This window comes from Macrotis lagotis, chromosome 4 (assembly GCF_037893015.1).
Source record: "Macrotis lagotis isolate mMagLag1 chromosome 4, bilby.v1.9.chrom.fasta, whole genome shotgun sequence".
Taxonomy (NCBI): domain Eukaryota; kingdom Metazoa; phylum Chordata; class Mammalia; order Peramelemorphia; family Peramelidae; genus Macrotis; species Macrotis lagotis.
The window spans coordinates 263,527,682-263,599,770 of record NC_133661.1 but is presented as its reverse complement, the minus strand read 5'-3'; the positions used below and the strand labels follow the sequence as shown (position 1 = coordinate 263,599,770).

Sequence of the window (72,089 nt, the reverse complement as noted above, 5' to 3'; positions counted from 1 at the left end):
AGGGTTGAATTATATTACTTCTAAAAGTCCTTCCAACTGTAAATCTATGACTCTGTGATTTGACTTAAAAACTAAAATTTACACATAGTTTTTCAGGAATATATACAATGAAGCACTCTTTTAAACAGTATTAACTTTCTAAGTTGGTGATAGAAAAACAATTCATAAATAAATGCTGTTTTGCATATGTACTCCCATTTTGGTACAAAATGCTGAAATACAGAAATATCACAACATATTCATGATTATTCTCATATTCCAAATTATTGAAAGAGTTAAAAAAGTAAAAAACTTCATATAAAACTATGATGAGGTGAAATCAGTGATGGTTATTTTACTTGATTAAATATACATTTTTCATCTCAGTATCATCCATCTCCCCCTAACTCTCACCCTCCACAAACCAGTTTTCTTTCTTCAGGAAAATTTACTAAGGGCCAATAGGTAATGTCTCAAGAAAGCATATTTAAAGCAAAAAGTAAGTAGTAGGTATGGGGGTGGGGAGATGGAATTGGGGAAAGGATTTGAAATGGAGAAATACTTTTGATGTGTAACCTGGGAAACCTGATGTCTCAGAAAATTATTAGAGGCTAATAGCTTAATTTTTTAAAATGAGACATTTAATGGGAATAAGAATAGCATTTTCAGTTATAATAGCTAAGATCAAATGACAGGGCTGTCAGGCTTGGGACTATTTGGGTACGTTGAAGGCTTAAGTTTAACCAGATGGGTTCAGGAAATAGTGTTCTTGGTACAGTATAGCAATTTACAATTATGCATATTTTAGTGCTAAAACTCTACCTAAGATAAATAGTATTTGCCTACTTCAAAAGTTACTGACTAGGTAAATCTTTCTATACCTAGTCTTTCTTTGTGGTGAAAAAAATAATCATTCACACATCTTCTGACATGTTTTCTTAGTCTTACATTTGAGAAAAAAGATGTAGTTAACCATCATTTCTTACCATCATTGTTGTTAATATCATATTTTCTACTTAGTCTTTTATTTTATTTGCTTTATTAAAAATATTTATTTCTTACCCCAAAACCTTGAAATATAATCCTTTTAAAGTTTAATTTATCATTTAGTTGTGAGAAACAATTCTCTTTAGAATTGTAATGCAGTTTATTCAGTAGTTATTAGATCTCAAAAAAAGATTTCTAGATTATCTTTGTATTTTTCTATTAATTTATTATGTTAGAATTTCTAGAGTATACTCAGAAATGTGGTTATTTATTCTTAAATAATTTTTGAAAAAGGAAAGTATACATGATCTTATTTAATAGCACTATTTTAAATAAATAAATTGCTAGGAATTTTGACAGATAAAGCAATTATTGAGTATTTACTATGTGCCTAGCATTATACTAAACTCTGAGGAAACAAATGAAGGCAAGTATACCAGTCCTTGACTTCTAGGAGCTTGCATTCTAATAAGGGCAGGGGTGAAGGAAAGACAGGAAATACAAAGGAAACTGAAAAGACGGGGAGGAGTCATATATACTGGTATGCAACTTCCAAATAAGATATATTCTTCAGCAAATGTACATACATACATACATATATATATACATATATATATATATATATACATTTTATATATAATGTAGATGTGTATGTATATATATACACATATGTATACATATGTGTACATATTTAATTTATGTGTGTGTGTGTGTGTGTGTGTGTGTGTGTGTGTGTGTGTGTGTGTATATATAATTTGACCTTGTAGCTGCAGTTGAGAATTTTAAAGTCTGCTTAAGCTTTAGGCAAATCATTTCAAATGGAAGCAATAGTTTCAGTTGTTTGACTGACATAGACATTTGGTAGGGAAATTGGAGTGTAGGCATGCATATAAGAAGAAGAGAATAAGTAAAAATAATTTGAGGATATCTTCAATATATTTTAATTCAGAAAAATATAATCAGAACTTTATTGTTTAGAAATTATGAAGTTTTTATTTAGATATAGTAGGAATAAATATACTTTCTCAAACATTTAATCTATAAAATAAAAACACATCATACTTTGCACATTTCTCTCAAATTTAAAATATTAGAAAATATAATTTCCTTTATGGAATACTGTTCAAAATGATAATTTTGAAGGAATTCCATTTTACAAATTCTTCTGAGGATATCTGAAGTTTCCTGTCATCTGTCAGCATAGGAAAAGAGCTTTGTAACAATGATACTTCTTATCCAAGCAAAAAAAAAATTTATGAGTTTCACTTTAAATTTTAACTTTCTCCAAGAAGTAAATTGAATATTAGCAACTCAAATAGTGATACAACATTTCCAACATACATTTCCAAAAACCTTCCTTTGTATATAATTTTCACTACCATGTTTTCCTATTGAGGAAAAAAAAGACTCAGAAATGCTAAATGTTTACAGTTATATATGTCTAGGAAGCATTGGAATATGCTGAATATGATTGATGTTGGGTTTTAGCCTTTTTTAAGTTATAGAGCCTTTTGGTCAATGTGGTCAAACCTATGCATCCCTTTTCAGAAAAATGTTTTTAATGTATAAAGTTGAAATATAGTTTTCAAAAAAAAATTTTTTTTAAGTTCATGGATCCCACAGTAAGTGCCTCTGAATTTAGATAATCAACCTGGAAGATTTCAGAGAGGACTGGAAAGGCAATTTGGTATAATGGATAGATCACTGGACCTGGGATCTGGAAAATTTGGGTTTGAATTCTGCCTCTGCCATTTACTAACCATGTAAACTTGGGCAAAACAGTTATCTTCCCAGGGTCTCATTTTCCTGTAAAATGAAGGGCAGTTTTTAAGCAGCTTTCTGACTGATTCAAATTGCCAACCCCCTTTTTTCTCTCACTAGTAGGACATTTTGGCATAAACTTGAAGATAGTGGGTTTTGCTTCATTTTGCCTATGCAGACAGTCTAAACAAGAAAACAGGGTTTTTGTTGATATCACTGATTAGCTAAACTGTCTCAATTATCTAGTAGAAATGTCTATTCAACTCTCTATTTGCTTTGACTATGCAGACCTGTTCTTAAAATTCAAAAGGAAGTTCTCCTGAAGAGAAATAGATATTATTTGCATATTTTTTGTGGAAGAAAAAAATGTAATAGGTATTAATTAATTAGATAATTCATTTAATTCTTTACTCTTCTAAGAGACTGCTCTCTGAAAACTGTTAATGATAGCCTTAAAAGGTCAGTTTTAAAGACTCAGCTCTGATACTTTTTATTAAAATGTGTATGAAAAGGCATGTTTCAATATTCCCATTAATCCTGTCTATCACTATATCAGACTTAGAAGCATGTTTTAAAGTTCATTTCTGTGAGAATGAAAGAAAAGACCATTTGAATGTCCATTTGCCTTGACATTATTTATTTTTTGGTTAGTTAGGTGAAAGTTAGAAACTTGTCTTTACAGGTACATATGGTTAACTTGAAGCCCCAGGACAAGTTACTTCATGCAGGATCTTTTGCATATTCATTTATGCTTTTAGTTGGTTATTCAATTGTCCCCAACAAAGGTATTTTTTATTTCTATTTTTTAAATTCTAGTTGGCATAACTAGCATTGCATATCAAGTAATTAAGAACCAGGCAGGTAAAGTTTGCAGTGGATAGATAAAGAGTGTTGGATTTGAAATAAGAAAGACATGAGTTTGAATTCGCTTCAGACATATACTAGCTTTTAACTTCTTTTAGCCCCAATTTCCTTATCTGTAAAATAGGGAAAATAATAATACCTATCTTACAGGGTTCTTGTGAGTATCAAATATGAGATAATATGCACAGCATTTTGCAAATCTTAAAGTGCCATTCTGTGTAAATTACAGCTGTTATGAAGCTTTTAGTACTGGAAAGACCTAAAATTCAAAAATAAGTCAAGGGAGCACTTTTACTTCACACTAGCTAAGCTCTTATAGATGATATTGTTAATTGACTTAAACCCGAGAAAGATATTGTATGAATAAATAATTTTCATCAGCCCATAATCATTTCTAATCAATAGTAATCTCTACTTTATTCCTTTTAGGTAATATTTCAGTAAATTCAAGCACTTCTGATGGGGGGACATTTACAAGTGATTCCACCACAGCACAACAAGGAAAGGTTTTCTTCAGTTCTCTTGCACCTAGTGCAGTAGTCTACACAGTTCCAAATTCAGGTCAAACAGTAGGATCTGTTAAACAAGAAGGTTTGGAAAGGAGCCTTGTATTTTCTCAATTAATGCCTGTCAATCAGAACCCACAAGTCAATGTAAACATGTCTTCTGAAAATATCTCAAACAGTGGCCTTCATTCTATGACGTCATCATTAGTTAATGTAACTCCGACTCATAATTTTTCCCTAGCTTCCCCTGCTCTACTCAATGCAACAGAGCTAAACACTGATATTACTGAGAGCCAGCCCTTGTCTACACCTGTAACAAGCACATCTACTGTGATATCTGTTAGCAACACTAACTATGCAACTCTTCAGAACTGTTCCCTTATTACTGGTCCAGACCTAATGTCAATTCCAATGACCCAGCCTGCCCTTGGGGAAATAGTTCCAGCATCTGGAGACCGTGTGGGTCATTCCTCCCCAGCAGTACATGAAGATTTTGTCAGAGAGCACCGGTTAGTTCTGCAATCCGTATCGAACATCAAGGAGGATTTCATACCAAGTTCTGAGGACAAAGCAACAAATAACTTAATGATGCTGGATTCCAAATCCAAATATGTCCTGGATGGCATTGTTGAAACAGTCTGTGAAGAACTGGAAACAGACAAAAAAGAGCTTGCCAAGCTCCAGACTGTCCAGTTGGATCAAGATATGCAAGATTTATAATTTTTTCCTCCTTTGTTTTTGGCATTCATGGTCAAATCTTGTCCAGAGGCCCTCAGGACATTAAGCATTTTTCCCTACTTAAGGAAAATACTGCACAATTTGGCAGAGAAATGTTTCAAAGACTTTGAATAGAGTTTGCATGAAGACCACAATTAAATCCATGGAAACAAAACTATATCGTTTTTCATTCACATGTTAATGTTCTCTTTTAACCATAGAAGAGAACATGAGGGAAATTATCAAGTGAAAGGTGTGATGGTTTGGTTCATTTAATTTAACCCTAAAGGCTGAAATGGAACTTCCACATAGAAACTTATGTTTCAAAAGCAAAAATATATACTTGTCTAACTTCTAGAAAATGAAATGTGGCTATAAAAGGATAGAAACAATGTAATTCTTTTTGTTTACTCTTACTCCATGGGCATTGATACATTTAAAAAAACATAGATGATACCTCCAAACCATTCTGAAGATAGTTTTGATGTTAAGAACCTGAATAAACCCTGAATACTTCTGTTTTTCAGCAGTTTCCAGCTAAAAAGAATTGAATTGTCTTTACCAACAGACAGATAAAATAGCTGGTGGTTTAATGAAGCTCCAATAGTTTAAAACGCTAATAAAAACAACTCTGAAATAGACTCCAGCATGAATGTAAATATACCAATTACTATTAGCAGGATATTTTGAATTCATACAGTGAATCTTATTTATAGGGTATGTGTTTCCCTTTAACTTGAGGCACAATGAAATGAAAAGAAAATATGTTTTCTGGCTGTTTAATTTATTTTTATTGTTTGAACAGGAAGTAAACATAGTTATTTCCAACAAAGTTTTACTTTTTTGTAGGATTTTAAAAGTAATGATTTTTATCAGTAGCCCAATAAAGTCAATGTTAATAATACTGAAGCAAGAAAATCTCTCCCTATACTTGGGTATATAAGTTCATATCCCTATGCTATTCTTTAGTTGGTACTTTTCCAATTCCTTTAAATACCTACATATTTTCTATAGAATTCCAGGTGCCTTTTTTTACCTAGTGGCCTTTTATTATTCTTAGTAAGGAACAGATGTGTGAAGAGATACTCCACCCAGGGTTAATTTTACCGTAGAATTGTTTAGTCTGAAAACATACATTAAATTTTTAATAAATTTCTATCAATAATGGTGATACAAATAGATGAATTACTGTTAATGCTTTTCATTACAGTGTAACAGTCCTAAAAAGAGTGGCACATCATTTCAACCCCACGATACGCTATCCATATCTGCTATCAAAAACTAATGGAAAATGGAACAAGTCAGTCTAGTAGAATGAGACCTTTCCCTATTGAAAACTCTAATCAGCTCTAAGTGTTTTAGAAAATAATATTTCTATGAGCTAACGAACATTATGATATCATGATTATTGTTTGCACTATCTTTTAAAACTCTTGGAGTAATTATTTTTAGTTCAAGGAATCTGTAAATAATGCTGTGAGTTCTGGCTGTAGTTATCAGTAATTCTGAACACATGACAATAGATTAAGTAACATATTGATGAGCAACATTATGAAATTCTTCTCTGGTTTCTAAAAATTATGAAAGAAGAGAATACTGAAACTATCAAAGGTTAAAGATACAACATTTATTTATACAATCAAAATGAAGGACCCATTTTAGGTCTCTAATCCTTATGCACAGATGCTGTCATCACTGATAATCATATGTGATAAGCAAAGTTTGTATAGGACCTAAATGTTGTTGTTTAGCTAAATTCAAATGACATACAAAGATCAAGAGCTGTACAAGAAATCCTTTGACTCATCATTTTGATGAAAAGACCTGTGTTTTTTTTTAATGAAAAAAATAGTAAATATTCCTAGAGTGCTGAATGGACAGTGTTTTTTTAAGCTTTGGAGTTTAATTTTTTTTCTTTACAAAGTCAGGTGTTTTAGAGTTCTGTTCTCCTCTGCCACTACTTATATTGTTTGTTTGGTTTTTTTCCTTTGGGTGTGTGTTGATCATGTAACTGAACTTAATTATATGATTCTGTAGTATAGTTTACAAGAAAATGATATTTTCCATATGATTGCTGCAGATTTCAAGAGTTTGTTATGTTTAAAAGGGCTACTCATCCTATAAAAGAGATGGGAATGTGTTTAAAACATCAACTGGGAAATAGTATGTGACTGTTTAGGTATATACACATCTATATGTGTCTTCCAAATACACACACACACACACACACACACACACACACACACACACACACACATACCTCTTTGAAAAGTTCATCCTCTTTTTTCCCCCTAAGAAAAGATAGCACAAAACCTAAATCTTGTCTAGGAGACCCATTTATACTTCAAATATGACCTAACTATATAACCTGATGATTGCTCCAGGTATAATATATATATATATATACATATATGTATATATATATATACTAAGTAAGAGTTATTGCACATTATAAAGAGAGCATAGTGTTCTTTTCTAGTTTTCAGTAAGATAAGGGTCAGTCTATGTGATGTAGTGCATATATATGTAAATGAGATAGTATAATACTAATTTCATGTACTCCTCACACAAAATTGTAAAGTTATTATTTGCAATACTAAGATTCTGACCCTTGGAGTTCATGTGGCAGAATTTCTCTTTCACAAAGAAGTGCTTGAAGATGCTGCAAATGTCCCTCTGATAATCCCTGAGGGGAATCAGAACATGGATATATGAGTTCCTATTCATAAGCCCCCTGCTATCTGTGGGGTTTCTGGTATGAGCCTATCTATGCACTATGTCAGTCAAAAGTTAATATTTGATGCTTAGTTCTATATGTTCCAGGGCAGTCTGTTTAAAAAGAAGATGTGTTTCTTCCTCATTCAAGCAAAGATGCTGATGTTTTTTTCCTTTACACAGCTCCTATTCATTTATTTATAGGGATGAAAAGACTCTTTGAAATTGCGCACGTGTCAGAGCCTTTCCCTAAATTATGAAAGGCAGGTAGATGTTATAGCCATAGATAAAATCAGTAGTAAATTGCACACTGGCCTTAAAGTTTCTTGTATATGCCCTTGTATCTTGCATGTTAACAGTTGGATTACTGGGCACAAGTTGCAACCTGCCCTGCTACATGCTAGACAAGTGTATATTAGCACAATAGCCATAAGTTCTTCATTCTTAATAATGTTTTTGACAAAGTTCATCTCATAAAAAAATCACTAATTCAGGAAAATTGCAGGGAAAATAATACATTTTTTCCAGTGAAGATATCCCAGAATCTTCCTAAGACTATTAGATGATAGAGCCTAAGAATTGTTTTTTATCTAACTGGTACATTTCATATAATTTAATGTTACCACCATATGATTCTTAACTCAAAATTATATAGCATGTGGTTCTTTTTGGCTTTCAGGGTTCTGACTCAAAGGAAATGAATTCTTTTGTTGCATGTACTGTATGTTTAGAAGTAACCAGTTAGTTCTGTACTCACTATGATTTTATTGTGCCTTACAACAAAGAGCGAATCTATACAGAATGTATATTATGGTATGGGATAACAATAAGTCTTTACTGCACTGTTAGGTGATGGCACACAGAGCATGTCACAGAACATTTCTGTGCTTAATTACCCAACCAAAGAGATCTAAAGTATGTATGTTGTACTGTAATAAGGGTTTATGCCTGGACAATTAAGTGTTTTATTTGTATTCTGAAATGATGTGAACTTATTTTTCTAAATACTATGCTGAATAAACTTTATATTTATACATCTTTTGTTGGAAAAAAATTATTTCTTCTAGCTATATTTTAAGTATAATTATACAAAAATTATTATTTTACATTTATGATATAGATTAACTTTCCAAATATAATAATATAATTATGAATAATAATAAAATAAGTATTATATACAATACTGCAAAGTTCCTTATGCTACAAAAAGACAATAAAAAAATTTGAATTTATCTAAGACTTATTTATAGTATCAACAAAAATAGGAGACTGTGGTAAGGGAGATGTTGGTCATGAGAGACAGTATTGCAATGTGAATCGAAGTTTCAGAAAAGTTGCACTGAAAAGTTTTCTCCCTTGAGAATGCCCTCAACCCATTGAAAACACAGGTTTAATAAATATGCTGACCAATCTTTTTAATTATGAGCATCACTCTTTAATACAATTTCATAGATTATCATATTACAGTAGTTCAACTATTAGTATAATTTAATTGAGAAAATATCTAATTACAGAAAGTTAATATGAATTTGGAATGGTCTTTAAATGAATTTGTTCTTTATTATTGATAACAGCATCTAAATACCCTTAGGTAACAGCTAGTTAGTACAACTGATAAGGTGTTGGACTTAATGATGGAAAAAAAAACCCAGTTCAAATCTTGCTTCAGACACTAACTTTATGATCCTGGGCATGTCATTTAACCTCTTATCCTCAGGTTCATATGCAGCCTGCTGAGGGCTGTCTATCCAAGATAATTTGTACTTGATCACTTTCGTTTCTGTGCTATGGCTAATTAAATCTACTTTTGTTAACTGTTGAATGACCTATGGCTATCTTATTTCATTTCAGTATCAAACCTAAATCACCAGTGATCTGATATAGTCATATCCAACCTACCATTCCATTGTTGCACAGTTAATGTCTGAAGTAGGATTCAAACCCAGGTTTTTCTGACTCCCAGTCTATTGCTCTATTCTCTGTATTGCTCTTGGTGGCCAACCCCAACCCACTCTCAAATATGGGACTCCAATAATAGATACAGGCTCAAAGTACTCTGAATCCATAGCCACTCAAAAATGCTAGCTCAGAAGCTATCATTTTTTTTTCTCTAGTCAGGCAGAACATGCAATTAGTTCAAAGTAAGGTCATTTTATGAAATAGTTTTGGCAAAAAGATCACAAGAGAAGTTCTAAAATTTCCAAGACTGCTGATAGGGTCCATTACCCCAAAAGTACAGAAGACAGGAAAAAATATTTTAGAAAACATATTTAATCAAGAAATGAAAGAGATAAAAAATTTGTGAATTTTGCAGAAACTTTGAGCCCATTGATTATGAATATTTTGTGAAGAGTATGGTGCTAGATATAGCAATAGAGGGTAACATAAAAAATAAACTTATTTTTTTATTAATGGTCAAGAGGAAAAAGATTATAGCCATAGTAGTAATTTCACAGTCCATTCTTTGGGTGTAGCCAAATCATCTGCTGGTTAGAAAAATATAAATGCTGAATTAAAAGAAAGATAAAAAAATGCAATGTGTGATTATAGAGTCTGACCCTATTTAAGAAACTTCAAAAGATTAGAAATGGAGTAAAAATCATTGCCTAGAGTACTGTTCCTGGAGAAATTTAACTTACATATTTTCTTCAATGAAAGAGTTGGAAAGGATCATAAATTGCCTCAACAAGCAAACAATTTCCCTTCCAGACAAAGAGTCATGGTATCTAAGAACAATGACTGGTTTTGAGTATAAGATCATTTTTCAAATATCACATGTAGTAGATGCTTAGTAAGTGTTGGTTATATTGCACTCCTAAACATAGTCTTCATCCTCCATTACTCTTTATTATTATCTCTGCTTTGATCTCACTTTCCTCCATTTATAGCTTTGATTCTGTACTTAGGATCTAGTTAGGCTAATCACTATAGCAATTATAGGTTTCAACACCTTTGCCTACTATGATTCATGCATCTGCCAACAATCAGCCCTGGGTTACCTAGTCCATGTACCTTTTCTACTCCTACTCCCTAGACCCTGAAAATGCTGGAGGAAGTCATGAAAATGAGCCAACTAGATTCACAACTCATATATAATACTGATTAAAATAGAGAAACTGAGGGAAAAGAATTTGAAATGAAGTTTGAGAAAGAACAAGAATAATCAAATGATAGAAAAAAAAATCATAAACAACTCCCAGAGCTATGAACATATTGGGAAGCAATAAGTTCCTTAACACCCAGCATCTATATTTTTAAACTATGAAAAACAGGTTCTACTGGTGAGATTGTTTTTATTTTTCTTGATTGACTTGAGATTTAATTTTACTTTTTTTCAAGTTGATAGGCTAGAAATGAGTGTACAATGAAAAGGTGCAAAATGTCTATTTTTTAAAATCTCTTTCCTGGATGTCTTCAAGTGAAGAAGTATCAGATAGGGATGAGGCATGCAAAAGATGGCAAAGAGAGAAGTACAGACTGAATTCTAGAAAGACATTGATTTTTCAGAACTCAACAGAGTTATGCCAAGAAGAATTTAATGAGGATTCAACAGAGGGAGATCCGTAGAGTTAGCACTTTTGGAGGTATCCTTTTGCTATATGTTTTCTAAATGTGGGTCTCACTACATATGCAGTCCAGGGAAGTTAAATAATTTGCCAGTATTTCACAAGTGCCTTGAAGATAGGTCCTCTGACTTTTAAATTCAGTGCTCAAGCTACTAATGGCATTATAGCTTGAAATTGTATTGATATATGAGTTGAACTAGATGACCTCAAAAGTCTATTGCAATTTTAAAATTATATGATTCTTTTTACAAATACTTTGGCTTACAAGGTTTCAAAAACTTGCAAGTTGTATTTCCTTGGTAAAAAGGTATGGATATGTACTGTATGAGCCCATATAAAATCAATAGACTCCTTTCTTCATCCAATTTGTTATCCTTCCCCAGAGATCTATAGAGTAACCAGTAGTGTTCTGGATGGGTCACCAGCAAGTAAAAAAGTCACTACCTACTATCTGTCTTTTGTAGAGCATTGTTCTTTTCCTAGAAGATCTCTTCCTTGAAGAGATGATGAAAAAGGGTAAAAACATCACTTGTACAAAAATATTCATAGCAGCCCTGTTTGTGGTGGCAAAGAATTGGAAATCAAGCAAATCTCCTTCAATTGGGGAATGGCTTAGCAAACTGTGGTATATGTATGCCATGGAACACTATTGTTCTCTTAGAAACCAGGAGGGATGGAATCCAGGGAAGCTTGGAGGGATTTGCATGAACTGATGCTGAGTGAGATGAGAAGAACCAGAAAAATACTGTACACCCTAACAGCAACATGGGGGTGATGATCAACCTTGATGGACCTGCTCATTCCATCAGTGCAACAATCAGGTACAAGTTTGCACTGTCTGCAATGGAGAATACCATCTGTATCCAGATAAAGAACCGTGGAGTTTGAGCAAAGTTCAAGGACTATTCCCTTTAATTTAGAAAAATAAACATCTTATTGTCTGATCTTGTTATCTCTTATACTTTTTGTTTCTTCCTTAAGGATATGATTTCTCTCTCATCACACTCAATTTGGATCAATGTACAACATGGAAACAAAGTAAAGACTGACAAATTGCTTTCTGTGGGGGGTGGGGGGAGGGAAGTAAGATTGGCAGAAAAATTGTAAAACTCAAATAAAATCTTTAATAAATTAATAATAATAATAATAATAATAAATCTCTTCCTGTACTTATTCTCTCTCTATGAGGTTTTTATCACTCCACTGTCATTGTACTCAGCTTATCTTGTTCTGGACATTCTCTAACTTATCAATATAATTCATAAAATGATTGCAATACTCCAAAATATAGTCGGTCCAGGATAGAGCTCAGCAGAACTAACACCTCCCTTTTTTCTCAATTGAGAAATATTGAGACCTCCCTCTTACCCACCCACATCTTAAAACTCCTTTACACAATTATAATCTTTCAGGAAGAGCTAGTCCTTCTCCTTCTAATCTAATCTATATTTTAAATATTTTATTTTTTCACTTAAAATTTTAGCGTTCATTTTAAAAAAATTGAGTTTTAAATTCTCTCCCTCTCAACTCTCTCCCCAAGACTATAATTTGATATAGATTAAACACATACAGTCACGTAAACCATGTTTCCATATTAGTCACATTTTGAAAGAACCCCCCCCCCATGAAAGAAATTGAGAAAGTAAAAAATAGTATGTTTCATGTTGAGTCCCAGTTCAGACATCATATGTTGAGTCCCTTTCTGGACTCCCTTATCCTTTCCCCAGGTGAGCTTTGGAGGGGTGGGAGACAAGGAAGACAAGTTCTCCCTTTGTACACCAAGGTCTCCAAGGTCTCCATTAATTCACCAGAATACAAGTACTTAAATATCCTCCCCAGTAACTAATCCACTCCCACTCCCGTGGCACTTAGTAAAACAAAGCTCTTGTGATGAAGGTTCACAACACTCCCACATACAACAGTCCCTAACAGTTTCACTTTTCTTTCTCTGCAGATGGATAATGCTTTTCATCATGCCCTTCAGAATTGTCTTGTATCATTGTATAATGAGACTAAGTCATTCAAAAAAGACCTACTACAAATATTTTTGTATAAAGAGGTGCTTTTCCTTTTTTTAAAATTTCTTTTGGACATAAATCCAGTAATAGTATTGCCCATTGGCCATAGTTCCAAATTGTTCTCCAGAATTGCTAGATCAGTTCACAACTGTACCAACAGTGAATTACTGCCCCAATTTTTCCACATCTGTCATTTTCCTTTTCTATCATATTAACCATCATTTTTTAAAATCAATAGTAACTTAGAGAAGGGCAGCTAGGTGGCTAGGTGGCACAGTGGATCAAGCACCAGCCCTGGAGACAAGAGGACCTGAATTCAAATCTTGTTTCAGACACTTAATAATTAACTAGCTGTGTGACCTTGGGCCAGTCACTTAACCCCATAGCCTTGGAAAAAATGGGAAAAATAGCAATGTAGAACATTTTTTATAAAATGATTATAAGTAGTTTTAATTCTCTTACCTGAAAACTGCCTGTTCATATGCTTTGACCATTTTTCAATTAACTTGTGTTCCTACAAATTTGACTTAGTTCTCTTTATCAGAGAAACTTTGCTATAAATTTTTTTCACATTTGTGAAATCTATTTTCTTCTATTCCCCCATTTACTGTTTACTCTCTCTCTCTCTCTCTCTCTCTCTCTCTCTCTCTCTCTCTCTCTCTCCTTTCCTCTTCTCCCTCCTCAAAAGTATTTTGTTTCTGATCACTGCTTCCCCCAATATACCTCCACCTACCCTTTTATCTTATCTCCTTCCCTCCTGCTTTTCTATAGGGTAAGATAAATTTCTAGACCCAGTTGAGCCAATTGAGCCAATTCCAATCCCCATCCTCTTTTACTTTTTTCTATGGGACCAAAGTAATTGTCTATGGTCAGATTTTTTTTTTCTCTTTACTCATTTCCTCAGTCTGTGTCCTAGTTTGGAGGTGCTTCCTGAGCTTTTGAGTGCTATTAGGACACCCCGTAAGGACCTCAGTTCCTTCAAGGCCTTATGAGAGGATCCGACTGCTCTCCTGGCCTGTGCTTTGGTCTGTGGATGACCCTAAACATTCCCCTCTGCCCTGGAGCTGTGAGAAGGGTCCCTGCTCTGCTGTAGTAGTATGGGGGACCAGGCTGCAACCAGGGACTGAATATGGACAAAGCACCAGAGTTCTGTCCCAGAGACAAAGGAGTGACCTCAACAGTCTCCCCCCCCCCCAATTTTCTGGGCTGAGCACTCTGGAAGCAGCCACCGGGTGCCTCCCTGCTGGGCAGCTCTGTGGACCTGCTTCTGTTTCCTGGGATCTGGGCTGTACTGAAGGCCACAGCTATGCTGAGGGCCACGCTGGCTCCTATTCACTCTGGCAGAGGTTTCCCCACTGATCTTCCAAGTTGTGCTTGGTGTTCCCTGGGTTGGCAGGTCAGGATATTGCTTCTGCTGCCAGGAGCTGTTGTTTCCAGGGACCCAGGTGCCTACAGGATGTTCCCAGAAGGCTGGAGCTCCTTTGCTCCAGTATGATGACCCTGGTTGTGCTACCACCCCCTCCAACCCTGTGGAACAGAGCCTTCTCTTAGACTTTCAAGTTACCTTGGGCTAGAGGATTGTCTCACTGGATCTTTCTGTGGGTTCTGTGTCTCAAAAATTTAGTTAAGAGTCATAATAGGAAAGGCTGTTCTCATGCTGCCATCTTGGCTCTGCCCCTCCGCCATCCTCTTTTATGTGAGATAATTTACCCCTTCCTCTTTCTCACTCATTTATTTAATTTTTCTAGATATCATAACATCATAATCAACTCATATCCATGCCCTCTGGCTATGTATACCCTTAATTGCCTTAATAATGATTAAGTACTTAGGAGTTACAGTATTATCTTTCATATGGGAATTCCTTTTTTCCCCCTATTTACCTTTTAAGACTTCTGGAGTCTTATATTTGCTTAGAATTCCTCTATTTCATTAAATATCCATTTTCCCCCCTTTAAGGAATTTACCTAGTTTTGTTGGGTATGTTATTCTTGGTTGTAATCCTAGTTCCTTTGCCTTTGGGATATCATTTTCTAAAACCCTCTGACCCTTTAATGTAAAAACTACTAAATCTTATGTTATTTTGATTATGGCTTCATGATATTTGAATTGGGTTTTTTTCTGGGTATTTGAGATATTTTCTACTTGACCTGTGAGCATTAGAATTTGGCAAGAATATTCATTTGAGTTTTAATTTTGGAATCTCTTTCAGGAAGTAATAACTGAATTCTTCAAATTTTTAATTTTTTTACACTAAATCTAGGCTATCAGGATGGTTCACCATGATAATTTCTTGAAAGATAATTTCTAGGTTCTTTTTTGATCATGGCTTTTATATAGTTTAATAATTTTTAGATTATTTCTGCTGGATCTATTTTTCAGATCAGTTGTTTTTCCAGTGAGATGTTTCACATTTTTTTTATTTGTGCATTCTTTTGATTTTATTTTATTGTTTCTTGGTGTCTCATAGGTTCATTAGCTTCAATTTGTCCAATTCTAATTTTTAAGGAATTATTTTCTTTAGTGTACTTTTGCATTTGACCTATTTGTTTTCTTCATTGAATTTTTGTACATCATTTTCCATTTATCCAGTTCTGCCTTTTAAGAAGTTCTTCTCTTTAGATGATTTTTGTGACCCCTTTACCATTTATCCTATTCTGGTTTTTAAGGTGTTATTTTCTTCAATATTTTTTGTACCTCCCTTACCAAACTACTGACTTTTTTCCCCATGATTTTCTTGAATTATTTTAAATTCTTTCTCTAATTCTCTCTCTCTCTCTCTCTCTCTCTCTCTCTCTCTCTCTCTCTCTTTTAAAAAATTCATTTTGAGTTCAAGGCCAATTCACATTTTTCCTTGAGGTTTTGGATGTAGCAGTTTTGACTTTGCTGCCTTTTTCTGAGATTCTGTTTTGTTATTAACTGTCACCATAGTAACTTTCTTTGATCAAGTTCTTTTTGTTGCTATTTTTTAAAATATTTTTAGTCCATTTCAAGTTGGGCTCTGTTCCTGGAGGAAAGGGGGCACTGTCTCAAGCTTAAATTCTTATCTAGTTCTAAGGGTCAATAAATTTTTAATTCTTCCAAAGTGGTATGATCTGTGGAAACATGTAGTCACTGCTCTCCTAGATTGTACTCTGATCTTGTCAGCAACCACAAGCAGATAAATCACTATTTTTCTGCTCTATAACCAGGGTTATCTTTTTGCTATGGCCATGCTAATATCCCTTCTCATCCTGAGATGAGATTTAGACATGTTTCCTTCACTCCTAGCCAAACCCACTCTTATTCAACAAATCTATTTTTATATAGACACCTCTTTACCATTTTCTAGCTGTCCTTTATGTTCTTCTTTATATTTTTCTCTATTAGAAGTAAGTTTCTTGATAAAGAGACCAACTGGTTTTCTTGGACCCAGCACTTGGAACCCAGTACATACTAAGACTTACTATATATGTCCTTTTGTCTATCTAGAAGTTGATCTAGCCTATATAGATTAAAGTATACTTCTTTTTTTTAGAAGATATAAAATTAGAATAATGTCCTATTATCAATGAATAAAGAACTCCATTTGCCACCATGAAGTTTCTATTTTTTGTTTTTGTTATAATACATTCTCTTTTTATTATATTTTATCTTACTCCCATGCCCCTCCTCTATGTACAAATTGTAAACAAAGCATAATTTCCTCAGCATATATCTAAAAGAAATTCCTACATCATTACTGATGTTTTTTGTTTCTATATTTTATGTTCTTCACTTCTCTGTCAAGGGGTGTAACCTATTTCATCTTCATTCTTTGAACTTCTGGTTTATCACTGTACTGATCAGCATTCTAAAGTTTTCTGAAGCTTTTTTCCCCCTCTAAAATGGTATCATTGTATAGATTGTTCTCTTAGTTTTCTGTTTTCTTTGAAATTGTACATTTCTTATGGTATAATAATGTTACATTATATTCAGTTGGCACAATTTGTTTCAACATTTACCAATAGGAGAACAGTCACAGGTAAATTGCCCTGATAAATGGTGGCCTATTTTTGATAAAAACTTTTTATTTTGGCCATTTTAATGTGAATTTTCTTTTCCTTTTCTTTTCTGTAAGGTAGTGGGGTTAAGTAACTTGCCCACGGTCACACAGATAGGTAATTATTAAGTGTCTGAGGTCAGATTTGAACTCAGGTAGTCCTGACTCCAAAGCCAAGTGATCTATGCACTGTGCTACCTAGCTGCCCCAATGTGAATGTTTTTAAAACATTTTAACATTTTATTTGTTTTCCAATTATATACAATAGTAATATGTACCTATCATTTTTTGCAAGGCTTTGAATTCTACAATTTTCCCCCCTCCTCCCTTCCCTCCCCGCCCAGAAGTCTGTCTGACCAATGTGAATTTTCTTTAAAAATATTCCCATGTAATCCTTGTGTCAGAGATTTCCTTCTATTCAGCATTGTATTCTTAATTATTAAAATCATCAGATGTCTTCTAGCTCCAAAATATGGAATATTTGTGTACTAGATTTAAAAGGTAATAAAATTGTTAATACACTATTTGAGCAATGCTTCAAAACAGTAGCACTAAAAAGAAAGTAAATTTGTACTCATCTTGAATGTTAGCAGGCTTTTGAGATGAAGTCTGACTATGTGATTCCTAGGAATATAGTTTGAAGGACTTTGCATGGTCCTCTCTCACTTAAATCCAATTCATTTGCATGCCATGGCATCACATCCCTGACGTCATGGTCCCCTTAGAGAACAAGGAACAAATAACAGCAATTTGAAGGAAACAGCATTGGACAACACTAGAAAGAAAAAGAGAGAGGCTATTTCAGGCTAGAAATTTTCAAAATGTTAACCTGTTCATGCTGCACAATAAATATGAAGAGGCTATTCCCACCATATGGTGGGGAATACACAATGTCGTCTCCCAGAAACAGATCCCTGATATTTCCCATATGGGTACCTTTATCTTAGATCAGAGCTGTCCAAAATACTACCCATGGACTGCATGCAGTCTGAAGTGTGATTTTATGCCACTGGCCCTTTTTAATTTTCACAAGCTCAAAAAATAAAATAATAACCTGCATGGAATGCATATTAGAGTTTTTAATTCCATCATTAATGTTAATTTTCTTTGGTGTTTTAAAGCAGTATTAGGGATGGAACATATCGCAGAGAATTTTCCATTGATCTGTGGGATGTGTTCCAACTATTCAATACAGAGTAGTCAGTATGCACCTACCTTTATACTGTTGTGTTATCACTTTGTTGTTTTGTGTTTGCTCTCATGCTTTGTACCTTCACCTGTCATATTGATTTTGCACATTCCCCCACTTTCTAAGAAGTTAAAAGTACCATGACTTGTTGTAGCTCTTGCTAAGCCTAAGGTAAGACAACAAATTAACAATTATATTATCATACTGTATTTTTATTCTGGTGCGGCCCTCAAATAATTATTTTATTTTAATGAGGCCCTAAAATAACCTAAGGTTGGACAGCCCTGTCTTAGATCTAGGCATGCATCAAAATTCCATTAGCTTTGTAAATATATTCTTCCTGGCATTCTTTTACTCGTTAAATGGCATGCTCTCAAATAGTGAAAACAAAGCTAATTTGTCAGCATTGAAAGTGATATTAAACATGTCCCTTCTTTACATTAAAATGATTTAGGGGAAAATCTGGTATCTTTCATCTTATAATATCTTTAGTTGATTTTTCTATTACCCATTTAATATCAGTTAATGTCTTTAACAAATGCACAGCTAGTTATACTAAATTCTGGAAAGCATCTCCTAAGGATAGTTTTCTGGGAGTGCCATACCCCAATAAAATCACAGGTTCTGTCTCTATGATTGTCATTAGTAATGCAAATGACAAACAAAAACAAAATTGAAAATATATTTAAAGCATGTAAGGAAAAAACCAATTCTTTAGAACTTTCAAACAATTAGAAATATTCATTTTCATACATGCCATTGATGTATTAATTATATATTATTCTTATTTACTTGTTATAGTTAATTTACTAATGCTTTTAGTAAAACAGCTTTTGAAGGTACCCTCTCAAATGTCACCTGCTTTATTTGGTTCAGTCCCTATATTACAGCTTTTATAGCTCCTTTTCTCCAGTCCTGAGGGGCAGTAGGAATGTTTTTCTAATGCACTATCTTAAGATCTCCTACCAATATGCTTTTTCCCCATGAAAATCAGTTGATATCAATCAGTCAACCAATTTTTACTTAGCTTTTAGAAGCTGGCATCTACTAAGATGGTATAATAAGAACAGCTCTCTCTCCATCTCAGCTACTCTTCCACAATACATAAAGAGTCTAAGGGACCGGCAGCTAGGTGAAGTGGTGGACAGAGCACCAGCCCTGAAGTCAGGAAGACCTGAGTTCAAATCCGACCTCAGATGCTTATTGCCTAATGTGTGACCTTGGGCAAGACACATAACCCCATTGCCTTAAATAAGGAAAATTTTAAAAAAAAGATAAAAAAGAGTGTAAGGGAGAGTGGGGTCAAGCTTAGTGAGCACATGTAGCAAAGCAAAACTCAGTACTCTAGATTACTAGCAGTTCTTTTCTCCTTTTTCCCCCTAGCAGTTCAATCTAGGCATGATGTAGCTTCTTCCCTGGGCCTCTTGTGGAATTTTTAAAGCTGCCATTCTTCATGGAATCCTATCTTTTCTCAGTTCCCAAAGCAGACACAGACAGCTACTCTGGGATGCTACTAGGACTAGGATACTGATGTTTTTAAATTCATATTCTCCAGCCTCATTAAGAGAGAGTGACACAAAAATTATTATGAATTCATATAATTAGATTCAAGTACATCCACAGTGAACAAAAGAAATAAGCAAGTATAGCCTAGATTTAGTCATATTATTTCACATGACTAATGTAAAATTTACTACAGTCTTTTGTGGTCTTGACAAATATGAATTAGGTGTTTTCTCATTAATTCTCACTGATATGAAAAATCTGACTGAAGAAAATACAAGGGCTTGTTTTGAGTTTTCATGTGCCAAAGTGATGAAAATCCTGGCAATGTTTATGTACATATGTTAAAAACAATCCTTTAATCTTTACTGATACCTTTGTTTGATCCTTAGTCCTATTCACTGCCTGCCTTATAGTTACAGTGATGTTTGTTTGGACAATTATCACAATTTCTGAAAAACTGAAGTTCAGAAGAACAATGGAGAAGTCTGGATGTAAACTGATTACAATACATCACAAAGGAGGAACTGGGAGTGGCAGTGTAATGGTTGATATTAGAGAAAAATTTGACTGGTGTAAAAAAGAAAAGGTAACCTTATTTATGTAATGAAATTAAGGGAACCTACATGCTCCTCTAAATTTCAAGAGACCTCCAAAGAAAGCCCTCAGCACATTGGGTAGACTGGACTGACTATGAGGGATTTATGTGAAGACACACAAGAGTCACAAAAGAAGGTCAAATTTGGATGACTTGGATAGGATATCCACATGAATTTCTAGATCAACTGAAGAAGTGTTTCATCTTCTTAGTGAGTTCCCTTAAAGCAGAGACTAATTTATTTTTTGAACTAACATAGGTAAAGGGCATAATAAGTGTCTACTGGATTGAATTTAATTCTAGTTCTAAGGTAATTTGGGGGCATTCAAACACAATTTTGTACAAGAATACAATTCCAGTCCCTAGAAATGCCATTACTGACAATGGGTGAGTTCCAAGTATTTATGATTTAATTTGATCAATATCTATACCCCTCAATAGTTACCTTCTAAAAACCATGGTAAAGATTCTCATATATAAATGGAATCATATACATGAAGGATAATACCATAAGCAAATTGATATATGTCCTTCATTCTCAAAAAAGACAATAACATCAGGGAAGTGATGCCATGACATGTACATGAATTGATTTGAATGAGGAGGTTATTGAGCTAAGCCACTAGCCTCACTTTTTCCTCCAGAGTCATCTGAGTCCAGTGGTCAGATATGGATCAGGATGACTGGAGATGGTCCTAAATACAAGGTAGTTAGGGTTATATGATTACCTAAAGTCACACAAATATTAAGTGTCTGAAGTTGGATTAGAACTCAGATCCTACTGATTTCAGGGTCAGGGCTTTACCCCCTGCGCCATCTAGAGCAAGGAATAGTTTATCTGTTACATCTGACAGAGAGCATTATGAAATATAAAATGAATAATTTTGTTTATATTAAATTTAAGTTTTTGTATAAAAAAATCAATGCAGCCAAGATTAGAACAAAAGCAGAAAACTAGGAAATAATCTTTACAATGTTGCTGATAAAGGCCTCATTTTTCAACTATATAAAGATTTATTTATTTTTATTTATTTATTTTATAAAATCTTAAGTCTTTTTACAATTGATAAATGGTCAAAGAAGGTGAAAAAGCAGTTTTCAGAAGAAGAAATAAAGCTATTTATATTCATATAAAATGTTCTAAAATACTATTGATTAGAGAAATGCAAATTAGAACAACTTTGAGGTACCCACTCATACCTATCAGACTGACAAATATGAGAGAAAAGGGAACTGGGGAACTGGGATGGTAATGCATTGTTGGTGGAGTTGTGAACTGATCCAACCATTCAAGGGAGCAATTTTGAACTATGCGCATAGGGCTATCAAAATTTGATCCAGCAATACCAGTACTAGGTCTGTTTCCTAAAGAGATCATTAAAGAGCAGCTCTTTTTGTTGTGGCAAAGAAAGAGGGCAATGGCTGGACAAGTTGTGTTATATGAATGTAACAGAATATGTTTGTGCTAGAAGAAATCATGAACCGGTGGATTTCAGAAGACTTATATGAACTGCTGCTGAATAAAGTGAATAGAACCAGGAGAGCAACATAGTACCAGCAACATGGTGTGATGATCAACCAATGGCTGGCTTAGCTCTTCTCAGCAATATAATGATCCAAGACAATTTCAAAAGACAAATGATGTGAAATGCGACCCACATACAAAGAAAGCACTATGGAATTGGAACGAAGATACAAAGCATACAAAACATACATTCACCTTTTTCCCCCATTGTTTTCCCTTTTGTTCAGTTTCCTCTTTCATGACATATTTAAGTTGGAAACATGTTTAACATGATTGCACATGAATAACCTATATCAGACTGCTTGCCATCTTGAGGAGTGGAGAGGGGCAGAAGGGAAGGAAAAAAATTGGAACTAGAAATCTTGCAAAATAATGAATGTGGAAAACTATCTTTATGTAATTGGCAAAAAAAATAAAAATACTATTTAAAAACAAAGAAAAAACTTTAACATACACAATTGGAGCTGAAATTACCATGGCTGCTAGCACCAGATTTGTCCTGCAATGTCATACTCTTGACTCTCAGTAGGATTAAATCTCAGGATCATAGATTTAAAACTGGAAAGGATCTCAGAGATCCTCTAGTCAAACTAGATAAAGAAATTAAGGGTAAGAGAGAGATTGATCTGTTTCTAAATATTTGTGGAAGTCTAGCTCCCTATTCTGCCTACTATAAACCTGGCTCCCTAAGAGAGGTATCCTCTTCAGCGTCCAACCTTTAAAAAGTATGAATGACAGCTCATACCTGTTAAGCTAATTCTGCTTTCAGGTTAGAATCAAGAATTAGTTATATATGACTATGGAAGTTGATAATTCCCTAATTTCTTGACCTTCCAAATGGTGTTTGAAATTTTAAAGATAATTTTTAAATAAGTGTCTTCACCTAGATAAATGAATCTTTAATGTGGGATTTGTGGGTTCAGATTATTTGGAGACAGGGTTAGCAAAAAGCTAACATTTATGTAGTCTTTATTAGATATCAGGAATAATTATTGTCTTATTTGCTCCTCAGAAATCCCTATGAGATAGGTACTATTATTATCCACACTTTATAGAAGAGGAAAATGAAACAAACAGAATTGAATGACTTGTCTAGGATCATGTGGCTAGTAAGTATCTGAGATTGGATTTGATCTCAGGTTTTCTTGACTTCAGGCCCCATCCTCTTTCCTCTTTGTTACCTAGATACATATTGTGATACAGATGACTTTCTATCTTTCCCATGTGTTGCCCTGAATTCTATGACTTTCTCCTCCTCAAAGGAGAATCTCTGTCTCCTGCCCTTTAAATCCCTTTCCTACTCTGGACCATAAGCAGCATCTAAATGACTTTTTTCCCTTTTGAGAGAGGCAAAGTACAATAATAGCAAGGAACTTGAAAACAGTCTTTCTCCCCCTCCCACCAAACTCCTTCCTATTCTCTTTCTGCTTCTGAATGCTGAGTGCTGAGTTGTACCCTTTTTAATGTCTCCTGATACTATAGCCCTCCTAGACATACTGTAAACTGATGTTTCAAGTCATGTTTTTGACTTGGAAAAGGATAGGCAAACATTGGTTTCCAAGACATAGATGCTGGCAGTGCAATCTTTTCCCCAATTTTCCTTTATTCCATTAAAAAAAATTCAATTCAACAAATGTCTACTACAAAACTACCTTGAATTTTGATTCTGCCTTGCCTTAAAGGCAACTGAAATAAAATTACTAATATTAGTCCATAAATTAGAACTTGTTGATGAAGTTTAATTCCAAAGAACCAGACTCTTTATATATTCACCCAGATTTATTGATCTTCACAACACAATACAAAATCTACTTGTTTGTTTTGGCCTGCCCTGATGGACAATGAGTCCCATCTGAATTTGTCTTCCATTTGATTTTCTCATTTTAATTGTTTATTTTAGTCAGTCTATAGATACATGCTTAGTCATCTTTAATGATGAATTTTTTTCTTTAAAAATAACTTTAGGAAAAAAGACTGCTTTCTTCTACCTCATACTTAATTTTTCCTGTGCTTCAAAATCTCCTGCAACAACTTTATTTTGTTATCATAAAATATAAAATTAAATATGAAAATAGTCATAATATTTTTAGGAAATAGACTTTATAGAATCTTAGAGTTGGAAATAAGCTGAAAGTCCATTTAGTCTGACTCATATCTCTTCAAGAATCTTTTCTGCAATATCCTGACAAATGGTCATAGAATCGCTGCTAAAGGTTTCTCCCTATCAGCCCTCCCAGTCATGAGTATATCACTGTCTCCCAGGGCAGTACCCTCTTCACTTTGGATAATTTTAATTCAAAGATAATATAGCACATGTTATCTCATTTGATTCTTCACAACAATGCTAGTTATTATTGTGCCCATTATACAGATGAGGAAACTAATTTGCCTCTGAAATTTCCTCCCTTTAGTTTCTAGTTCTGCCTTTTGGTATCAGTCAGAGTGAGTCTAATGCCTGCGTGAAAGAACCACCCTTGAAATACTTAGAGACAACCTTCATGTCTCCCTTAAGTCTCTTGTTCGCTAGGTTAACCATCTATTTACTTACTTTAACTGGGAGTTTTTGGTCTATTCTAGTCTCTTTTATCCAGACACATTCCAGTTTGTCAATATTCACCCTAAAATATGGCATCCAAAATTGAACACAGGACTCCAGATATGTCCTGAATAGGCTTGGACTTTAATTCCCTTATTCCAAACACTGGTCTATTAATACATTTCAAGTTCTCATTTGGTTGCCACATCACACTGCTGAATCATGTGAAGCTGGCAGTTCACTAAAATGGCTAGGCCATTTTCCCATGAACTGTTGTCTCTCTGTATAATTGAATCTCTGTATCATAGATTTATAACTGAAAAAAGTCCTCTAATCCAAATTAGATGAAGAAATTGAGGGCAAGAGAGGTTGATAATTTGTCTAAAGACACAGATTGTAAGTAACATAGCCAAGATTTGAAATAAGTTCCCAAGTCCAAATTCAAATTTGCTTTTGTTTTTTTTTTTGGGGGGGGGGGAGAAGAGTCTCACCTGCGACTCCAAGAAGCTGTAATATGCACAAAGTCATACCCTGGAAAACCTGTCTCAAAAAATGGTCTAAATCAAGTTGAAGATAACCAACAGGCTTCATACCTATCAGTAACTTAAGGGGATATCTACCCCTAAGCATGTGAAGATTTCCTCTGGCAAAATGAGCAGAAGAGAACAATTTGTTCCAATAGCCTTGAAGGTGGCTGAATTAGGTGCTGTGGAACACTTAGAGCTTGGTCAGCTATTAAGATGCCAAGGACATCCACTGCATTCTCTATTGTACCACACTACCTTTTCTATTCTCTTCTTAAACAGTGAATTGTTTGGATTTAATTGTGAGAATTTACATGCATCCCTATTAAATTTCATCTTGTTAGATTTTAGCCTGAGGCAGTTAGCTAACGAAATGAAAAGAGTGCTGGGCCTGGAGTCAGGAAGAAACATCTTCCAGAATTCAAATCTGACATCAGATACTTCCTAGCTGTGTGACTCTGGTCAAGTCAATTAATCCTTAGTTTCCCTTGGTTTCCCCATTTGTAAAATGAGCAGAAGAAAATGGCAAACCACTCCAGTATCTTTGGCAAGAAAATCCCAAATGGAGTCACAAAGAGCAGACATAATTGAAAAATGATTGAACAAAACTCGGCCTATAGTCCTAGCTTGCCAAAAAACCTTCACTTGGAGTCTATAAACTCCATAAGGGAAGGCTATCACCTCTGGTGTGATTGAATGTTGTCCTTCATAATCAAAGAAGACCCATGACATCAAGTGAATGATGACATAGCAGGTATATTTTGTTAAAGTGAGAGGAATGTTGTACAAACACATCTTTCTCACTGCCTCTTCCAAAACCATCTTAACCCAGTAGCCTGATATTATAGGAAATAGGGAATCTGGTGTCAGTCTGGATACAGTGGGAGACCTTGGCTCCTTAGATGTAAATCTTGCCATTGTAGTCCTTGGGACTCTGTGGCTTTATAGTAATTCTAGGCAGAGCATCAGTATGGTATTTTTATGGCAACGAACTTTTGACAGTAGGATAAAGCTATCCTGTCACTCAGTGGTCTATGATACTTAGTTGTGCTACCATACTCCTCCTCCCCCCACCCCAAAGATTAGTTTCCCAGAAGCTGCCCGGTAGTATGCTAGTTGGCATAGTCTTTGGTGGAAACTATGACCGTATCTGATCGATTTCGAATCTTTGACTTTTGTTTTTGATTAATGAAAACATTCTTGGCAAATGCTTTCACTCTGGTTCGTCTTGCACAGGTCCAATAATTTCACCAACAAAATAGAACCAGGGTTCTATTCCATTATTCCTAGCTGAAGGCCTGTAGTATGCATAGTTAAGAGCATCAACCAAGGTGGGTCCCTAGAGCCTGGGGCTGGGACAGATGTTGGTTTGCTTTTTGGAGGTTTGCCAGCTTGATTCTGAGATCCAAACATGAGCTTTTTTTTTTTTTAGGTTTTTGCAGGGCAAATGGGGTTAAATGGCTTGCCCAAGGCCACACAGCTAGGTAATTATTAAGTGTCTGAGACTGGATTTGAACCCAGGTACCCCTGACTCCAGGGCCGGTGCTTTATCCACTGTGCCACCTAGCTGCCCCTCAAACATGAGCTTTTTAACTGCAGCAGCTTTAATGTATGCTATTGGAACTGAAATTACCTCTGCTACAGGTACCATATTTACCCTCAATGGAACCTCATTAGAGGACTTAAAATGTACTCATTCCAATTACAGTGCCTTGAAAGAGTCTTGTATTATTTTTTTGTCAGTACTTTCCTAGGTCAGGAGTGGGTAATTTGTTCATCTGCTGCCTTCCTTGGATATGGTAGTTGGTTCTTAGGAGCCCTCTCTAGAATCAAACTGATTCCCCCTCACTTGTGGTCACCATGGTAGGCATGGCAAATACCACTGGAAGTTCATAAGGTAGACATTTGACTGGGTCATCAAAGCCAGGTGATGGGGGTGGAGGTGGAACAAAGGTGTGCAATCAGTCCAAGGTTATCTATAATCTTCAAAGTTCTTGAGTGAGGGTTTTTCAGGGCTGTTCATCCACCTTTGGTGTCCACTTTCACCCTAATCTCATCTGTGACTCCAAGAAGCCATAATACGCACAGTCATATAGCCTGGGAAAAGCATCTCAGAAAATAGACTAAATTAAATTGAAAATAACCAACAGGCTTCAAACCTGTCAGTGAGTTAAGGGGATGTCTACTACAAGCATGTGAAAATTTCCTCTGGAAGAATGAGCAGAAGAGAGCAATTTGTTCCAATAGCCTTGAAGGAAGCTGAATCAGGTGCTGTGGAACACTTAGAGCTTGGTCAGATATCAAGATGCACCTCCACTGCATCCTGGGCCATCACCAATCATTCTGACTTTTGTCCTACACTGCATTTAGATGAAGGGAGGGAGAGTGAAGCATTTAAATCCAATTTACAAATGAGTCAAGATATCATCTGTAATGTCACTGGTTCTTTTTTATAATGAAGGACAAACAATAATAATCTTTCAATTTCAATCATGTAGTTCAGGATACTCCCCCCACCCCATCCCAGCTTCTGATCATTCACAAACTTTATAAATAAGTCACCTATACCTTTATGAGGAGAGATAATGAGACAGTTGACAGAAAGTCAGCACTAAATCCTGGCTTAAAGTTTCACCTCTAACTCGCCCTGGCTATGTTCACATTTAATCTTTAAAATTATAAGTTTCAGAGAAGGTACTGACCTATATAGAAAGAGGTAATTTCAACCTATATCAATGAAATTATAGGTCCATCTTATATCCCTATCCTACATATTTATGCATGCATTGATTTTTCTTAAATGTTCAATAAATCAGAATGTAGGACAAAGCCCTACTAAGGCTTGCACTAAGGACTTCTACCCAGGTTGGCAGTGATCTATTAAATACCACTATTTGGGTCCATTATTCATCCAATCTACTTAACTATGCTTTCATTTAGCCCACTTCTGTTTATCATCCCCAAGTATATCATGAATCACTTTGTTATATTTGCTGAGGTCCTGGCTTGCCTTATCTATGACACTCCCTCAATCTACTAGTCTAATATCTCTATAAAAAATAGAAAATTATTACATTCTGCTGTAGTCTTTTTTTAACTCATGAGATCTTTATCCTAATTCACACTCTCACTGATGAATAGGGTCTGATGAAATCTCCCCATCAGAGTTTTAGGGATACTCCTGAGGGGTTGTGGTTGTTTCTATTTAATGCCATTGACTAGAGCTCCCATTCAAGTACATTCCTCCTCCAATTATCCTCCCACTTCCATAGAGTTCTAATTTAATTTAATCAATGAACATAAATTAGCTTTTAGAAAGTGCTATTTACTTAGAAGATATATAGCAAGAAGAGAAGTACAAATCAAAATCCTATCCATCATTAGGGATCACAGTCTTCCTTATGCAATCTGAGTTCCTAGGGAGTGTAACATTATGTTTAAAGCACTGTGGGGGGGATTCTTATTATTCCACAATATTTTCTGTTTTTAATTAATTATTTTTTCCAATTACATGCAAAGATAGTTTTCAACAATCTTTTTTTATAAGAAATTTTGAATTTCACATTTTTCTCCCTCCCTCCCTTCACTCCTCCCTTCTCATTACAGAAAAGGCTATACGTGTACAATTATGATAAACAAATATCCATATTAATCATGTTTTGAAAGAAGAATCAACTCAAAAAGAAAAAACATAATACATAAAACAAATTTTAAAAATTGAAAATAGTAAACATTGTTCTGAATTCAGATTACACATTTCCTTCTGTGATGTGGATGACATTCTCCATCACAAATCCCCTAGAATTGTCTTTGGTTACTGTATTGCTGAGATGAGTGAATCCATAATATTTGATAATTATATAATGTTATTTTTAGTATGTACAATTTTATTCTGGTTATATTTACTTCACTCACCATCAGTTCATGCACATATTTTTCTGAAGTCCCATCCCTCATGATTTTAAAGCACTTTCTTTCTACAAAGAATCCACCTCAACAAATTTAGGCTAAAATTCAGGATTAGGCATCTCAGTAGCTATCTACTAAAACTGGAATTAAGAATATATGAATTCAAATTTCTGGCTTCAGGCAATTATTAGCTATGTGGACAAATCATTAATCTCTCTTTGCCTCAATTTCCTCATCTGTAAAATAGGAATCATAATAGTACCTCTCCCCCAGGGTTGTGGTGAAGATCAAATGAGATTATAATTGTAAATCACTTAGGACCTGGAACATAGCACTAAAGAATTGTTAACTTTTATTATGATTAGATATTAGATGAAGCTTGGCCAGGTCCATTTATTGCTGGTCTGACTCTTACTCCTTAGGGATGGAAAGCTACCTCATCCAACTTGGCTGGCAAGAAATTCTGGTATGGATTATAATTCCTGAACTCCAGGTGTTTTGCTGACTTTCAGTGACTTTCTCCAAAAGTCCTTTACCTACTAGTAGGAAAGAACAAATGAAAGGAGGCAAATAACAGAAAACCATATGTTAGCAGGACCAGATGCCTCTTCCTATTCAGAGACTTATAGTACATCTTTTTTACTCAAACCAGTCAGACAGAAAAATGGGAAGATATCATTTCCCTTCCCAAGTCTTATCTACCTCCTAGTTCTTATTTAGCAGCAAAACAAGAAGACTCTTCTTCACTGTAAGATAAGTGTGGCAGAAACAAAATATCTGTGTAGGCTCAGAAACAAGGAGCAGATTTCTTTCATCTTGAATTTCCAGGGGCAAGCTCTCTAAGTCCTTCTAAGTGGGGTGTCTTCAGGAAGAGCATGTTGGGCCTATTCTAGGAATGGGGCTCCAATTGCAATGCTGGCATGAATTATTCTTGAAGATTTAACCACAGCTCTTAATAACCCTTTGTTTCCTTTTTTACTAAGTACATTTCTTCCTCATTTAAAACAGCAGAGTAGGAAAGGGCACAAGTTGTCTGCTCAGGATTCTTCTGTCTGACTTTCAGTTCTGGTTCGGCAGCTAACTAAAAAGTGTATTTCTTCACCGTGTGGTCAGTGGACTGGAAAAAGACATCCCTGCCCATGTTCTGAAGTGGAGAGACAAGTCTCTGGATTCATCAGACACTTCCAGAAGCAGCTCACTGAACTGAAATGTTCCTGAGGTCCAATAGCAAAGCCCCGTTTAAAAAGTCCTTGATGGGGGCGGCTAGGTGGCGCCGTGGATAAAGCACGGGCCTTGGAGTCAGGAGTACCTGGGTTCAAATCTGGTCTCAGACACTTAATAATTACCTAGCTGTGTGGCCTTGGGCAAGCCACTTAACCCCATTTGCCTTGCAAAAGCCTAAAAAAACAAAACAAAACAAAAAGTCTTTGATGTGCTTGATATGGTCCCAAATCCTGGATTGTTGGAAGCAGCCAGTACACTGATATTGGAGTCAGGAAGTCCTGAGTTCAAATTTGACCTCAGACACTTAATAGCTGTGTGACTTTGGGTAAATTACTTAACCTATGGCTGCCTTGAGTTTATTCAACTGTAAAAGGGGGTTGTAATAGTATCTGCTTCACAAAGCAGTGGTGAGGATCAAATGAGATAATATTTCTGAAGCTGTTTAAACTAGTGTTTGGCATATGCACATCTTCATACTCTCTTCCTGTACTCTCCATGTATATTGCTCACTTAAAGTTCTACATTTTGAATGCCTTCCCCAGTAAGTTATTCATGTGATAGTTCTCAATCAAATCCAATAATTAACATTCTTCCATACTTCCCAAATACATGATGATACAATTAAACTTTTTTTTTAAACAAATTTCTTATAGATAATTGCCTTGTTACTTATTTTAAGGAGGGGCTCCTTTCCCAATCCCAAAAATAAAAGAGAAAAAATAGGGAAAGAAAGTCAAATCTTCCTTCTTAGCCAGGTCCTTCTCATAGATTTAACTTCAGCACATGAGGTTTTCCCCACAAGGATTAAGGATCCAGGGTTGGCTAAGAGCCACACCCTTTATCCTTCAAGTGAGAAACCAAACCAAAATTCATGTGTAATTGTTCTTCTAGCTCCAGGTGGGGCTAGGGTCTCTTGGAGAGATCCCTTTGCTAGAAAAAAGCAGCGCTGGGTCAGGAAAAGCTAGGACTTTACTCTTTCTATTTCCCACTAAAATAACCTTCTATTTGGAACACACACACACACACACACACACACACACACACACACACACACGTTAAGTTTAATAATTGACTAACTTAGAAAGGAAAAGAAAATCAAGCTTCCTATCTCAAAAGAAAAATCAGTTACTACAAAAATCCCAGAGCATATGGCTCTCTTCCCACAGGGATTGGAAAGCTGAGGTGGACTAGAAGTCACTCCCTTATTCTCATGTAAGAAACCTAATTTATCATGGGCAAATATTTTCCATGATTCCTTCAGTACATAATGCTATCCAGACAAAATTTCTATTTTTTTTAAATATAGGACACATCAAGTTTTCTCTAATTCCCTGAACTAAAGGCAAACCCTTGAAAGGTCAAGCAAATTTCTGGTGGGACCCTCTAACAAAAGGTCCCTACTTTCTCCCTGTGGATCTCTGTTACTACATAGGCAATTCCAGTGCATCTCTACTACTATTAGAATTCTAATTAGACTTGGATATCGACAAAATAAAACCAAAACAGTTAAGCCCTGAACAGATCACATGTTAGCCCACCTCGAGGCTAGCAAAATATCTTCCTCACTTGTAGCAACAAGGCAGGGGAAAGGGAGAATTGCCCTTTTGAAAGTGTTTTAGTTTATCTCTAATTTCAGTTTAGGAGTCCTTGCCCCCTTCCCCCCATGAGGCACTGGCAGCAAGCAGCGAATACTATACAATTCTGGGGATGGGACTCCCATTGGTCAATTCTGTTTTTTTGCCATATGGCTTATTCTTGAAGAACTCATATGAGTTCTCCCCATTTCTAAATGTTCACAAATTTAAGGTAATATTCTTAAATATCTATCAGGAATTAAACTTGTCACATTGAAGAATCCAGGCTATTTGAAAATCAAAATATTTGTAAGTCTTCAGAACAGATATAGCAATCATCCTATTTTCTAATAGCATTTTCTGAGATCATGGACAATGACTCAGAATTCATAGCCATGGATATTTCAATACCCTGAGATTGTAATTGATCTGAACCTGATGATTACAACTTACTGTATATAGCTACCTACTTTCTACTTCTCTACTTAACATATGTTTTCATTTCCTATTTTTTAAATTTTGTTTTGTGAGGTACTTGGGATTAAATGTCTTGCTCCATCACACAAATAGCAAGAATCAAGTACCTGAGGCTGGATTTGAACTCAGATACACCTGATTACAGGGACTGTGCTCTATCCGCTGAACCATCTAGGTGCCCCCCATTCCCATTTACTGTGTTCTATCCTTACTCTACAAATCATTATTCCAGAATATAGGGAAAAAAAGACTTGAGTAGTTCTGCTTTCTTTCTTTCATCTCTACATCATTGTCTCATTAAAAAATATCAAATTTGTCATATAAAAATTTGATATCCTATATATAGATAGCTAACAGAAAACATTAACTCAAAAGCCATTCCCTAATATAATCAAAAGCCATAAAGAACTGTAAACTATTGGGGCAGCTAGGTGGCAGAGTGAATAAAGCACTGGCCCTGGAGTCAGGAGTACCTGGGTTCAAATCCAGTCTCAGACACTTAATAATTACCTAGCTGTGTAACCTTGGGCAAGCCACTTAATCCCATTTGCCTTGTCAAAAAAAAAAGGAATTGTAAACTATTAACAATCATGAAAGAACTCTCTGAATTACTAATAATAAGAGAAATGCAAATGAAACAACTCTGTAGCTTTGCCTCACACCCTGAAAATTCTCAGATGACAAAAGATGGGAATAATTGATTTTGAAGGGATTGTAGAGATGGACACACTAAAACACTATTGTGAAGCTATAAATTAGTTTGTATTTTTACCTATTTCAGAAAGCAATTTTAAATAACAAAATAAATGGGAGCACCTAGATGGTGCAGTGGATAGAACACCAGCCCTGGAGTCAGGAGGACCTGAATTCAAATCCATCCTCAGATACTTAGTAATTGCCTAGCTGTGTGACCTTGGGCAAGTCACTCTTAACCCCATTGCCTTAAATAAAAAAAATTTTAATTATATTTTAAAAATTGACCAAAATATCTATAACTTTTGAATGAGATTCCATGGCTAAGGAGATCATTGATAGAAGACCATTTGATGTTTTAAAAAGACCCCATATAGGGGGTGGCTAGGTGGCATAGTGGATAGAGCACCTGGAGTTAGGAGTACCCAAGTTCAAATCCAGTCTCAGACACTTAATAATTACCTAGCTGTGTGGTCTTGGGCAAGCCACTTAACCCCATTTGCCTTGCAAAAACTTAAAAAAACAAAAAGACTCCATATATACAAAAAATTTCTAGTAACATTCTTTGTGTTTGCCAAAAATTATAATTTAAGTAGATACTCCACAACTGGGAATTAGGTAAATAAATTGTGATGCATAAATGTGTTAGAATATTATAGTGCTATGAGAAATGGTGATTATGAGTACAGAAAAGAATGAAAACGTTTAAATGACTAATGCAAAGCAAAGTAAGCAGAATCAAGAAAACAATTTACATAATGACTACATCAAGTAAGGAGAAAGACAACCATAAACACATACACACACACACACACACACACACACACACACACACACGCACACGCACACACATACACACACCAAAAGGGAACATAGCAAAATTATAAAGATCAAGTATAACTCAAGAAGAGAGAAGATATTTCCAACCCACCTTTTCATGGAGCTGACAGGTCTCAAGTTGTTTTCATCATATGTTTTCATACTTTTTCAGTGCATGTTGTGCTGATTTTTTCCTCATATTTTCTCTTAAAAAATACCATTTGTTATATGGAATTGTTCTTTGGAATGGGAAGGGATTTTAGACAAAACTATGAAGATTTTTAAAAAGACAATAAATTAAAAAAATGAATGTTGAGAAATTATAAAGAACAAGCATGGTCTCAAAGTAGAGCTATATAAGAAGGCACTTTCACTACTTTGAAGAGGTAGTTGGGGTGGGGAAGGATCTGTAGCTCTGAAACTTTGCATAATTTGTCAGATTTTTTGGGGGGGAGACATATTGATGGATTTTGTTGATCTTTTTCTCTTTTGCCTCTTGTTTCTAAAAAAAAAATTCTTTGTTATATGAGATACCTCTCTGGAAGAGGCAAGAGAAGATATACAAGAAAAAATTTAAACAATGTTGAAATAAAAGATCAATAAAACTTTTTGAGAATTCATTTTTTCCATTCACTCCCAAGCATTGGTGCTCTTTTCCTTGATCTAAAAAATTATCTTTGTTTTCTTAGCATTTGTTATAATCCTTAGCAGCTCCCTCCCTCCTGAGGTAGTTCATGTCAATTTCTTACTTCTCTTTCTGGTGTTTTCCCTTAAATGGTGGCAAAATCTACCTACTTGCATTTCCACTCATTCCATCCATTCTTGCTCTCTGAGACTGAGTACAAGTAGGCTATCTCCTTCTATGAAATACCCTTTTACGTACTTGAAAACAGGAAATATGTTGCCTCTAAATCATCTCTTCTCCAACTTAAACTGATCCAATACCTTCACATAATCCTCTTATGGAATATAATTTACAGTCCTTGCTATCCTAAACATTTTCCCCTGAGCACACTTCAGTATGTTAATCTCTTTCCTAAACTGTAATACCCCAAATTGGAAATAATATTTTAGGGGCATCTATATGGCATAGTGGATAACATGCTGGCTCTTAAGTCAGGAGGACCTAACTATTTACTATTTACTAATGTGACCTTGGAAAAATCACTTAACCTTGATTGCCTCATATCCATGGCCATCTTCAGTGGTCCTGATCCATATCTGGCCCCTGGACTCAGATGATTCTAGAGGAGAAAGTAAGGCTGGTGATTTAGCATACTCTGCCATGGTCTTCTTCCAAAACGAAGGACAAACAAACATCAGTCAAGGAAAAGAATACTAGTGATGCAGGGAATTTGGGGTATAGGAATTATTGTAATTGGAAACAAAATATGTAGTCTTTTCACACTGTTAAAATCTTATAATCTTGGGATTTCAGGGAAGCCTGGAGTGATTTGCATGAACTGATGCTGAGTGAGACGAGCAGAACCAGAACAACACTGTACACCCTAACAGCAATATGGGAGTGATGTTCAACCTTGAAGGACTTGCTCATTCCATCAGTGCAACAATCAGGAACAATATTGGGCTGTCTGCAAAGGAGAGTGCCATCTGTATCCAGATAAGGAACTGTGGAGTTTGAACAAAGTGCAAGGATTATTCCCTTTAACTTAGAAAAAAAAAGAGATATCTTATTGTCTGATCTTGTTACCTCTTAGACTTCTCTTCTCTTCTTTAAGGATATGATTTCTCTCTCATCACACCCAATTTGCATCAAGGTACAACAAGGAAACAAAGTAAAGACTGACAGAGTGCTTTCCGTGGGGGGTGGGGGGTGGGGGAGGGAAGCAAGATTGGGGGGAAATTGTAAAACTCAATATCTTTAATAAAAATAAATTTTAAAAAATCTTATAATCTTATATATTGGGTATTGATCCTAGTAATCTCTGCACTGTTAAAACACTTCCTTTGGACTTTTACTTTGACCTTGGCCATGCTTTCACCTGTGGGTCAAGCTAGATGCTAGATAATGCAGGAGTGACAGTCAATTTAAACCACCTCCTACAAAGACCTCAACCACCCTGATTGGAAATAATCTCTCCAATACAAGACCCTAGACCACTCTGAAAATACCACCTTTCCCATAGACTCTAAGGGGACTTTAAGGAGACTCAGGCAGGTTCTGAGGCCTCTTTTTTTTTTTTCTTCTGACTTCCTAAAGGCAAGTTGATCTGCAGCTGGCCTGCCTGGTTAATCTGCTCTATCTGAAATCTGCCTGGCCTTTAAAGATCTCTTAACTCTCTCTATCTCTTTCTTTGTGTTGTAATGACTCCATAATGTCTCTTTTTTCTTTTACACCTGCATTCCTGTGTCGATTCCTGAGTTGAACTCTGGAAAAACCACTCTCTCACATCACTAGGATGATTGAGAACCTCATTCTACACAATGTGCCTCTATTAAGACAACCTAAGTGAGATGGGGTGTAAGTATGGCTGTGTATTATTGTCAAATCCTAACTTAGAAGTAGGGTTAAGAGGTGCACCGGAGACCTCTCACACAGTGACTTTATCCAAGTTCAAAGGCCATCTAGCAGGTGTTAATGGAATATGTTTGGAAACTATCCTAAAATAATCTGTCTCTGCCTCTCTTGCTGTGTTTCTGTGTCTGTGTCTCTCCTCTCTCTGTCTCTCTGTCTCTGTCTCTGTCTCTGTCTCTGTCTCTGTCTCTCTCTCTCTCTCTCTCTCTCTGTCTCTCTCTCTCTCTCTGTTTCTTCCTTATTCTCTCTTTCTCTATCTCTTCTTCCTTTTTTTTCCTTCCCTCCCTCTCATTAGGGCAAGCCCCTATATTTCCCTGAAGGCTTCCCTCAATCTTGATCACCTTAAATCACAGGACTTGACAAATCAATATTAATGGTCTTGTGATTTATCAGCAGTATCAAATGGCATAGAAAATACAAAGACACATTAAAACAAATCCATAGCACGCTTCTGGAGGTTTGTAGCCTGTGTTGAAATTTTCTTTTCTCACCTCTCCTGCCAGCTGGTTTGAAGTGTGTGGAAAAAAAAAGGATTGAGATTTTAGACTCTGAGGGGAAATTTTCCTAAATTTGGCATCCTGGGAAAGGAAGGGGAAGAAAGAAGCTGGTATATGAATTTCTCTCATTCTCATTAACATTCTCAGCATTGTTGCTGACTTGACCTGATCCAGTTTTGAACTTGGGTCACTCTCCTCTTCCTCCAGCTATTTCCAGACCATTCCTAGCCCAGTCTGCCTATCTGCATATCTGATCTATTCCTTCTGCTCTCCATTGCTTGTGGTTGATGGTAACACCAAGCCTACTCTTGTACTCTTTGTTGAGTGTCTAGGAAAACATTGAGTCCCAAATTGTATTTTCTTCATGTTTCTTTTGCTATTCATATGGCCTCCTGGGCAAGGAAGCTGAAAAGTACCCTCATTCATGCCAGTTCATCAAGTTTCTGTGATCTCTATGATGATATCCCTATTATCCCTGAATTTTAGGGCTCTTGGCAGGGGTTGCATGCAATTTTATTAGCCCTTTTGACTGCCATCCATATCACACTGCTGATTGGCATATCATTAAAATCTCCAGAACTTTCTTTACATTAATTATTATTTAGTCAGGTCTCCCAGATTTTGTAAAAGAGTAACTGATTTCTTTTAACCAAAATATAGAACTTTACATTTTTCTGCATTAAATTTAATCTTATTAGATTCAGTCTGTTACAAGGTTGTTGTTGTTTTTTAAGATATTGACTATCTTGTCCAATACAATTGCTCTTAATTTTGAGTCATCTGAAGGTTTGACAAGAATGCCACATCTTGGGGTGGGGGAGCAGCTAGACTGTGCAGTGGATAGAGCACTGGCCCTGGAGTCAGAAGGACCTGAGTTCAAATCCAACTTCAGACACTTAATAATTACCTAGCTGTGTGACCTTGGGCAAGTCACTTAACCCATTGTCATAAATGAAATTAAAAAAAAAAGAATGCCACATCTTTGCCCAGGTGACTGATAATACATGCTGAGTAGAAGAGACAATATATAATAATAATAGATATGATATAATAATATAATATAATAGATATCTCTCTCAAGGTTTGCAATAAACATTGACATTAATTCTTATGGTAAATTCTTCAACAAATTACATATACCAACATGCAACCCACAATCTCTATTTTGTCACAAGAATATAAAAAAACCTTGACAAATGTCATAATGAAATACAGGTATGCTATGTCAGTGACAATTCCTTAAACAAACAGTCCAGCAACCATGTAAAAAAAAAAGGAAACAAGTTTAGTCTTACCTGATCTATTTTTCTGGTGATTTTTCCTCCAAAATGTTCATAAACCAGCCTTTAATAATATATTCTAGAATTTTACTTAGAATTGGCCTATGGTTTGAAGATACCACAATCTTTTCTCGAAATCAGGATAACATCTATGTATTTCCTTTCTTGCAACACTTTGTCTCTTTTTCCATGTTTTCTCATAAATTATCAACCTGATAATTTACCTGAGCAATCACATCCATCATTTCTTTCAATTTCTTGTTGTTTGTCAGCTATATCCAGTTTCATGTCCCCTTTGGGATTTTCTCGGCAAAGATATTGGGGTGGTTTGCCATTTCTTTTCCCAGCTCATTTTACAGATAAGGAAACTGAGGCAAATAATAAGTGACTTGTCCAGGGTCTGATGCCAGATTTGAATTCATGAAGATGAATCTTTTTGACTCCAGACCTGGTACTGTATCCACTGTACCATCTGCCTGTCCCTCAGTTTCTTGGGATTTAGTTTATCCAAGCTTGATGACTGGAATTCAGGGACATCAGTAACATCATGGACATCTTGCCATCTTTCATTTTTTTAGTGTCAACTTTTCCCTCTCATCTTTCCTATTCTGAAGATCATTGCCTCTGATAGAGTAAAATAATGTGTAGCATTCCCTCTAAAGCATTCTTCTACACTCATACTCATAACCATTATTGGTTCAAATTTTTCTGTGGGCCCATACTTAGAAAAAAAAGAAAACCCCACCAATGTATTTATATCAAATCTAGTCTGTTTGAGGAAATAATTAACTTTAAAAGAAAGTTATTTAATAACATAATAAAAACAATAGCAACCAAGCACTTTACTCATAAACTTAGGGCATCCTCATAATATACACAATATCAGGGAAGGAATAGATATAAAGAGTTCATAAATAGAGAAATTGATTAGTTGACTAGTGCACTTCATTCTCAAAAAGGACCCAAATAAAATCCCTATGTGGGTGTCAAAATACAGTATGTTTGACAGACTGATCAGACCAATATAAACTCTGAAGGTGTCTAAATTTGTGCATCTTTTTATGTTTCTTTTAAGTTATTGCAGTCCTGAATTAGAAGTACAAATGTAGAAAATATGTATGCAAAGTATGTGTGCAGAAGGGCAACTCAGGCAACACAGAGGTTGGATAGTACAGATATGATGAAATTACAGGATTGCTGATGTCCACAAGTTGTTCCCATTATCTTGGGTTCACATTCTCTACTGATGTTTGTTTTTGTTTTTAGGATTTTGCAAGGCAAAGGGGGTTAAGTGGCTTGCCCAAGGCCACACAGCTAGGTAATTATTAAGTGTCTGAGGCCTGATTTGAACTCAGGTACTCCTGACTCCAGGGCCGGTGCTCTATCCACTGTGCCACCTAGCCGCTCCCTCCACTGATGTTTTTCCATTACACTTTGCTCCACAGGACTATCTTGCATGCTGCCCTAATGAATGCTTCTTAACCATTTGGCTATAGTCAGTCTTGTCTCGGACCTTGGACCCAGCCAACACAGAATGACTTAGTCATCACATCCTAAAACCAGCAGGAGTCTTGGCTCTGGGGGGAGTCTGCCATCTCCCAAGCAGGATCCTAGTTCCAAACATTGGATTCTAACCTACTCAAGTTGATTCCACATCTGTAGACCTGCTATGTGTTTTCTGCTGCAAGATGCCATTATTCGTGCTCTGAGGGACAGAGGCAGGGTGGGAAAGGAACTGGAGGAGGGAAAAATACTTTCCATCCTTGCTGCACTCCACCGGAAGATGTATTATTCCTGGGCTTTTAATCTCCTACCAAACCTATTTCCAGAGGCAAGTGCTTGTTTCTGCTAATCCTTAGTCAAATTTCCTGAATCTTTCATATGCAAATAGGTCACTCTAAATCAGAAAAGAGCATTCCATTAAATTTATTTATAAATGGAAGTTTACAAAATCCTTACGTTTTGCAATTTCATGGAGTGGATTCCCCCCTCCCAAATTAAATAGGAGTTAAATATTTCATATTTACCAGTCATTACTATTATCTCTTAGATACAGAGTATTAATCTTACCCTTTCTTTGTTTTCTCTTGTCCTTAACATTACTTTCTTTAAAAGCCCTTTTTGTTATCCTTAGCATAGGGCAACAGGAAAATCCCGTTCTTTTATATTCATCCTAAATTTCTTGCTCTGCTTCAATCCTCTAAATGTTTTATAAAATTTTAATTTAGTTGATACTCATTGGCCTAATTAGACAGTTTCTCATTTTTCTTCTTCTTTGTAATTATTTCTGTTTGTGTTATTAGAGTATTTTTGAGAACACTCTGCCCTTCTTATGCTGTTAAATTTTATGGCATGGAACCATCCACATATTTCTGAACTCTTTAAAATCGACTTTTCCAAAATCTAGAATGTATTATAAAGAGTATCCCAAAGGTCTTAGTGCTATTTTAAGTTATTAAAGTTTATGCCCTTAGACATTTAGTAAATGTACTAAAGCTTAACTTCATTAAGATGAAATATTCACTTCCTTTCCCAGTTCCTTATTTCAGAAACTGTTTTCTCCTTTTTTGTCAGAATTGGGTTAAGATAGCAATTCCCTTTTCAAAATTTAGAAGAACTAAATGATCATTAAGGCAAATAAAAATTTTAACAACTTCATTTGACAGAGAAGCATGTTAATAAATGTGTAGGTAGCTGAAGATCCCCACCAATACCATATCATGACTTCAGTAGAGGTTTCTGATCTATTTCCTGAACTCATCATTCATTTCATCCTACTATCTAGAGGGTTTCTAATTTATTCTTGGAAGACTACTGCTTCTATTTTTACCTCCATTGATTAAAACCTAAAAATGCTTTATCATGTTTTGCCCTTATTCATGGATTTCCTTACATGGTATGTAACTCTTTTTATATAAAATGCTACTCCATTACCCCTTATGTCTAACCTACTCCTTTAAAGGGGTCAATTCTTCCAAATCTATTTCCAGTCATCCAAGTCAATGTTTCTTATTTTTATTTTATATTTATTTACATATTATAAACAAAGTCTTATTTGTTAAATGAGTTCCTTATTTCTAGTTTAATTACTAGAAAGTTTCTTCTTTTCTTCCACATTGGAATAATTTGTATTTATATCATCAGCATTTTCATTAAGTGATGAAATAAATCTGGATTAAGCTAAATTCCCAAAGAATCTAAGATTATGAGTTTTATCTCTTGGTAGCCATGCTAAACATCCATTCTCTAGGAAATGGTGATTTGAAATAAACTCAAAAAAAGTATATTTCATACAGATAGTTAGGATGGATTTGTACTACAGTTTCATCACTGCATACTTCTCTGTTTTAAATTGGAATCTCAAAACTGTGAGCCACACCTACTCATCTAGCTAGCCAAGACAGAAAATCTACTGAATAATCACCATAAGTTGAGGTGAGGTCTCTCACCAAAATTGTTAAGCCCTATACCAAATGAATTTTAAAAAGGAAGTCTAAACCTAAGACTATTAACTTGCTAAGATGACCCTGTTCTTGACCTCCTGTCTGGGAAGTGACAAAGATGAAACTTTGGACTAGAACTAGGGAGACTTCTGTTCATTCTAGAATAAGAGTTCTTTTTTTTTTTCTGAAAGAGAAAATCATTATTCCCTCCAAAAATTTCAACTAAGTAAAAAACTAGAATCAGTGGAGACTATAATTGTCCAGAAAGAAAAAAAAAAAGCTGAGGAAATCCAGTCCAGAGACCTATCAGAAATGCTGTGCTTCTCAAGGACAAGTCCTGCTTGGAACTGGAAAAGATGAGCAGTGCCAGAATATTAGGAAAAGTGGAAATACTTTGGAGAGCTGTATTATCTGAGGCACAAGGTGCCTTAGCCAATGTTTCCTAAGTGTGTCTTTCTAATAATGTTCTTTCACAGTCTTGATTTTTTGTTTAGTGTTTTATTCTTCCTTAAATACATGTAAAAACAATTTTAACATTCATTTTTGAAACTTGGAGTTCCGAATTCTTTCCCTTCTTCCTCCCCATTCCCCTCATTGAGAAGGCAAGCAATTTAACATGGGTTATACATATATATGGTCATACAAAATATTTCCATATTAGTCATGTATTAAAGAAAACAGACTAATAAAACAAAATTCAGGAAAATTAAAGTTAAAAAATATACTTCAATCTTATTCAGACATCATCAGTTCCTTGTCAGGGGAATGGACAACATATTTTTAATCCCAAATTCTTTTGAGCTGTCTTGAATTATTGTATTGCTGAGAATAGCTAAGTCATTCAGAACTGATCATCTTACAAAAATTGCTGCTATTTTGTAGGAAGTACATTTCACTTCATAGCAGCTCATGCAAGTTTTTCTAGTTTTTTTTCTGAGAACATCTTGCTCATTATTTCTTTTTTATCTTAATTGAATTTTATTTTTCCCCAATTCCACATATAATTTTCGATATTCATTTTTGTAAAATTTTGAATTTCAAAATTTTCTATTTCCCTCTGTTCCCTTTCCCCTCCCAGAGGCATCAAGTAATCTGATGAAGGTTTTATAGTGAAAAATAGTATGCTTTGATGTACATTTAGAATCCATGTAGATGGTATTTTCCACCACAAGTCTTTTGGAATTGTCTTTGATCACTGTATTGCTGAGAAGAGCTAAGTCTATCACAGCTGAGCATCACACAATGTTGCTGTTACTAGTACAATGTTCTCCTGGTTCGGTTTACTTCACTTAGCATCAATTCATACTTCACATAGCATCAGTTTCCAGGTTTTTTTGAAATCCACCTGTTCATCATTTCTCATAGCACAATAGCACTCCATTACAGTCATATTCCACAATTCATTCAGTCATTACCCAGTAGAGGGACATTCCCTCAATTTCCAATTCTTTGCCATCACAAAAAATGCTACTATATTTTTGTACACACAGGTCCCTTTCCATTTTTTTTTATGATTTCTTGGGATGCATACCGAGTAGTAGTAGTAGTCTTGCTGGATCAAAAAGTATACATAGTTTGATTGCCCCTAGGGCATTGTTTCTAATTGCTCTATAAGAATAGTTGTATCAGTTCACAACTCCACCAAGAATGAATTAATGTCTCATTTTTCCCATATTCCCCCCTCCCAACATTTATCATTTTCCTTTTCTGTTTCATTAATCAATCTCATAGGTGTGAAATACCTCAGTTGTTTTAATTTGCATTTCTCCAATCATTTGTGATTTAGAGCATTTTTTCTTATGACTATAAGTAGTGTTGTTAATTTCATCTGAAAACTAAATCAGTTGATCACTGATCAATTGGGAATTTCTATACTAAACTGAGTCTGTATGCAGTTTCCTCTTTGAGCTATCTGATGAGATTAAGGTTCCCTCACTCCCATGTCCATCCCCGCATTCCCCATATTCCCTTTCCATGCTAAAAACTTTTTCTTTCCTATTTTATGAGATAATCTGCTCCATTTTACCCCTTCCTTCCACTTTTGTCCTTAGATATCATTCCCTCATATTAAATTTACACCATGCCTTCTGTCTAAATATACTCTTAACTGCTATAATAATAATAATAATAATAATAATAATAATAATAATGTTTTTATGAATCATCAGTATTCTCTTCCCATGTAGGAATATAAACAACTTAAACTTATTTAATCCCTTATGTTTTCCCTTTCCTGGTTACCATTTTATGGTTCACTGGTTTAGCTCTTGCCTTTTCATGAAGAAAATTTGAAAGTCTCCTATTTTACTGAAAGTTGATCTCTTGCTGGGTTGTTGATTCTTGGTTGTATGGCAAGCTCTTTTGCCCTCCAGAGTATCATAGTATAAATCCTTTAATCCTTTAATGTAGAAGCTGCTAAATCTTGTGTTATCCTGACACTGGTTACTCAAATTATTTCTTTCTGGTTGCTTATAATATTTTTTTTTCCTCTGGGACCTCTGGAATTTGACCATAATATTCCAGAAAATTTTCATTTGGGGATCTCTTTCAAGAGGTGACTGATAGTTTCTTTCACTTTCTATTTTACTGTTCTGTGGTGCAGTGGATGGAGCACTGGCCTTGGAGTCAGGAAAATGGAAGTTTGAATCCAGCCTCACCAGCTGTGTGAATTTGGGCAAGTCATTTATTGCTTCTTATTGCCTCTCATCCAGGGCCATCTCCAGTTGTCTTGATTCATATCTGACCACTGGACACAGGTGACTCTGGAGGAGAAAGTGAGGCTGATGACTTAGCCCAGCAACCCCTCACACAAATCCAATTCACTTTATTATGGTATCACCTGCCTGATGTTGTGGTCTTCTTCAAAAATGAAGGACAAAGCATCATTATTATTATTATTAATAGAATATCAGTGCAGTTTTCCTTGATAATTTCTTGAAAGGTGACGACTAGGTTCTTTTTCTAATCATGGCTTTCAGGTAGTTCAATAATTTTAAATGTATCTCTCTTGATCTATTTTCAAGGTCTGTTGTTTTTGCAATAAGATATTCCACAAAGTCCTCCATTTTGAAAAATTATTTTGGTTTTATTTTGTTTCGTAACTTTTTATAAAGTCATTAGCTTCCATTTGTTCGATTCCCATTTTTAAGGGATGATTTTCTTCAGTGAGCATTTGTACATCCTTTTCCATTTAGTTATTTATCATTTAAAGGTGTTTGGAGGAGTTTGGGGGAGTGTCCAGGGAAGGTGCTTGCTTTTTTTCCTTTTCATTTGACTAATTCAAATTTTTAAGGCGTTTTTTCCCCTTAATGAATTTTGAAGCCTTTTTTAATGTTTGGCCAATTTTGTTTTTCAAGTTATCCTTCTACTCATTGGCTTTTTGTACCTTTTGTACCTTTTGACCTATTCTGTTTTTGAAAGGTACTATTTTCTTAAGTAATTTGTGTGTGGATTCTTTCTACTTGACTTTCTTGTATTACTTTCATGTCTCTTCCCAGTTTTTCTTCTACCTATCTTACTTGATTTTCAAAATCTCTTTTGATCTCCTCCTTGGCCTGAGATCAATTAATTTTTTTTTTGGAGACTTTGGAGACTGAATATTGGAGCCTTGACTTTGTTGTCTTCTTCTGAGTGTTTGTTTTGATCTTTCTTGTCACCATAGTAACTCTCTCTGATCAGAATTTTTTCTGTTGTCTGCTCATTTTCAAGTCTGTATCTTAATTTATTTTTCATTGTTAAAGTGAGGCTCTGCTTCCAGCATGGAGAGAACACTGTCTCAAACTTCAAGGAGTTTGTGTAGCTGTTTTGAGAGATACTATTAGGTGGTATGATGTAAGAAGAGGTGCATTTACTATTCTCCTCACCTGAGCTCTGGTCTCTGAGCAACAACAAGCACTGTTTTCTACCCTGGAACTGTGATGAGGGTCTCTGCCACTGCAACTGCAAGCTCAGGAGGGTTAGTGCTCTTTCTCACTCCGAGATTGCACCCAGGACTTTCACCTGGATCTGAGTATGAGCAAAGCTACAGAGTTCTGACCCCAGGGCCAGCAAATATATCCCTGTAATTTTTTTCTGCTCAGTTGTTTGAACTCACGCATTGCCCCCACCACCACCTTGTGGGTTGTGAATTCTGGAAATAACTGCTACTGCTGTTGATTCAGTGTCTCCCAAGTTCCACTCTTGGGCCTGAGTGGACTGCTTTCTACTCTCACCCTGGTGTGATAGATCATTCCTACTGACCTTTTTTTTCTTTAACTTTTGATTTTTTCAAGGCAATGGGTTAAGTGACTTGTCCAAGGTCACACAACTAGTTAATTATTAAGTGACTGAGACTGGATTTGAATTCAGGTCCTCCTGACTCCAGGACTGGTGCTCTATCCACTGTGCCACCTAGGTGCCCCTCCTGCTGACCTTCTTAGTTATCTTTGGAAAATTATTTTACCCCACCTTTTTGTGGGTTCTATCACTTAAGGAATTGTTTTATGGCATTATTTAAAGAAGTATGGTTTTTTTTAGGTTTTTGTAAGGCAAATGGGGTTAAGTGGCTTGCCCAAGTCCACATAGCTAGGTAATTACTAAGTGTCTCAGGCCGCATTTGAACTCAGGTACTCCTGACTCCAGGGTCAGTGCTCCACCCACTGTGCCACCTAGCTGCCCTGTAACTACTGTTTTTAATATGCCATTTCAAGAAATATCTTTGTTTCAAATTTTGTCCAAAGAAAATTTAGAAGGGAGCACAGAAAAGTGGGGTCACTTCAAAAATAATGTGTAGTATTTATTATAGGGTTTTTTTAAATGAAAGAAAGATTTTATTTATTTTGAATTTTACAATTTTTCCCTTAAACTTTCTTCCCTCCCCCACCCCAGAAGGTAGTCTGTTAGTCTTTACATTGTTTCCATGGTAAACATTTATCTAAGTTGAATGTGATGAGAGAGAAATCATATACTTAAGGAAGAAAAATAAAATTATTATAGGATTTTTAAAGTAAATAGTCTGACATAGAAATTCATGATTTTATATCAGATCCTCTCTTTATATTGTCCTATGTGCATGGAGATTTTTTTAAATTTTTCTATTTAAGTTAAACAAATAAAAATTCTAAAAATACATTTTTTAAAAGAAAAAAAAATTAACTTGCCCATTGTATACTGAAAATTTCCCCAGAGTTGGAAAGGAACATACTCTTACATTTGATGAACTCCAAGGAAGCTAAATTATCAAGGACAAATAGTTTAACAGAATAACAGAGACTAAAGAACTCACATCCACTGACTCCCATTCTTCTATTCTTTTCAGCATATTGAACCAGTTCATCATATTTTATACAGTCCTTCAGAAATTTTTCATTTTCCCATTTTGACATTTTTGTCAGTCTGATAGGTGTTTGCAGGAATTTCCAGAGTGTTTTAATTTATATTTCTCCTGCAATTTAGGGAATTTTTTCATATGGTTGTAGAGAGATTATATTTCTTCCTTTGAAAACTGTCTGCTTATATATTTTGCACTCATCTTCCCCCTAAAACTTTCTTTGTTTCCTCATTTTCTTATTACTGTTATCCTCCTAATCATGTAGATTCAAAATCTAAGTGCTATCTTCCTCAAACTCTCATTACTCTATTCAATCTGTTGCCAAGATTTGCTAATATTCATTACATCTCTTGAATATACCCACTGCTACTGTTAACAGTGGAGGCAAACCTTCATCACTCTTTGCCTGAACTAATACAATAACTTTCTGATTGGTCTTCCTGCCCCAAGTTTCTTCATCTTCCACATAGCTATCAAAGTTATCTTCCTAAAGAAAAGATCTGACTCTTTCATGCTCCTATTCAATGCTTAGTGATTCCCCATTATTTTCAGGATCAAATATGAAATTCACAATTCAGTCTTCAAACCCTTTCATAATCTCATCTTTTATTATCTTTTCTTGTCTTACGCTTTATTCCTTTCCATGTCCTTTAGGATCTAATAACTCCAAGTTCCTTGCTATTTTTTGTATAAAACATTCCATCTCCTGACAGGGCATACTCACTGAATACCCCCCCCCCACACATCCCCGATTTTCTTTCCCTTCACTGCCACCTTCTGAACTCCCTGGCTTCCTTCATGTTCCACCTGTTACAAGAAGCACTTTCTGGTTCACCTTAATGTTAGTGTCTTCAAAACTTAGATTAGACCAACACCTCACACCCTACTCCAAGATAAGATCCCAATGGATACAGGATTTAGATACAAAAAAACAACACTATAAGCAAATTAGAAGATCAAGGACTAGTTTACCTGTCAGATCTGTGGAAAGGGAATCAGTTTATGACTAAGGAAGAGATGGAGAACATCACTAAAAACATACTAGATGATTTTGATTATATTAAATTAAAAAGTCTTTGCACAGATAAAGCCACTGCAATCAAGATCAAAAGAAATGTAGTAAACTTGTAAATATTCTTTACAACTAATGTTTCTGACAAAGGACTTATTTCTAAAATATACAGAGAACTGAGTCATATTTAAAAAAAGTCATTCTCCAGTCGACAAATGGTCAAAGGATATGCGAAGGTAATTTACAGATGAGGAGATCAAAGCAATCCATAGTCACATGAATAATTGCTCTAAATCATTACTTATTAGAGAAATGCAAATTAAAGCTTCTCTGAGGTACCACTTCACACCTCTCAGACTGGCCAATATGACCAGAAAGGGTAACAATCACTGTTGGAAGGGTTGTGGGAAATCTGGGACACTATTACATTGTTGGTGGAGCTGTGAACTCATCCAACCTTTCTGGAGAGAAATTTGGAATTATGCCTAAAGGCAACAAAAATGTGCATACCCTTTGATACAGCAATGCCACTACTGGGTCTATACCCTGAAGAGATGATGAAAAAGGGTAAAAACATCACTTGTACAAAAATATTCATAGCAGCCCTGTTTGTGGTGGCAAAGAATTGGAAATCAAGTAAATGTCCTTCAATTGGAGAATGGCTTAGCAAACTGTGGTATATGTATGTCATGGAACACTATTGTTATATTAGAAAGCAGGAGGGTTGGTAATTCAGGGAAGCCTGGAGGGATTTGCATGAAATGATGCTGAGTGAGATGAGCAGAACCAGAAAAATACTGTACACCCTAACAGCAACATGGGGATGATGATCAACCTTGATGGACTTGCTCATTCCATCAGTGCAACGATCAGGGACAATTTTGGGCTGTCTACAAAGGAGAGTACCATCTGTATCCAGATAAGGAGCTGTGGAGTTTGAACAAAGTTCAAGGACTATTCCTTTTAATTTAGGAAAAAAACAGTTATCTTATTGTCTGATGTTGTTATCTCTTATACTTTGTTTCTTCTTTTTCTCTCATCACATTCAGTTTGTATCAATGTACAACACGGAAACAATGTAAAGACTGACAAATTGCTTTCAGTTGCGGGGAGGGAAGTGAGATGGGGGAAAATTGTAAAACTCAAAATAAATAAAAATCTTTAATTAAAAAAAAGATTGACCCCCCCCCCCAAATGTTAGTGCCTTCACTCTGAGATTAACTCCAATTTGTCCTCTTTAATATCTTATTGCTGTGTAGACATTTGCATTTGGTCTCCCCCCATTATACTGTGGGCCCTTGAAGATAGGGACTGATTTGGGGTTTTTCTGCATTCCTAGCACTTATCACGGTGCTTAGCACAAAATAGATGCTTAATAAATACTTGTTAACATGACTTGCTTTCCTATTGAGGAACAGCTCTTAATTTTATAAATGTAAATTCTTTATATATCTGAGACATGAGACCTTAATTAAGAAATTTTTTTCTCTTCTAATTTCAACTCCATTTAATTTTTTGTGTAAAAGTCTTTTAAATTGTGTTTAATTGAAACATTTTATAATCCTCTCTATCTCTTGGTTAGTTATTAACTCTTCCCCTACCTGCACATCTGAAAGTATAATATGATTTTTAAAATTTGGATCATGTATACATTTGATATGAACTGTCAGTATAAACCTAATGTCAGGAAGATTGATTTCCAATTTCCCCAACAGGTTCATAACTGGGCTATTTAAGTTTATCAAATGCTCTGTCATTATATGGAGTGTTCAGGAAGATCTGACACCTGTGGTGTGATATAGCTATAGCATATACAGTATCCACCCCAATCCCCCCCCCCAAAAAAAAAACCATCTTGGAAGACAGGCTAAACCAGGTAGCCAGCAGTTCTCAAACTTGTTGGGAAGTTAAGGGGATGTCTACCCCAAGCATGTGAAGATTTCTTCTGGCAGAAAGGGTAGGTGAGAATAATTTGTTCTAACAGCTATGGAGTTGGCTGAAGCAGGTGCTATTGAGTCATTGGAATTTGGTCGGATATCAAAGATGTCAAGGTCATCCACTGCATTCCAAGCTTTCACCACTCATCTTGACTTTTGTCTTGATATTGGACTTCAATGACTCTGGAAGAGAGAGGGAGACTGGTGACTTTGTGCAACTCTGCCTCACTTAAATCCCATTCATGTAGTAGTGAAGAAATCACCCTGTGATGGGGGCAGGTAGGTGGCACAGTGGATAAAGCACCGGCCCTGGAGTTAGGAGTACCTGGGTTCAAATCCTGACTGTGTGGCCTTGGGCAAGCCACTTAACCCCATTTGCCTTGCAAAAAAAAAACCTAAAAAGAAATCACCCTGTGATCATCAAATCACCCTTTGAACTCAAAGAACAAACAATAACAATGCTATTATGTTGATTTACTTCTGAATGTTGTGTACCTAATCTATTGTACTGATTCCTTCCACCCCCCTCTCTCTCCCCAAAATTATTTTTATTGATTATTACTTCTTTATAATATAATTTGAGATCTGGTACTATTAGACATATTTCCTTCCCTTTTTTAGATAACTTGAGTATTTTAATTATGTGAATGTTCATTCATATTCTCTAAATTATCAGTTTTTGAATATATAATTGGACAAAAAGGATTCTGATAATTTCCGTTATTTTCTCTTCAAACACTGTGAGTTCTCCTTTTTTAATTTTAATATAAACAATTTTGTTTCCTTCTCCCTTTTAAAGACATCAGCCTTGCTAGTTGTTTATCTTTATTAGTTTAAAAAAACTCTACCTCCTGAACAATTTATAAAATCCAACAAAATTAAAAAGTTTGAAAGAATTAGCTACACTAATTAGAATAATGACCAATTATAACTCTAGAAGACTAATGATACCCATGTTTTATAGAAAAATAGAAGATTGGGGGTGGCTAGGTGGCGCAGTGGATAGAGTACTGGCCTTGGAGTCAGGAGTACCTGAGTTCAAATGCGGCCTCAGACACTAAATAATTACCTAGCCATGTGGCCTTGGGCAAGCTACTTAACCCCATTGCCTTAGAAAATCTAAAAAAAAAAAATAGAAGATTGAGGACAGTTATGTGAAGCAGTAGATAGGGGGATCAGCTCTGGAGTCAGGAGAATCTGAGTTCAAATTTGACTTCAGACACTTGATACTCACTAGCTGTGTGACCTTGGGCAAGTCGCTAAACCCATGCCTTGCAAAAACAAAGAAAAAGAAAAATAGAAGATTAGAAAAATGACGATTTAGCTTGTAAAATAAGATATTATTGGGGGACAAGATCAGTACAAAAATGTTTTCCTTGAATATACATATTTTAACAGGGATTTTTGTTTTCTTTTATTCTCAAGGAGAGGGTTGGGATGGAAGGGAGAAAGGGTGATTTTTTTTTGCTGAATTAAAAAAGATCATTTTGGAGGTGATGCAGTGGATTGAGCACTGGCTCTAGAGTCAGGAGTACCTGAGTTCAAATCCAGCCTCAGACACTTAATAATTACCTAGCTGTGTGTCCTTGGGAAACCCCATTTGCCTTTGCAAAAAACTAAAAACAAAAGATATCATTTTAAAAAATCAGCTCCTGGTTTTATTTATCAGTTTAATGGGCTTTATGCTTTTAATTTTACAAATCTTTTCTTTAGCATTCAGAATTTCTCTTCTGTTTCTTAGTTGAGAATTTTTCTTCTTGTCATTCAAGTTTTTTTTTAATTGTGTGCTGAATTCATTGATTCATTCTTTCTTTTGTTAACAAAAGGTTTTGGAGAGAATATAAGTTCCAGTAAGAACTGCTTTTGCTATATCATATAAATTGTGATATGCCATTTCATTAATGTCATTTTCTTTTATGAAATTTTTTTATCATTTCTGCAATTATTTCTTTGTTCCACTAGTTCTTTAGAATTATGGTAATGCTTTAATATACTTTTTGTTTCATTGCAACCAATAAATAACATATTTAATATTTCTGCTTTTCTCTATTTTTGAAGGCTCTATATTTTTAAGGCATCCCATAAATTTGGGATGTGTTAAGAATGATATTGATATTGACTCTGATGGTTTGAAATATATTGGAATTTCTCTATTTATTGTTTATCATATTTACCATCTAAAATCATGATTTGCTGCATTTACTCTATTCTGTTCAATTAAAGCTTAATAGATTTTGCTAGAGTTTCTCATTTTAAGTCTGGGTGGATCTTTTTAATTCAAATTGTATGGGGGGCTTTTTTGGTAAAGAAAATACTTTCAGACTTTGTTTCTTTCTTTTTCTTTTCTTCTTTTTTTTTTTGCAAGGCAATGGAGTTAAGTGGCTTTGGACCTCTTCTTTTTTAACATCCCCCTCGAACTATTTCAATACCCTCTTTTTAAGTCTTTTTTACTTTATTCATCCTTCTTCCCATTTTTCCTTCATAGCACTAACAGAATAGTTTTTTCTTTTACAAAACTCTGATTCTGTCATTTTAAGGAAAGGAAAATGGACTGTTATTCATTCCTATAGGGAACATTTAGGTGAGAAAACTGTTTCTATTAAAGCAAACTATCACTTTCTTTACAACTCTAGTGATTCAAACTTTCTGGAGAGCAATTTGGTATTATACCCAAAGAGCAGTAAAACTGTACATACCCTTTGAACCAGCAATACCACTATTAGATCTGTATCCCAAAGATATCACCAAAAGCGGTAAAAAATCCCACATGTACAAAAATATTTATAGCAGCTTTTTTCATAGTGGCAAAGAATAGGAAATTGAGGAGATACCCATCAACTGGGAAGTGACTGAACAAATTGCTATATATGAATATGATGGAACACTACTTGCTTGTTCTATAAGAAACTTCAGACTAGCCTGGAAACTGATGCTGAATGAAGTGAGCAGAGGCAAAAGTACATTATACACACTAACAACAACATTGTGTGATGATCAACTATGATGGACTTGTTCATTTCAGCAGTAAAATAATCAAAGAGAAGGAAATAATTAAGTTTAAATGCAGACCCAAGCTTATTATTTTCAATTTTTAAAAGTTGTCTTATGTATTATGTTTTTTCCCATTTTGATTTGATTCTTTTTTCTCAACATGATTAATAGAGGCTATATTAGCCTATATTAGATTGCTTTCTGTCAGGGGAAAGGGGAGGGTAGGGAGGGAGGAAAATGTGAAACTCAAAACCTTACAAAAAATGATTATTGAAAACTACTGCTGCAAGTTGGAAAAAATAAAAATATCAAATATCAGAAAAGAAAGTTTCCATGATGGAGAAGATAAGTGAGGAAGGGACAATGACCCCTGGAAGCAGACTGATAATTCATATGTCCATAATGCATCATTCTAACTCTTTGACTACTCTGATTAAAATTCATGTTAGAATGTTTCCTACCTATATTGGTATTTTTAGAAATATTTGTTATCTTAACTGCACAAATATTTTTATAAACCATTTCTAGCACAAAGAAGAAATAAAATATTTGGCATTTTGAATGAATATAATGTTTCCTTCTGATAAAATAGCTGAAATAAGTATTTCCTATTTGAAAGTTGAAATGCATTTTGACAAAGAAAATGGATCCACTTGGGGGGGGGTGGAGCCAAGATGGTGGGGTAAAGGCAGCATTTCCTAGGCACTCCTTCCCCCCCCCCCAAACTCCAAAAAACAAACAAATGATGACTCTAGCCAAAATATAGAGGGGAAAAACCCACAGGAAGACTGAGTGATACATTTTCCCAGTCCAAGATAATTTAGAAGTTCCTTGGGAAAGGTATGGTTCACCAGGATGGGGGGGGGGGGTTGGGGAAAAAATGCTGCAGCCACAGGGAAGCCTAGCCCAGCCTAGAGATCACTGGTAACAGCTTGAAGTGGCGGTGAGAGAACCCTGCCACACAAGAATGAGTGTAGAGTGAGGAGCACAGGCCACAGAATCTGCAGTGAGAATCTGGAGAAAGCAGCCTGCACCCCAAAGACAGTAAGGGAAGTCTGCAGAAATTTCTCTGCTCTGCTGGGGGTAGGACTCTGCTGTTTGCCTACACTCAGATCCAGACTGCAATTTGGGTTTCCATACTAAGCAAGAACCTCCTTATAGCCCCAGGGTGGAGGGAAGTACAGGGGTGTGGGGTGGGGGGGGCGTCTACATATCAAAGCACAGGCAAGAGAGCATAAGACTTTGGAGGAATAAAGGTCTCAGTGGGGCGTCCCCCAAAAAAACAAACTCAAAGCCTTGGAGGTGCTGTCTTTGGGATGAGGAAATGAGCAAACAACAGAAAAAGAAGAATCTGACCATAAAGAATTACTTTAGTCCCATGGAAGATCAAAACACATACTCAGATGATGACAAAATCAAAGCTTCCATATCCAAAACCTCCAAGAGAAATAGAAAATGGGCTCAGACTATGGATGAGCTCAAAAAAGACTTTGAAAAGCAATTAAGGGAGATGGAGGAAAAATTGGGAGGAGAAATGAGAGAAATGCAGAAAAATTATGAAAACCAAATCAACAGCTTGGTGAAAGATATACAAAAAATATTGAAGAAAATAATATGTTAAAACACAGCTTAGGCCTAATGGAAAAAGCAAAACAAAAGGTAAATGAGGAGAAGAATGTCTTAAAAAGCAGAACTGGCCAGCTGGAAAAGGAGATTTAAAAAGCTCTCTGAAGAAAATAACTCCTTCAAATGCAGAATGGAACTAAAAGAAGCTGGTGACTTTGTAAGAAATCAGGAAGAAATAAAACTCTTCCCAAAAAGCCAAAAATTAGAAGAAAATGTAAAATATATCCTTGGAAAAACAGCCAACCTCAAAAACAGATCCAGAAGAAATAATTTAAGAATTATTGTGCTATCTGAAAGCCATGACCAGGAGAAGAGCCTAGACTTCATTTTTCAAGAAATAATATAGCAAAATTGCCCTGAGATCCTAGAAGCTGAGGGTAAAATAGAAATTGAGAGAATTCACCAGTCACCTCCTGAAAGGTATCCCAAAAGAAAAACTTCCAGGAATATTATAGCCAAATTCCAAAACTCCCAAATCAAAGATAAAATTCTAAAAGCTGCCAGAAACAAACAATTCAACTCCCAAGGCTCCATAGTCAGGATTACACAGGATCTGACAGCATCTACATTAAGGGCTCATAGGGATTGGAATATGATATTCCGGGAGGGAAAAGATCTCAGTTTACAACCCAGCAAAACTGAATATTCTTTTTCAGGGGAAAAGATGGACTTTCAATGAAACATGGGACTTTCAAACTTTCCTACTGAAACAACCAGAGCTGAACAGAAAGTTTGATCTCCAAGTACAGGACTCTGGTGAACCACAGAGGAAGTAGAAGAGAAGGACTGACTATGAGGAACTTAATGATATTGAACTGTTTGTATTCCTGCATGGGAAGAAGATATTGATAACTCATATGAACTTTCTCATTTATAAGAGTGGTTAGAAGGAGCATATATATAGACAGGACATAGGAAGGAGTGGAATATAATGGTATAATATATAGTAAAAGGATGGAGTCAATGGGTGATAAAGGAAAGTACTGGGAAGAAGGAAAAGGAGATGAAGAAGAAGCTAAGAAATATTTTTTAGGTTTTTTTGCAAGGCAAATGGGGTTAAGTGTTTTGCCCAAGGCCACACAGCTAGGTAATTATTAAATGTCTGAGATCAGATTTGAACCCAGGTACTCCTGACTCCAAGGCCGATGTTTTCATCCACTATACCACCTAGCCACCCTGAAGCTAAGAAATTTCACAAAAGAATCAAGAAAAAGCTTTTTCAATTAACTAAAAAGGGAGAAAGGAAGGGAAGGGGGAATGAGTGAGCCTCCATTCTCCTCAGAAATGGCTCAAAGAGGAAATAACATACACACTTAATAGGGTGAGGAAATCTATCTTACCCTAGAGAAAAATAAGAAGAGTCTGGATAAAGGGGAATGGGGGGAGGGAAGGGGGGGGAATAGTTGATAGAAGAGAGGGAAGATCAAGGGAGAGGGTACTCAGATTCAACACACTTTTGGACAGGGCCATGATGAAAGGAGAGAGAGAATAGAATAAATGAAAGTGGGGAGAAATAGAGTGGAGGTACAGCTAGTAATAGCAACTGTGGGGAAAAAAATATTGAAGCAACTTCTCTGGTGGACTTGTGATAAAGAATGCAACTCACCCCAGAGACAGAGTGATTGGAATCTGAACACAGACTGAAGTACAATTTTTTTCCCTCTCTATTCTTGAGGTTTCTCACCATCTTGGAGGGGAGGAGGTTTATGTTTACTCTTATGTTTAATCTTATAACACATTCAACTTACATTCAAGTATGGCATGGAAGCAATGTGGAGACTATCTGATGGCCTTCTGTGTGGGGGGGAGGGAAGGGAGGGTGGGGGGAAACTGTAAAATTCAAAACCTTACCAAAAAATGATTGGTACATATTAGTATTGTATATAATTGAAAAACAAATAAAATGGTAAAAGGCAGAAAAAAAGAAAATAGAGTTAAGAATAAAATATTAAGAAAATAAAAAGGAGAGATTTCAGGTGGGGGGCGAACTAAGATGGAGACAAGAGCAGATCATGTCTTAGGCGCTCTCCCATAAATCTTCGAAACTAAGGACTTTAACTAAATTTTCAAGAGACAGAACCCACAGAGGGACCCAGTGAGGCAGTTCTCCTACTCAAGGTAAACTGGAAAGAGCAGAAAGGCTCTGCTCCCCAGGGTCAGAGGGGTGTCCCACCAGAGCAAAAGAACTTCAGCCTCCTGGAGGAAACTCCAGGGTGCTGGGAGCCATGGCTCACAGCAGCAGGGGAGTTTCCTGAGCTATGCCCCAGGGGGCACAGGGCACAAACTGGGGGAACAGCTGGGGGACCTCTGCCAGAGTGAGCATGAGAAGTCCAGCCCTCAGGGCACACAGCAACCAGCTTGGCCACTGCATTCCAGATCCAGGAAACAGAAGCAGGTGGAGCTGGTAAGCAGGAGCCCCCAGGGCATGAGCCCATTGAGCTGAGTGAGGGGGAGTGAAGAGAGACTGCCAAGCTCTGTCTTCTGCCCCTGGAACAGGACTCTGGGGCTCTGACCACATTCAGACCCTGATCGCAGTCTAGGCCCCCCCAATAGAACAGCAGGGCCCCCTTCCACCTCAGCCATGTAGCAGAGAGAGGCGCATATGGTCATTCACAGACCAGGAGGGAAGACAGAGCCTCATACACTGAGACCCTTGTGGGAGTGTCCCAAAAGCTCAGGAAGCACCCCAAAATCAGGCTCAGTGTGGGAAAATGAGCAAGCAGAGAAATAAAAAAGAGGAACACCATTGAGAAATACATTATCTATGATCCCAAGAAGGATCAATATACTCAGTCTGAAGATGATGAAACACAAGCTCCTGCTCCTAAAGACTCCAAGAAAAACAGAAATTGGGCTCAGGCTATGACAGAACTCAAAAAAGACTTTGAAAATCAAATGAGGGAGTTAGAAGAAAAACTGGGAAAAGAAATGAGAGAGATGCAGGAAAAACATGAAAATGAAGTCAGCAGCTTAGAGTCAAGGAAATCCAAAAAATGCTGAGAAAATAGCATGCTAAAAAACAGCTTAGGTCAAATGGGTAAAATAGTTCACAAAACTTCTTGAGGAGAAGAATGCTTTAAAAAGAAGAACTGGCCAGATGGAAAACAGATAAGAAAATTCTCTGAGGAAAACAAATCCTTCAGACAAAGAATAGAACTCAGGGAGACTGATGAATTTATGAGAAATCAGGACTCAATACTTCAAAACCAAAAAAATGAAAAATTAGAAAAAAATGTGAAACATCTCATTGAAAAAAGCAATTGATATGGAAAACAGATTTAGGAAAGATAATTTAAAAATTATTGGAATACCTGAAAGTCATGATCAGGAAAAGAGCCCTGACATCATATTCAAAGAATTACTATAGGAAAATTGCCCTGATATCCTAGAAGCAGAGGGCAAAATAGAAATGGAGAGAATCCACCAATCACCCTGAGAAAGAGATCCCAAAAAACCAACCCCTAGGAATATTATAGCCAAGTTCCAGAACTCCCAAGTCAAAGAGAAAATATTACAAGCAGCCAGAAGGACACAATTCAAATATTGTGGAGCTACAGTCAGGATCACACAGGACTTAGCAGCAACTACATTAAAAGCTCGTAGGGTTTAGGATATAATATACCGAAAGGCAAAAGAGATTGGAATGCAAACAGAGAAACAACTACCCAGCAAAACTGAATGTCCTCTTCCAGGGAAAAAGATGGACTTTCAATGAACCAGGGGAATTTCAAATGTTCCTGTTGGAATGGCCAGAGCTGAACAGAAGGTTTGATCTTCAAATACAGGACTCGGGTGAAGCATAGAGATTGGAGGAGAAGGGGAAAATATGAGGGACTTAATGATGATGAACTGCATGTATTCCTGCATAGAAAAATGAGACTGATAATACTCATATGAACCTTCTCAGTTAATAGAGCAGGTAGAAGGAGCTTTTATAGTTGAAGCACAGGAGAAAGCTGAATTTGAAGATAAAATATGGTGTAAAAATGGAGTCAATAGAAAAAAAGGAAATGTAATGGGAGAAAAAAAAAGGAGGGGGAAATAGGCCAAGATATTTCATATAATAAGATTTTCTTTATTACAGTGAGCTATTGCAATGATATGGAAGGGGGAAGACAAGGGGGAATGAAGGAATCTTTGTTCTCATCAGAGGTGGCTAGGAGAGGAAACAGCATATATACTCAATGGGGCAGGGTATAGGCATCTGGAGTAAGAAGGAGAAGGGGGAATGGGGAGATGTGAGTGATGGAGGAGAGTATGGACTATGGGGGGAGAATGGTCAGATAAACACATTTTCTTTTTTTACTTCTTGCAAGGGGCTGGGATTAGATGGCCTGTCCAGGACCATAGGGCCAGGTGGATGCTGGGCCTAAGGGGTGGTATGGGGGCTTGGGGCCTCTTGGTCCCAGGACCAGGGATCTGTCTGCTGTGCCACTCAGCTACCCTACATCATAGTCAGAGTGAAAGGAGAGAGAAAATATAGTACATGGTAGTGGAGGAATAGGACAGGAGGGAGTTGCGATCAGCAATGGCAATGGTGGAAAAATATGGAAGTAACTTTTGTGATGGACTTATCATAAAGAATGTGATCCACCCACAACAGAGTTGTTGGTGTTGGAACAAAGACTGAAGCACATTATTATTATTATTATTATTATTATTATTATTATTATTATTATTTTGGGGGTGCAGGGCAAATGGGGCTGGGTGGCCTGCCTGGGGCCACATAGCAGGGTGATCATTGGGTGTCTGAGGCTGGATTTGGACCCGGGTGCTCCTGGCTCAAGGGCCAATGCTCTGTCTGCCACCCAGCCATCCCTGCTATTATTACTATTTTATTTTATTTTGTGTCTTTTTTTTTTTTTTTGGTTTTTGCGGGGCAGTGGGGTTGGGGTGGCTTGCATGTCACACGGCTGGGTGATTGTTGGGTGTATGAGGCAGATATGGGTTCAGGTTCTCCTTGCTCCCAGTCTGGTGCTCCGTCCATTGCACCACTTGGCCATACCTACAATTATTGCTATTATTTTTTTAATTTTAATTTTTTCTCTCCCCTTTACTTTATTGCTCAAGTGAGTCTATATTTTTTGGGGGGAAGGGGTATTTTGTTTACTCTTAAACAAGAGTATTTTATTAATGTATAAAAAACATTATTTGTACAAAATGAGAATAAATAAATATTAAATACTTTAAAAAATAAAATGTTTAAGATATTTCCAAACAATCCTTCTGAAGCAAGTATATCAATTAACTGGGGATATAAAAAAGAGGCCAAAGACTGCCCTCAGGGCAATAAATGGATGCAAACAAAGTAAGGTACACAAAGGATAAGTAGGAATAATTAACAAAGGGAAAACACTGGAATTAAGAGAGATTAGGACAGTTTTCCTGTAAATGATGAGATTTCCGTTGGGATTTAAAGACTCCTATGAATATCAGTAGGTCTAGTGGAGAAGAGAAAGCATTCCAGAAATGAAGAACAGCCTGAGAAAATCCCTGGAACCAAGAGATGTCTTGTTGGTGGAATAGCCAGGAGGATCATGTTCCTGCTTCAAAGAATTCATATGTATGGGGCAGGTAGGTGGCACAGTGGATAGAATGCTGGCCCTGGAGTCAGGAGTACCTAAGTTCAAATCCAGTCTCAGACACTTAATAATTACCTATCTGTGTGGCCTTGGGCAGGCCACTTAACCCCATTTGCCTTGGAAAAAAGAGAATTCATATGTATTTAAGGTGGAATACCAAACAGAGCATTTTGATTTTGATCCTAGGTACAATAGGAAACCACCTGCATTTACTTGGAATGTGACCCTAAATGTTGACATACTATGTAACCTAAATGAAACGAAATTTAGATGTTAGACTTAGCAAAAATGAAGATGACAAATAGGCAAGTAGGCATGATAATGATCATTTTGTCACTTAAAGAATTCCCATTATTTGAAACTTGGATACCTTAATTACACATTAACTACAGCTCTGTGCTGAGATGAACACTATGAAAATCACGGAAAAACTTTAATTATGTTAAAAATTTGGCAGCAATAAAAATACTCTAAAGAGTAATACATTCAGTCATCACAAACTTTCTATGTGATAGTGGACAAGTCATTTAACCCCTCTGAACCTCTGATTTCTTATCTGTAGAATGGGGATATTATTATTTCTTATGTTAATTATATCCAAGAATTGTGAATGGGAAAAGAGAATTGTAAATCTTAATTTACATGTGAATTCTTCTTGTTAGATTACTTAATTAATCTATAATTTCACCATTACAAATAGTGCCTCAACAAAGAATTTGAGAGGAGGAGAAGGATGGATTTAGAGTCTGAGGGTTTAGATTCAAAAACCACCCTCTGCCACTTATTGGGCAAATAGCTTCACTTCTCTGGTTCTCAGTTTGTTAATTTAAAATGAAATTGGATTTAAAGACCTCTATAGTATAAGCACTATCTGCCATTTAGTCTAGGCTGGTTTTCCTCAAAAGACATAAATTGCTTCAGTTTAAGACTAAGGAAGAGATGGAGAACATCACTAAAAACAAACTAGATGATTTCAATTACATTAAATCAAAAAGCTTTTGCACAGACAGAACCACTGTAACCAAGATAAAAAAAAGTAGTAAACTGGGAAACAATATTTACAATTAATGTTTCTGACAAAGGACTCATTTCTAAAATATACAGAGAACTGAGTCATAGTTTAAAAAAACAATCCCCAATTGACAAGTGGTCAAAGGATATGCAAAGACAATTTATAGATGAGGAGATCAAAGCAATCCATAATCATATGAAAAATTGCTCTAAATCATTAATTATTAGAGAAATGCAAGTTAAAGCTTCTCTGAGGTAACACCTCACACCTCTCAGATTGGCCAATATGACCAGAAAGGATAACAATCACTGTTGGAAGAGCTGTGGGAAAACTGGGACACTATTATATTGTTGGTGGAACTGTGAACTCATCCAACCTTTCTGGAGAGAAATTTGGAACTATGCCCAAAGGGCAACAAAAAATGTACATACCCTTTGATCCAGCAATATCACTACTGGGACTGTACCCTGAAGAGATGATGGAAAAGGGTAAAAACATCACTTGTACAAAAATATTCATAGCAGCCCTGTTTGTGGTGGCAAAGAATTGGAAATCAAGTAAATGTCCTTCAATTGGGGAATGGCTTAGCAAACTGTGGTATATGTATGTCATAGAACACTATTGTTTTATTAGAAACCAGGAGGGTTGGGAATTCAGGGAAGCCTGGAGTAATTTGCATGAACTGATGCTGAGTGAGATGAGCAGAACCAGAAAAACACTGTACACCCTAACAGCAATAGGGGCGTGATGATCAACCTTGACGGACTTGCTCATTCCATCAGTGTAACAATCAGGGACAATTTGGGACTCTCTGCAATGGAGAATACCATCTGTATCCAGAGAAATAGCTGTGGAGTTTGAACAAAGAACAAGGACTATTACCTTAAATTTAGGGGGAAAAAACCTGATATCTTATTATCTGATCTTTCTATCTCTTATACTTTATATTTCTTCCTTAAGGATATGATTTTCTCTCATCACACTCAATTTGGATCAATGTATAACATGGAAACAATATAAAGACTGACAAATTGCCTTCTGTTGGGGATGGGGGAGCGAAGTAAGATTAGGGGAAAAATTGTAAAACTCAAAAGAAATAAAATCTTTAATTAAAAAAAAGATTTAAACCATTGGCATAGCTTTCTAGTGGAACAAATATAAAAAAAAATGGGAACTAGTAGCTCCTACTTGAAACTTCTAACTGGCAGACTAGCATGGGGAACACCAAGGCAGGGAATTGCTGTATCATTACTGAATGTCCTTTACCTGCTATGGTTAAGGAAACTACCTTCTATTAAGTATTCTGTGGACAGTTCCTTGCATTCTGATCTTGATCCTGAACTGCCAGACCTGCCTCAGTCAGACCTGACCTAGAACAATCTCTAAGATACTTACAAAAAAAGCCCAAAAAACAAACAAAAAGGAAAAAAAATACTTTCATCTAACATTTTAAGAATGCAGAGGAGACAACAAAAAGAAGCACATAAGAGAACATAGATGAACAAGATAATTTTGTTACCATGGTGTTAAATGTAGTATACACTTTTAAATACAAACTAGTTTAACAGAAATTCAGAGTTTTGTGTACAATCTTCTTTTCTGTTTTCCTTTGTATATTTAAATGATTATATTTACTTCTGATTTTTTAATTTCATAATAAAAAATTTAAAATAAATTTAGTTCAAAATTCTATAACAATTGAAAGAAAATTCAATGAGAAACACTTTAGCTACTGGTCATTTCATGATATTTAAAAATTTAGCCCAAATATTGATTTTCTTTGTGTTGAAATCAATGTTAATAGTTTAACAATAGCTAATCCAATTACTAATGATCCCACAATTAACACAAGAACACAAATCATTGACTTCAAATACAAATTAAGTTGGTTTTAGGAAGTCATTTCTTCTTTCTGTTCTCTGAAGCTATTGATCAAGTCTTTTATAATTTCTTCCCAAATGGAATTCCGGCTTTTAATGTTAGAACAAGGAAGTAAAAACATCTCCTAAAGGAAATATCAGGCCTCATTGAATGGGTTAATAGGTCAATAAAAAAAGTGGAAAAGAAAACTGAAATCACATCTAAAGAACAAGTGAGAAACTAGATAAAATAACCAACTTTTATTTTGGTCTCTATAATATTTTGATTTGAGAGGCAGTATGGTGTAGAGGGACTAGTTTTAAAGCTGAATTATCAAGTCTTGCCTGTGACACATACTAGATCCTGTGTGAAGCCATTCAATTTCTCAGTGTTTTAGGTAACTCTCTCTAGAACCAAAAAGTGTTCTGGAATTGGCAGAAGTTTCCTCAGGCAGGAGTTTCTTAAACCATTGAATTCACAGATCAAATCACTATCCCTAATATTTTAATTGGCAGGGATATAGTAGATGCTATGCTATAACAAGGAAAAACACTGTTCTTTAGTACAAAATCATAAGAAAAAATGTCAAGTTCAAATGTTCTTCCAGATTTACCAGTCTTTCAACATTTTTCACATCTTAAGTTGCAGACATTTGTACTTGTTTTAAAACATTTAATATTGTTATCAACTTCAAATGAACGTTCTGTCAAAGTTGCAGGTTGCGACTTAAAAATTTTTGTATAGTTTCATCATGACCCTAAGTGGATGCCTAATGCAAAAAAAGTATTTTTAGTGATAGGGATATTTCATATCCTTTAGAAATCAAGTTAGCGTGGCCGCCGCCCTCTTCCCCACGCAGTCATTCCGGCGGCGGGCTCCCCGCAGCCGAGGGCCGAGCTCCGGCCGCACGGGGAGAAGCAGTACCTGGCGCAGCTGGAGCTCATCCTGCCGGACGGCTGCAGGAAGGAGGACCGCACCGTGGGCACCCTGTCCGTCTTCGGCCTGCAGGCACACTACGGCCTCCGAGATGAGTTCCCTTTGCTGACAACTAAGCGTGTGTTCTGGAAGGGTGTATTGGAGGAACTGTTGTGGTTTATTAAGGGGTCCACAAATGCTAAGGAGCTATCTGCCAAAGGAGTGAAAATCTGGGATGCCAATGGATCTCGAGACTTTTTGGACAAGCAGGGGTTCACTACCAGGGAGGAAGGAGATTTGGGACCAGTGTATGGCTTCCAGTGGAGACATTTTGGGGCAGAATACAAAGAGATGAATACAGATTATTCTGGACAAGGAGTGGATCAACTTCAAAAAGTCATTGACACAGTCAAAACCAACCCTGATGACGGAAGGATCATTATGTGTGCTTGGAATCCTAAAGATCTTCCTCTGATGGCGTTGCCTCCATGCCATGCTCTCTGCCAGTTCTATGTCTTGAATGGTGAACTTTCTTGTCAGCTCTACCAGTGGTCTGGAGATATGGGCCTTGGGGTGCCATTCAACATTGCCAGTTATTCCTTGCTCACTTACATGATTGCTCATGTCACAGGCCTGAAGCCAGGTGATTTTATACACACTCTGGGAGATGCTCATATATACTTGAATCATATCGAACCATTGAAAATTCAGCTTCAGCGAGAAGCAAGACCTTTTCCTAGCCAAAGAATTCTTTGAAAAGTTGAAACCATTGATGATTTCAAGACTGAGGACTTTCTGATTGAAGACTACAATCTCACCCACCCAGCTATTAAAATGGAGATAGATGGCCGTCTAAAGCTGCCTATTACCCAGATGAAAATGTGTTACATTTTTTTCCAGGATACAGTCTACAGACTGTTGCAAAGCATCATTGTTTTGACAAACAGGATGTAGTTGATATCATGAAAAAAGGTTAGGAGTGAAGAAAATTTAATTCACTCTAAGATAAATGTCACTATTCCAAATGTATGGAATGGTTATAAGCAAAGCTACAATTTATGTCTTCTATAATTATTAAAATAAAGCAGTTCTTGCATTCCTGAAAAAAAAAAAGAAATCAAGTTAGCTTTGCTTGCACTAGTTATAGGGGAGAGCTTTTTATGTCAAGATGTTGAAAGGGTTAAGAAATGATAGTAGTGAAAAAAATACTTTTGGGGCAGCTAGGTGGTGCAGTGGATAGAGCACTAGTCCTGGAGTCAGGAGGAACCTGAATCCAAATTCAGTCTTAGACACTTAATAATTACCTATCCCTAATATTTTCATCTTTATAATATTTTTTTATGGTTGAATCCCTGATCCAGGTCTGGAGATACTATGTTGAGCAAAAAGGACAGCTGTGGTCAAGATTTTATCCGAATAATGGTTAAACCAGTCAAACTTGGGATCTGTTGAAAAACTTGAATGAACCTCACTGTCAGCAATGTCAACATCCTTTAAAATCAAAAGCAGAAAGGGGTTGACAAAATCTACGGAATTTTATAGTTAGCTAATATACTGAACATTAAGGATACAATTAATCCTTTTCTGTAAATTTAATCCAATTCAGGTCTTTATTATGTACCTACAAATGTACCTAGTACTGTTCTAGGTGCTGAAGATACAAAGAAAAAAGTAACAAAATAAACCCTGCTCTCCAAGGTTATATATCTTATATTTGTGGGAGAGGAGGACATAGAGTCAACACATGGATATAACATGCACACACGAACAAGAAAGTAAATAAAAAATGTAAGCAACTTAAATGTAAAATAAGTTTTTTGGGGATGAGTACTAACAATTGGAGATCAGAAAAGTCCTTTTGTAAGTGGTGAGAGGAGACTTGAAGACAGGGATTCCAAAAGTGGAGGAGACAGTCTACATTGTCCAAGGTGTGAGATGGAATTTCAAATCAGTCATTAAGTATTAAGCATGTATTATGCTATGCATTAACTGAAGATACAAATAAAAATGCCTTGAGGCATTCATAATCTAAGGGGGAGACAAAACAGACAAACAATCATTTACAAATTATATGATACAAAATACATAGGAACTAATCATCAGAGAGAAGGCAAGGGATTAAGAGGGATTGGGAAAGATTTCTATAGAAGGGTGAGATTTTGGCTAGGATTTGAAGAAAGCTAGAAAAGGTAGAAAGCTGAAATTAGGAGGGAGATAATTTCAAACATGGGAGACAGCCAGTAAAAAGACCAGAGCTGAGAGACAGAGCATCTTGTTCCAGGAATAGCAAGAAGTCTATCATCACTGAATCAAAGAGTAAGTGAAAATTGGGGGTGTAAGGTATAAGAAGATCATAGAGATATCAGAGAATGGATTATGAATAGTTTTGGATGTCAAACAGTATTATTTTTAAAATTTGATTCCTGAAATGTTAGAGAACCACTGGAATTTTTTGATTGGTGGAGGGTGGTGATATGGTCAGACCAGTGCTTTAAGAAAATCAATTTGATGACTCAGTGGAGGATAGGTTAAATGAAATAGAAAGGGACTAATGGCAGCCAGATCCCACCAGCAAGTTATTATAATAATCTGGGTTTGAGGAGATTTTGAAGGAGCAGCAAAAATGAGAGTTTGGTTGAAATATAACATTGTGAGATGGTGGTAATGTGGAATAAGTCCAGAAAAATAAATAAATAAACCCAGAAAAATGAGTTGAGGTCATATTATGAAAAACATTAAATTCTAGACATATTCTAGACATATTCAGGATGTTCTTAAGTAGTGGACTGACATCATTATTTAATGATTTAATCATTAAATCATTAATGATTATTTAACCCACTATTTAGTGTATTGACATCATCAGTACAGTTCTTTATGAATGTCAGGCAACTGGAGAATGGTTTGGAGAGGTGAAAGGCTGGAATCAGGAACAAGTTAGGAGATGATTGTAACAGTGATGAGGCAAGAATGTCTTGAAGTCAAAAACTTAGGGGCCTGGAAGAATGGTGGGGTTTCAACAAGAGACAGCATGGTATAGGAAAAAGAATGCTGAATTTTGAGTTTGGAGAATCTAGGTTAAAATCCTTTTTGTAACACTTAGTATCTATGTGACCTTAGGCAAGTCATTTACCTTCTTGGACTCTTGGTTTCCTTATCTATAAAATTAGAAAGACTAGGTGACTTTTAAGGTCTCTTAGGGATAGGGAATTTTAGTCCAAGGCAGCAGTGGGATAGAGGAACATTGAAATTCTTCCACCCAAATGCTTCCTTGGAATAAAATTACCTTTCCCTAATTTGGGTGTGGTATATTATGCCTCATGGGGCCAGTGAGGTGGTAGAGCTTCAGGCCTGGAGTCAAGAAGAACTGAATTGAAATCTGACTTCAAACACTTACTATGTGACCCTGGATAAGAAATAACCCTGTTTGACTCAGTTTCCTCATTGTAAAACAAGCTGGAGAAGAAAATGGCAAACTACATCTTTCCCAAGAAAACCCCCAAAAGGGTCCTATTCAATCACAGAATCACAAAAACATTATGCTGTTAACTTTAATTGACCTAGTGCATCGAATTTCAAAGGTAGCATGGTGAAATAAGTAATTAATAAACTTTGTCAAAATGCCTACTATGTGATAAATGTTATGTTTAAGCATTGGGGTTACAAAGACAAAACATCCCTATCTTCAAGTAGTTTGTATTCATTCAATAATGAAAAAAAAATGTTGACTTTAAAGTCAATAAAGAATTATTTAACAAGTAAAACTGTTGCAGGATCTCCAGGGTCTGGGATATTGTATACCCAGGCATGATTTGTTCAGTCCTATTGGACCTGGTTTCAAATGGGAGGGTATTAGGATCTCTGTTCTCTCATTCTTGTGCTCATATGTTCCGTTCCGGTGTGACAAATTTATTTATAGCTTAGACTATAGTTCATGTCTAGGATTTCCTCCCAAAAAGGGAGAGTAAAAAAGGTATTTTGTGGGTAATATGAATCATGAATGGAGTAGATAATTTATTACTACTCATAATGTAAATGCTAAACATAAAAGATGCACAGAACACATTAACAAAGTGACTTAAATCAGGATTTGGTAACATAACTATTGTTACAGTTTACTAATATTTAAACCTCATCAGAACATAAAGCAGATCACAAAACTGCTAATTTTACCCTTTGCACTGCAGTCCAAATGATAATTGTCTTCTGGTAAATTGGCCAGGTTTGAGTGAATCTGGATTTCCTTTCTTGATGCTTAGCTCCAACACGATGAGACCCAAGATCTCTAGATCTCTTGAATTCACATTCACCTACCTCTAGAAATGACCATATCAGGATAGGTATTTGTTCACATGTGATTAAAAAACGAATAAAAACAAAAGTAGAAAAGTCATTCAGTGCATGAATTGTTGTCAAATGAGCAGAACCAGGAGAACATTATGCACACTAACAACCACATGGGGTGATGATGGACTTATTCATTTCAGCAGTATTGTGATGGGGGAAATACCATCCATATCCAGAGAAAGAACTGTGGAGTTTAAAGACCAAAGCTTATTATGTAATGTTGTTATCTCTAATCTTTTCTTTCTTCTGTTTGGATCTAATTCTTCTTTCACAACACATTCGATTTCAATCTATGTTTAGCATAGTTACAAATGTAAAGTCTATATCAGATTGCTTTCTGGCAGGGGAGGGGGGGTGGGAGAAAAATTGTAAAACTCCAAAATGTTGCAAAAAAAATTGGTAAAAACTACCATTGCATGGAGTTGGAAATATAAATAAAATATTTATTAAGAAAAGAAAAGTCAGTTAACTTAAATAGTAATTGATTGCAAGTGCAATTTAGATTGGGACTCAGCTAGGTAAGCCTTGGTCATTGGTTGATTCACCTGTTTATTTCCTTGAACAGAGAAGAGAAAATAATAATCCTGGGATGGACATTTCTAACTTTGGAGGCAGTCTTTTGAGTTTAAGAGGATTTTGAGCTCCTGGATCACTTAGTTAATACACTATGTGAGGTGCATCTTGCCCCCTTCAAGAGAGGAAGAAAAGCCCAGTCCCTGACCTGGCTTACCAGTGAACCCTATAGAAGATAGTGTAGAGCTGAATTGAAGATACAATGGTGACTCAGCTGTCCAGAAAAATACTTCTTGTTTTAATGTTTTGAGTATCAACTTCAGAGATATTACTAGTTACTAGTTGCTGTTCAATGTAAAAAAAAAATACTTGTTAGTTTTTTCTGTATGGGGTTAAAGGCAGGACTTGAGCCCAACTCTTCCTTCCTCCCTAAAGCCATCACATGTACCATAATGAGGAAGGCATTGCTAGGCATTGGAAATATAAAGAAAAAACAAAACTACCATTTTTAAAGAAATTTTTTCATACTGGCAGCTAGGTGGTACAGTGGAGAAAGTGCTGAGCCTTGAGTCAAGAATATCTAAGCTCCAATTTGACCTTTCATACTTCCTAACTGTGATGCTGGGTGAGTCACTTAACCTCTGTTTGTCTCTGTTTCCACATCCTCCAGAGTTGTTGTGAGGACTCAGTAAGATAATAATTGTAAAGCACTTATCAAAAGATTTGAAAAAGACCAAGTACTATATTAATGTTAACTATAACTAGTATGATTATTATTACTGTGGATTCAATATAATACAATACAAATATAATTATATGTATTTGAAATGAGAGAGTTCACTGACAACTAAGAGGAATCAAGAAACTATCTCTTATAGGAGGTGACAGATAAGCTGAACCTGTAAGGAAACTAGACATGTAAAGATGTAGAAATAAGGAAAGAATGAATTTCAGGTATAAAAGACAACCTATGTAAAGGTGGGAGAAGATATGCCAAGCCTCACAAGAAGTAGGCTGGTTTCATTGAAATGTAGAACATGTAACAGGAGAGTAATGTGAAATAAGCCTGAAAAGGTAGGCTGTGAAGGATTTAAAGTCCAGGAGTTATTGAGCTAGAAAAAAATAATTCATATGGAGGAACAAATGGTTAAGAATATCAAGGGAATTAATGAAAAAATGCAAAGGAAGGGAACTTTGCCATACCAGATCTAAAATTATATTATAAAGCAGCACTCATCAAAACTGATTGATCCTGGGGCAGCTAGGTGGCTCAGTGGATAAAGCACTGGCCCTGGAGTCAGGAGTAGCTGGGTTCAAATCCAGTCTCAGACACTTAATTATTACCTAGCCATGTGGCCTTGGGCAAGCCACTTAACCTTTGCCTTGCAAAGGCCTAAAAAAACAAACAAAAAAACCTGATTGATAGATTAACAGAGGAAAGGAAAAAGCATTAAATGACTATAGTGATTGTCAGGGGTGGAGCCAAGATGGCGACAAGAGCAGATCCTGTCTTGGGAGCTCTCATAAATTTTCAAAACTAAGGACTCTAACTAAATTTTCGAGAGACAGAACCCACAGAGGGACCTAGTGAGGCAGTTCTCCTACTCAAGGTAACCTGGAAAGGAGCAGAAAGGCTCTGCTCCCTGGGGTTGGAGGAGTGGCCTGCCAGAGGGGTGGCCCACCAGAGCAAAAGAACTTCAGCCTCCCAGAGGCAGCCCCAGGGTGCTGGGAGCCATGGCTCACAGCAGCAGGGGAGTTTCCTGAGCTATGCCCCAGGGAGCACCCGGAACAAATTGGGGGAACAGCTAGGGGACCTCTGCCAGAGCTAGCACTGGAAGCCCAGCCCTCAGGGCACACAGCAAGCAGCATGGCCAAAGCAATCCAGATCCAGGAAACAGAAGCAGTTGGAGCCCATAAGTAGGAGCCCCCAAGCCATGAGCCCATTGAACCTAGGGAGGGGAGTCAAGAGAGAGAGAGAGAGACTGCAGAGCTCTGCCCCTGGAGCAGGACTCTGGGGCTCTGAACATTCAGATCCTGATTGCAGCCTAGCCCCCCCCCATAGAACAGCAGCCCCCCCCACCTCAGCCCTGTGGCAGAGGGAGGCACATATGGTCATTCACAGACCAGGAGGGAGTACAGAGCCTCACACACTGAGATCCTTGTGGGAGTGTCCCAAAAGCTCATGAAGCACCCCAAAACCAGGCTCAGTCTGGGAAAATGAGCAAGCAGAGAAACAAGAGGAAAACCATTGAGAAATATTTTGCCTGTGAGCCCAAGAAGGATCAAAATACTCAGTCTGAAGATGATGAAACACAAGCTCCTGCATCTAAAGACTCCAAGAAAAACAGAAATTAGGCTCAGGCTATGACAGAGCTCAAAAAAAAGACTTTGAAAATCAAATGAGGGAGTTAGAAGAAAAACTGGGAAAAGAAATGAGAGAGATGCAGGAAAAACATGAAAATGAAGTCAGCAGCTTAGAGTCAAGGAAATCCAAAAAATGCTGAGAAAATAGCATGCTAAAAAACAGCTTAGGTCAAATGGGTAAAACAGTTCAAAAAACTTCTTGAGGAGAAGAATGCTTTAAAAAGAAGAATTGGCCAGATGGAAAACAGATAAGAAAATTCTCTGAGGAAAACAAATCCTTCAGACAAAGAATAGAACTCAGGGAGACTGATGAATTTATGAGAAATCAGGACTCAATACTTCAAAATCAAAAAAATGAAAACTTAGAAGAAAATGTGAAACATCTCATTGAAAAAAACAATTGATATGGAAAACAGATTTAGGAAAGATAATTTAAAAATTATTGGAATACCTGAAAGTCATGATCAGGAAAAGAGCCCTGACACCATTTTCAAAGAATTACTATAGGAAAATTGCCCTGATATCCTAGAAGCAGAGGGCAAAATAGAAATGGAGAGAATCCACCAATCTCCCTGAGAAAGAGATCCCAAAAAACCAACCCCTAGGAATATTATAGCCAAGTTCCAGAATTCCCAAGTCAAAGAGAAAATATTACAAGCAGCCAGAAGGACACAATTCAAATATTGTGGAGCTGCAGTCAGGATCACACAGGACTTAGCAGCAACTACATTAAAAGCTCGTAGGGCTTGGGATATAATATACCAGAAGGCAAAAGAGCTTGGAATGCAAATGAAAAACAACTACCCAGCAAAACTGAATGTCCTCTTCCAGGGAAAAAGATGGACTTTCAATGAACCAGGGAATTTCAAATGTTCCTGTTGGAATGGCCAGAGCTGAACAGAAGGTTTGATCTTCAAATACAGGACTCGGGTGAAGCATAGAGATTGGAGGAGAAGGGGAAAATATGAGGGACTTAATGATGATGAACTGCATGTATTCCTGCATAGAAAAATGAGACTGATAATACTCATATGAACCTTCTCAGTTAATAGAGCTGGTAGAAGGAGCTTTTATAGTTGAAGCACAGGAGAAAGCTGAATTTGAAGATAAAATATGGTGTAAAAATGGAGTCAATAGAAAACAAGGAAATGTAATGGGAGA

At 36.2% G+C, this 72,089-nt stretch overlaps 1 protein-coding gene and 1 pseudogene across 1 annotated transcript in view; both read left to right on the top strand.

Annotated features, from left to right (window-relative positions):
- SIX4 (SIX homeobox 4) overlaps positions 1 to 8,557 on the top strand; it is a 14,468-nt gene extending 5,911 nt beyond the window's left edge. The window contains exon 3 of the mRNA XM_074235949.1: positions 4,021 to 8,557. Coding sequence (XP_074092050.1) covers positions 4,021 to 4,817 — 797 coding nt within the window. The 3' untranslated portion in view covers positions 4,818 to 8,557. The remainder of the gene's footprint in view (positions 1 to 4,020) is intronic.
- An 11,747-nt stretch (positions 8,558 to 20,304) lies between these two features.
- LOC141522901 (thymidylate synthase pseudogene) lies at positions 20,305 to 64,658 on the top strand (annotated as a pseudogene).
- Positions 64,659 to 72,089: the final 7,431 nt, after the last annotated feature.